We start from the raw sequence: 60948 nt of genomic DNA, 5'->3' as shown, positions 1-60948 counted from the left end.
GAGTGATAGATAGTATTGCTGCAGGAAAAAGTCACTAGGTAAACCGTAAAAGCAACCTTTTTGACTAGTTATTTAATTATTTTACCTATCGTTGTTGCGGTTGCTCTAAATTTCATGTAAATTACTGATAGACCTTATAAGCTTAAAGTTTAAATAAAAAACCCAAGTCTCTTTTCTTTCATGTAAGAACTAAGGCCCCGTTTGATAAATGGATTGGAGGTTGGGATTGGATTGCTAAGGTGATGGTATTAGTAATTCTTTGTTTGGTTTTCAAAATTGATCCGGATTGGTAGTTCCATGGGATGAACAATCCGATCCATAGGGGGTATTAGCAATATCCCGTGGGACTTGGTATTCGTAATCCAATCCCAACCCCTTTTCATTATCAATCCCTTCTCATTATCAATTTTTTCTATCAATCTAATTTTATCTCAAACAAACATGATATTAATAATCTCATCATCTAATCCCATTCCAAATAAACATATTCATTATCAATCCATTCTTATTAACAATCCCTTCTCATTATCAATCCTAATCCTAATCCCATTTCCTTACGAATCACATCCATCTATCATTTTTATTAAATGGGGCCTAAGAAGCGAATGTTGAGGGGTAGAAATGGCAACGGGGCGAGGCGGGTTTTTGTGTATCCCAATTCTGACTCGAAAATTATTACCCGACATCAACCTGACCCGATTCCGACCGGATAATGTTGAGTGTATGAATGACAATAGGACGGAGCGGGTTCGATTGCCATCTCTAGTTGAGTGGCTGGATACGTGGGTACAATTGTAATTGACCCGTGGACAAAACCAAGATCCATGGATATTAGATATTGCGGAAAAACGTTCGCGGGCTCCCCTCCATTCAATCTGTAACCGACATTTCAAATATAGATTAGATTAGGTGCCTGGATAGATACCCTCTGCCTTACGCCTTACGCCTTACAGAGCTCTCTCTCTCTCTCTCTCTCTCTCTCATAATCGGATCTCAGTTTGACCCTAATCATCATCATCTCTCTGATTACCTCTCTCTCTCTCTCTCTCTCTCTGAAGTAGGAGTACTAACTATGGCGATCTCAGTCCAAAATCTAATCAAGGAGAGGAAATACCCGTTCATCTTCTCTCTCCTCGCCCTAATCCTCATCACATCCCTCCTCCTAACCAAAACTCAATCTCCTATCGCCTTCACGCTCGACCTCGTCCAATCGCTATCTCAATCGACCTCTCCTTCCCCTCCGCCTCTGGTTCAAATTTCCCCAACCTCAAACCCTGGCCCAGGGCAGCCACCGCCTGTTCACGACCCATTGAGGTGGAGTCTTTGTAACGGCGCAGTGGCCGCGGATTACATACCTTGTCTCGACAATTTCAAGGCCATAAAGGCGTTGAAATCGAGGCGGCATATGGAGCGGAAAGAGCGGCATTGCCCCGAGCGGAGTCCGCGGTGCCTGGTTCCGCTGCCGCGGGGGTATAGAGTTCCGGTGCCGTGGCCGAAGAGCAGGGACATGGTGAGATGATTGGTTACTTTTGGTAAGATATGGTTCTTGTTTTTTATTTTATTTTATTGGATCAAGGGTTGTTTAAAAAGGCCTGGGCTTCTTAAGTGGACTGCTCCGTACGGTTGGTGCATTTGGGGCTCATACCAGGAACTCGCTGACAACATTAATCATTTAAAATATCATGTTGTTCAGATATACATCAATACCCAATCGGACTAGATGTGGAGTTATTTTGTAAAAATGAGTTGGGCACACTGGATTAAATAATGTGTTCCAATCAGCTTATCCAAAAACAAATTAAAAAAAATCAGCTATTGATTGATATCCGAACGATATGATTGTTGGTATGAGTGATGTTCCAAAAAATAAACGGCTTCGATTATCAAAATGGACCAGGCTCCAAAATGCACCGACCATACGTTGTAGTCCACTAAAGTGGACTGGAGAAGTCCATTCTTGTTTAAAAAACCAGCGAAGTGTTTACTCTTTCGGCTGACTTCCTTCTTTTTACTCATAGGCAAGGTGTGCGTTAATTGAATTTAAGGCATTTGATTGTAACTGAGAAGGGTGGTTTAAAAAGTGATTTTATCTATAGAAGTGTAATGTCACAACTTGCATACCAAAATCTAGGGTTTCTGTGCTTTGAGGTTTGGAAAAAACGAAATAGAAAAGAATTGATAGTGAGACATGTTTGATCAGAACTCTAATTTAGCATGAACTTAAAAGTCCCTCCATAAAAAAGCAACAGCTCACATTTGTAAACCCTACAGTGGATTGTATATGAACAAGTTTCCTGCAGAAGATGCAAAAGAAGCAATTTGCGCATCTGTTAAAAACATGGACGCCCATTTCTTAACTTATGTTTGGTTAGACTATGTAAAACTTACTTACTACGGAGTATAACATACTTTTCTCCTCACTACTCGACGTGAGCATGTTTGTATTTAAAATTGCTTCCATTTTCGCAAAACAACACTTTCATTCAAAAGCTAAAGCCTATATGAATTTCTTAAGCAAAATAGGGGGGTTTCACATTGTTCACACATTTTCCTGGTGCTTTTGTTTGCATCTAACATCCTTTGGGATTTTGTCCATTTCCAGATATGGTTTGACAATGCACCTCACCCTAAGCTTGTCGAATACAAGAAGGACCAGAATTGGGTTCGTAAGTCCGGTGAATATCTTGTTTTCCCTGGAGGTGGTACCCAATTTAAAGATGGCGTTACTCACTACATTGAGTTCATAGAAAAGGTAGTACATTGACTTATTGGCTTAAATTGTTTCGATTAACCTTCTAAGTCTGTGATTGCAAGCTCCTGTTTGCATGAATTCATTTACTTGTACGTAGCTGTTGCCGGTAACTGATATACATTCCATTTGTTGTACATTTAGAGAAGACAAATGTATTACAACTCCATCTAACAAATTTGGAGTGGCAAATTACATTTGGTTGTGAAATTGTAGCTTGAAATGTAAATTACATGGAGAATTATCTCTGTTAGTGTTTATCAGTTTTAAGGTAGGAAGGATATTGTTAGGAATTTATGGTCTATCAATATGAAACTACAGCCATGAGACTATTCAAGTACTCATATCTATTGCTTGACTGGTTATTTTCAAGAAGCAACAGTTGCAAACACCAATTAACACCCCTTCTGTGGTTAGCCAAACAGGTGACCCTGTGCTTCGCAGTTGATACTGACTTGGTAGCTATTTTTTTATTTTTTTTGGCAAAGAAGTGAATCCATTAGTGTTTTTCCCCGAGACATTTGTTTCTCATGTTTGTCTATCTTGAATGGCAATTGGTTAAAAAGCAAGGTATGCATGCCCTTTGTTTTTCAGATTGTAAGTTTCTTTATGTCAACTTTGTTTTTGTCTCTCAACTCCAGACTGTGCCAGTTATTGAATGGGGGAAACACACTAGAGTTATTTTAGATGTTGGTTGCGGTGTTGCTAGCTTTGGTGGCTATTTGTTGGACAAAGATGTTATTACCATGTCATTTGCTCCGAAGGACGAACATGAGGCTCAGATACAACTTGCTCTTGAGCGGGGAATTCCTGCTACTCTCTCTGTCATTGGAACACAAAAACTGCCTTTTCCTGATAACGTGTATGATTTGATTCATTGCGCTCGATGCAGGGTTCCCTGGGAATCAGATGGTACTTCGTAAAGCCCTTTTTAGCAATTAGCTCTTCTTTGTTATTCATCAGTCCTGCTGTTCTCTGTCCATCTCTGTCTCATTGTTTTTGTTGCAAAATTGCAGGTGGGAAACCACTAGTTGAACTCAACAGGATACTTAGGCCTGGAGGGTTTTTTGTTTGGTCTGCTACACCAGTTTACCTTAACGATGAAAGACATCAGACTATCTGGAACTGTTTGTATCCTAGTATCCCTATCTTTTACATTGTTTTTGTTAGTTTTTTTTAATTTCATTCTTAGTGCCGCTTTTGTAACTGGATTCTTAATAGACAATTGAACTTTACCTTTTCTTGTTTGAGTTTATACTGTCGTCAAAGGGTTTATCCTTGAAGTATAGTGAGTGTTCCATAATCCTGGAAGTTGACTTAAGTCCTACATTTGATAGTACCTTCCTCCCTGCTTCTTGCAGCTATGGTGGCTCTGACAGAATCTATTTGCTGGAAGGTAGTGGCGAAAGGTGTTGACTCATCTGGTATTGGGCTGGTTATATACAAGAAGCCTGTTTCATCGTCCTGCTATGAAACACGGAAAGATAATATTCCACCAATGTGTGATCAGAACAATGGGCAGAACATTTCATGGTAAACTTTTTGGACTATAATATTTTCTGATAATTTAGGGTTTCTAGTTGTGACTTGTCTATTCTCTATTTTGATAATCAAATACGGAGTATCTCAATTACCGAAAATTAAGAAATTATGATACATGCCTAGATTATCTTTCATGGAGAAGAAATTTCTCAGTCACCAAAACTTTAAGAATTGTGATTCATATGATTGTTATCAATGTCAAACCAATTCTAAATCTTGAGCAGGTATACGCCCCTTGACAGTTGTCTTGCCCCGCTGCCAGTAGATGGCATGGGTAACTCGTACATCTGGCCTGCCCCTTGGCCCAAAAGGCTTACCAGTAAACCTCCACATTTATCCTCTGAACGAGATGCTGAAGAAATCTTTTACGAGGACACCGAACACTGGTCTGCACTTGTCTTGGACGTTTATCTGGAAGGCCTTGCTATAAACTGGTCAAGCGTGAGGAATGTAATGGATATGAATGCCGGTTATGGAGGGTAAGGAAAATCAGTTTACTCAATTAGGTCTGTTTGGTATTGGTACCATTTCCTTCATTTTCGTGTTCCATATTTTTGGAGATAAAATCAATGCAAAGTTTGAAAACTCTCGTTGTCTTCATTGCTGTATGAAAGGGGGAGTTATGGAATATTAGAGAACAACTTCTAGTATTTGGAACTTGGAAGTTGTATTTGGTTCAAGGATTTGTTGAGGACTAATATTTGGAGGGAAAGGAGAACATAAAGGACAAGATGGAGTGAAAATTCTGAATCTCCTTTGGTTTTCCTCTCATTTTACCTTTCCCATGATAAGTCCCTTCGTAAATTCATGAACCAATCACAGCCTAGAAGCTGCAGGTTTTCAGGAATTTTTTGTGAAACAGTTTTCATACCGTGTTCTCCAGAGAATGAAAACCAAAACCAGAAGGCGACATCAATACTAAGCATGTACTACAGTATGTTGCTCTGTTACCCTCCTAAAATGTTTTCCATAGTGTTCACAGATTTGCTGCATCACTTCGCGATATGCCTCTATGGGTGATGAATGTAATCCCTGTGAATGGGCCAGACACTTTGTCTGTAATATTTGATCGAGGGTTGATCGGAATCTATCATGACTGGTGCGAGTCTTTCAATACCTACCCTCGAACTTATGATCTTCTGCATTCCAGTTTCCTCTTCAAGAACCTCACTCAAAGGTAGCTCATCTTGTATGTGTTTCAATGATCTGATTATTGTGGTGATGATTGCAAATTTTATTGCTGGGAATATAATTCTTGTCGGATTATGAAATTATGCACCAGTAATTCCAGAGAAAAAAATTTACCATACCTTCTTTTGCTTTCCCTTAGAACAAACAAGGAAGAATCTCCGGAAAGTCTAGGTACACCGCATGAAAATGCAGTGACCGTCCACCGCGAGCCTATTGTGGGCCCCCAAAAAATACAGAAAAATATTCATAAATTTTAAAATAATATTTCATGGGATTCTGTAAAAAATTAGCTCCAACGGATATCGGTAGGTATGTTTTTCGGAATTCGTAAGAACAAAACTGTTTAGTTTTGCAGTTTTGTCCCTACAAATTCAAAAAACATATCTACCGATATCCGTTGGAGCTGATTTTTTACAGGGCCCCAAAAAATATTATTTTAAAATTTATGAATATTTTTCTGTATTTTTTTGGAGTCCACAATAGACGTGCGGTGGACGATCACCGCGAAATCCATGCAGTGACCGTAGTCCTGCTCTTACGCAGTGAGCACAACTCACGATTAGTGTCTTACGATGATTAAACCAAACCATAACCCAGAAACGTAGCACGCGTGCACAATCTATGCTTTTGGTTTATAAACTTTGTATAATTTGTATCTTATTGTTGTGATGTGCCCATCTATTTAAAGATATCAATAGATACCACCAATGGTCACAATCCTTTGGCTCCCATATTCATCGGTTGGGCCACCATTTGCGTCTGCTTTGGGTCCACACCTGACTCAGGGACTATCAATCATTATAATTGCATGGTTCAGTTATTGGATTCTTTGGCACGACAGTTATCATTTCATTTCTTATCCTAGGTTTTCGGCCGTTATCACGACTTTGAAATCTTGTGATTCATTTTCAGATGTGATATTATAGAAGTTGCTGCTGAGATGGATCGCATTTTGAGACCGGGGGGCTTTGTTTTGGTTCAAGACACTGTCGAAATGATCAACAATCTCACTCCTATTTTCCGTTCGCTTCACTGGTCCGTAGACTTGCATCAAGAACAATTCCTTGTTGGTAAGAAGGGCTTTTGGAGTCCAGACAATAGAAGTAAGATTTGAAGAAGTCTTCCATACTTGGGCGTTGCTACAGACACCGCATGTGCACCGCACGGGACTCACCCCATGGGTTTGTGCGGTTTGCACTTTGTGTGGCCCACCGAAGGTTTTTTCGTGGTGCACGTGCGGCGGTGTCCCCCATTTTTTTCCATACTGGACTCGATCTGTGATCTTCCGCTTATGAAGTGTTAGGAAAGGGAAAATGCTCATTCTTTTTCATTGAACCGTCATAAATTCATGTATAAATATATTGTCAACAAATCACAGAAAAAATGTGGCACATCTACTGAAACAATATAAGACCTACCCTGATTGCACTTTGCTATTTGAGTAGTTCATTTTGTAATTCTCCATGCGTTCGTCATTTATGACATGTATTTTCATGTTGATCCTATATGGGTATCTACCTAAACAAATCATAATTGTCACTGAAAAAATGGATGATCAAAATGTTGAACAGGTCAAAATCTCGCCAATCTTTGATCAATTTGATTGTATTAATGGGCAATGAAAGCATAATGCCAATAGTGGGGTTTTAACCCTTGTTTGGTGGTGCTAGGAGTATGGTGCCCCACACTGGTGTTTGTGTGTAGTGATAGCAAAATTGTCAAGGTAGTTTAGGCTCTAATTAATTGAAATTTAGGGAAAATGGGAGAATAGAAAGGAAAATAAAAAAATTTATTTAATGGTTGTTTAGATACTATTTTAAGGAAAAGGAAAATAAAATAGGAAGGAAAAGATATATCTGGAAAGGAAAATGGGAGAGAAAACACCCAACGAAGTTATAGGAAAAGACAATTAAAAAACTTTCCTTTCCATTTTTCTCCTGAAGCCAAGCAAGAAAAATTCATTTTTCTCATAAATTGTTTTTATTTTCTTTCTACAAACAAACAAGAGAAAAAATTCACCTTCTTCACATTTTTCCTCTCTTTTCCTTTTCTTTCATTTCTTTTTTTTTTTTCCACAAGTTCCAAATATAGCCTTGTATGTCTAATTTATGGGCTTTTGGTTGGTGTTGTGTAGTGAGATTTACTGCACTGTATTGCGCACTTCCGAGCTGTTAGAATGTGCATCTGAAGGCTCGGATCTCATTTTGGCAACCAACGATCAAGAGCCGTTCATTGTCGAAATGAGATCTTAGATATCGGATGTACGTCCAATGGCTCAGATTAAATGTGCATAACACGGTGCTGCGTGTATTATTGCACAGCACCATCCCATTGGAGCTAATTTACCCGTTGACTTAACAAAGAACCCTGATATTGCGGGAAAAGTTCACGGGGCCCACCCTGTCCTCTGTGGTAACCATATTTCAAAATATACTACATTGGAGTAATTGCCGGGACACCATCTTTCTTTGGATTCTCTCTCTCTCTCTCTCTCTGTGCGTTCACACAGTCGGATCTCAGTCGACCTTAATCATCCCACGGCTTCCCTCTCGAAGCGGATCGATCCGAGTGCTAGCAATGGCGATCTCGGTCCAAAACCTAATCAAGGAGAGGAAATACCCATTCATCTTCTCTCTCCTCGCCCTAATCCTCATCACATTCCTCCTCCTAACCAAAACTCAATCCCCTATCGCCTCCACCCTCGATCTCGTCCAATCTCGATCGACCTCTTCCTCTTCGCCTACCTCTGCCCCTCCGCATTCGGTTCGAAGTTCCCCAATCTCAAGCCCTAGCACAGAGCCACCCCCAATACACACAGAGCCACCGCCAATACACGGTGATGTGAGTTGGAATCTTTGTAACGGCGCGGTGGCCGTTGACTATATCCCTTGTCTCGACAATTTCAAGGCCATAAAGGCGTTGAAATCGTTGCGGCATATGGAGCACAGAGAGCGGCACTGCCCAGAGCCGAGTCCGCGGTGCTTGATTCCGCTGCCGCGGGGGTATAGGGTTCCGGTGCCGTGGCCTAGGAGCAGGGACATGGTGAGATGATTGATTACTTTTGGTAAGATTTGGTTCTTGTTTTTTTTTTTTAATGGATCCAATGTTGTTTAAAAAATCAGCGAAGTAATCCAAGTGGTTCGCCCAGTAGTCAAAGCTTGGGACCTAGGTGCTATTTACTCTTAGGTGCTATTTCACGCTTTGATGGCGTCCCAGCTGGTGGACGGTAGGATTGGGTCGCAATGGGTTAGTCGAGGTCGTAGGTACCCATATGCTGGCTTTTTACTGAGTTATAAAATAAAATAAAAAAACAGTGGAGTGATTGATTTTTTGACGTGGACTGCAGTAGAGTTTGTGAGTTTGTGTATTAGCTGGATCATACGTGAATTTTGATATAGAGTACGTTTAATCTTTTGGCTGACTTCCTTCTTTTTTCAGTCAATGAATCTTATAGGGAAGAAGATATGCTATTTTTATTTGATCCTGAAGGATGTTTATTTGGTGTAATAATTCACTACATAAGGATACTATCTAGTAGCTTTCGTTGTTATTTTAGGATTTATCCATTTGACAATATTGTTAGGTTATCCTATCTTTGTTTGTAGTTATCATTTGGAAGAGCCTACTTAAAGGACTCTTCAGGAATTGATTGAGTGGGTTTTATGAAACAAAATTGTTTTGTTTTGAGAATTTGTGTGGATGCCCTTACAACCCCTAGATGCGGATTTCTAGGGTTCCTAAGGTGTGGATTCTAAGGTTTTATTTTTCTTTATTTATTTTGTCGTCTTGCATCAAAATCCTTGATCATATGCAAGGTGTGCGTATCAACTTAAGGCATTTGAATGTCAAAGTGATTTTATCCATAGAAGGGGTAATTGTCACAACTTGCATTCCAGAATCCAGAATTCTGTGCTATGAGGTTTGGAAAAAATGGAAAGAAAAGATTTGAGAAGGGGACATATTTGACCAGAACTCTAGCTTAGCCTGAACTAAAAGTCCCTCATTAGTTCATGGGAAAAAAACAGCTCACATTCATAAACCCTGCAGTGGATTGTATATGAACAAGTTCCCTGCAGAAGATGCAATGTTGTAACACTTCTTGGGTGGGAAAGAAGCAATTCGCACATGTGGTTAAAAAATGGACGTCCATTTATTAATTTATGTAGGATTAGATTAAGTGAAACTTACTTACCATAACATACTTTTCTCTTCACTACTCGACATGAGCATGTTTGTATTTAAAATTGCTTCCATTTTTTGCACAGGACAGTCCTTCCATTTAAAAGCAAAAATCTATATGATTCTCTTAGTGAAAACAGGGGGATTGATGTATCCTAATAAATTTTCACACTATTCACATGTTTTCTTGGTGCTTTTGTTGTCATCCAACGTAGTTTTGGATATAACTTGTCTGTTTCCAGGTATGGTTTGACAATGTACCTCACCCTAAGCTTGTTGAATACAAGAAGGACCAGAATTGGGTTCGCAAATCTGGTGAATATCTTGTTTTCCCAGGAGGTGGTACTCAATTTAAAGATGGTGTTACTCACTACATCGAGTTCGTAGAAAAGGTAGTACATCGACTTATGGGCTCAAATTGTTTCACCTAACCTTTTAAGTCTATGATTGCATGCTCCTGTTTGTGTGAGTTCATTTACTTGTCCGTAATTGTTGCATGTAACCGATATCCATCACCATTTGTTGTGCATTTGGAGAAGAAAAATGTACTAAGAGGAAATGTTGGTTGGGTCATTTATTATTTTCTTGCATCTCCATCTCAAAAATTTGTGGTCACAAAATACAATTGGTTGCGAAATTGTAGCTTGAAATGCAGGTATCTGATGGTCCGATACCAACGTCTTCTAACATAAACGACCTTTAAATAAAAAATCAGGTTTTCTGGGAAGCGTCCTTGGCTTGGGATCGGGAGGAATTACATGAAAAATTATCCTTGTTTGCAGGAATGATATTGTTAGGAATCTATGGTCTATCACTATATGAAACTACAGCCATGAAGACTATTTAAGTGATCATATTTATTGCTTGGCTGGTTATTTTCAAGAAGCAATACCAATTAACACCCCTTCTGCGGTTGGCCAAACAGGTGAGCCTGTGCTTTGTAGTTGATACTGACTTGGTAGCTGTTCTTACTTTTGGCAAAAACAACCAAATCCATTAGTGTTTTGTCCGAGACTTTTATTTCTCATGTATGTCTATCTTGAATGGCTATTGGTTCAAAAGCAAGGTATGCATGCCCTTTGTTTATCAGATCATAAGGTACTTTATGTTGTCTTTGTTTTCCTCTCTTAACTCCAGGCTTTACCAGTAATTGAGTGGGGGAAACACGCTAGGGTTATTTTGGATGTTGGTTGCGGCGTTGCTAGCTTTGGTGGCTATTTGTTGGACAAAGATGTTATTACCATGTCATTTGCTCCAAAGGACGAACATGAGGCTCAGATACAATTTGCTCTTGAGCGGGGAATTCCTGCTACGCTCTCTGTCATTGGAACACAAAGGCTGCCTTTTCCTGATAACGTGTATGATTTGATTCATTGTGCTCGATGCAGGGTTCACTGGGATGCAAACGGTACTTCATAAAACCCATTTTAGTTCTTCTTTGTTAGCTATCAATCTATCAGTCCTGCTGTTCTCTGTCTATCTCTGTCTCAGTGTTTTTGTTGCAAATTACAGGTGGGAAACCACTAATGGAACTGAACAGGATTCTTAGGCCTGGAGGGTTTTTTGTTTGGTCTGCTACACCAGTTTACCGTAACGATGAGAGAGATCAGAATGTCTGGAACTGTTTGTATTCCAGTATCCCTATCTTTACATTGTTTTTGTTATGTTGTTTATTTCATTCTTGGTGCCGCTTTTGTGACTGGATTCTTAATGGGCAATTGTAGTTTACCATTTCTTCTTAGATTTTTTCTGCTGTTGCAAGAGGGTTTATTTTCCTTGAAGTTGAGTGAGTGTTTCATAATCCTGGAATCTGACTAAGCCGTACATTTGCTTGTACCTCCCTCCCCATTTCTTGCAGCTATGGTGGCTGTGACAGAATCTATTTGCTGGGAGGTAGTGGCAAAAACTGTTGACTCATCTGGTGTTGGGCTGGTTATATACAAGAAGCCCGTGTCATCTTCCTGTTATGGAAAACGGAAAGATAATAATCCACCTTTGTGTGATCAGAACAATCGGCAGAACATTTCATGGTATACTCTTCGGACTAAAATCTTTTGTGATAATTAGGAAATCAAATTGCGACTTGTATATCCTCTTTTTTGGTAATCAAGTTTTTTAATTACCAGAAATCTGGTTATTGTGATTCATATGTAGATTATTCTTTATGGTAATAGAATTTCTCAATTAGAAAAATTAAGAAATTGTGATTCAATATTCATTGTTTGTCATTAATGCCAATTTATTTGTTAATCTTAACAGGTATACGCCCCTTGACAGTTGTCTTGCTCCTCTGCCAGTAGATAGCATGGGTAACTCTTACAGTTGGCCCGAGGAGTGGCCCAAAAGGCTTACCAGTAAGCCTCCACATCTATCTGCTGAACGAGACGCTGAAGAAATCTTTTACGAGGACACAAAACACTGGTCCGCACTTGTCTCAGATGTTTATCTAGAAGGCGCTGCTATAAACTGGTCAAGCGTGAGGAATGTAATGGATATGAATGCCGGTTATGGAGGGTAAGGAAAATCAGTTGATTCAACTTGGTCTATCTGGTAATGGGATCTTTCCCTTCATTTTTGGGTTCCATATTGTTGGAGACAGAATCAGTGAAAAGTTTTAAACTCATTGTTTTCATTTTGTACAGGTGGAAGTTATGGAATATTAGAAAACATCTTTTCAGAGTTTGAAATTTAGATTTGGTTCAAGGATTTGTTGAGGAATACTAATATCAGGAGGGAAAGCAGAACATGAAGGAGAAAATGGATTGAAAATGCAGAATTTATTCTTTTTGGTTTACCTCGAATTTTCCTTTCCCATGATAATTCCCTTTGTATCTTCGTGAACGGAATACACCCTAAAAGCCGGTTTTTTTGAGAAAATGTTTCCCAGAGCAGTTTTCCAGCAGTGTTTCCAGAAAATGGAAACAGAAACCAGAAGGGAACATCAATACCAGATATATGCTACTTGGTTTATCTTCTGTTATCCTAGCTCTAAGATGTTCTCTACATTGGTTACAGATTTGCTGCAGCACTTATTGATATGCCTCTATGGGTGATGAATGTAATCCCTGTCAACGGGCCAGACACTTTGTCTGTAATATTTGATAGAGGATTGATTGGAGTCTATCATGACTGGTGCGAGTCTTTCAATACCTACCCTCGAACTTATGATCTTCTGCATTCCAGTTTCCTCTTCAAGAACCTCACTCAAAGGTAACACATCTTTCTCTTGTACGTGTTTCAGTGATCTAACTATGTGGTGATCTAATCCTCAGATTGCAATAATTGTTGTTGGATAACGAAATCGTTTGCCAGTAATTCCAGAGAAAAAATGTACCTTCTTGGCTTTCCCTAAGAACAAACAAAGAAGAACAATTTACTTAGTGAGCACAACTCACAATTAGTGTCTTACGATGATTAACCAAACCATAGTCCATAACCCAGAAACCTAGCATGCACGCACGCACAATCTATACTTTTGGTGTATGAACTTCGTATGATTGTATCTTATGGGTGTGATGTGTCCACCTATTTAAAGATATCAACAGATACCAATGGTCACAATCTTTTGGTTCCGATATTCATCAGTTGTGCCACCATTTGCGTCTGCTTTGGATCTGAACCTGACTCCGGGACTATCAATCATTATAATCACATGTTTAGTTATTGGATTCTTTAATCGTTTGGCATGAAAGTTAGCATCTCATTTCTTATTCCTAGGTTTTTGGTCATGATCATGACTTTGGATTCTTGTGATTCATTTTCAGATGTGATATTATGCAAGTTGCTGTTGAGATGGATCGCATATTGAGACCAGGTGGATTTGTTTTGGTTCAAGACACTGTTGAAATGATTAACGATCTCACTCCTATTTTCCGCTCGCTCCACTGGTCCATAGACTTGTTTCAAGAACAATTCCTTGTTGGTAAGAAGGGGTTCTGGCGTCCAGATGGTAGAAGTAAGATTTGAACAAGTCTCCAATACTTTTTTGCTATAGACACCGCATGTGCACAATGTGGGGCCCGCCGAAGGTGTTTTTGCTGTACACATGCGGTGTCCCCATCTTTTTCCATACTATACTCAATGTGTTTTGCTCTTACGAAGTGTTAGGAAAGGGAAAATGCTCGTTCTTCTTCCCGGTACACATGCGGTGTCCCCATCTTTTTCCATACTATACTCAATGTGTTTTGCTCTTACGAAGTGTTAGGAAAGGGAAAATGCTCGTTCTTCTTCCCTGAACCGTCACAAATTCATGTATCATTGTCTCTTAAACAGCATTTCTGGCAATAAAATTTGATTTGGTCTTCCAGTTCGTTGTGGTTCCGAAACTTTTGTGTTTTCTTTTAGCCAAAGTTTTCAGGAAGTTTAAGATAGCACTTACACCGCAATCGCAAGAGTAACCATAGTGAACGCAAAAAACGGCCTTTGAGGCGATAAAAGTTCATTTGATCTCCCAATACAGTTGCGTTGTTGAACCTTTTCTTGTTCCTTTAGGCCGAGTTTTCAGAAACTCTATGCCCGAAAGTACAGGAGCAACCACTTGGTAAAGACAAAGGGAGAAGCAATCACAAGATGGTTTCCGGCCTCCAATCTAGCATGCTATCCACTTAAATTACACAACAGACAAATCACAAGAATTATTACAGTTGAGATTCGGAACAAGAAGAGAGATTCTGAAGCGAGAATCCGAACCAGAATCGAGCCCCATGATCCTGCTGGGTTGGAGCTGAGATGGACTTCCACATTCTCACAAAGAATTCTTCACTATATTACCACATTTCTACAACTACTAACAGTTGAGTTTCGGAACGAGACGTGAGACACATGATCCTGCTGGGTTGGGGATGAGATGGACTCATGGACTCAATATCCTACCCGTGGCAGTGAATAGAAAAGTAGAAAAGATGAAAACTAAATCGACGATGCACAAGAAAAGGTCGTATTGTCTCTGATTAGCCGGCCATCAGTAGCTGACACGGACCGAGAGTAGCGACCAAACTCACCCTTAGAACTGAAATTCTGGTCAGTGGTAGCTGATCCAGAGAGAACATTGTGATCCTTCACCACCATCCACCCCCTTGAATCCTGACTGTTATGCAACGAGCTGGACAAGTCCCCGGAAATCAATTTCTCTCTCAAAGAATGGGAAACATTCGTGACCATCAAATAGGCATCGGTTCGTGATCCGGATATTGTTGACGTGATCATTCTGAGAGGGAAATTCCTCTTCACCATCGAGCGGCTGATCAAACTACCCATCTCAGATGCCACCCTAACTTCACTCACTGTCTTGACTCTCTGTTTAACGGATTTGTAAGTACCATCTTTATCAAATCTTATCAAATTATTGTACTTGAACTGATTCAGAACATGAGTAGTCAAATTCCCTGCACTTGATTTCACCCACCCTGAGAACTGACTCTTCCTCTTCGCTTTAATCTTGAACGATCCGTCGAGTAGTTCAAATCGCGAACTTCGCTGGATTGATAGTTTAGGAGCATGGCTATATACTGTTTTGGCCTCAACAGCCGAAGAGTCATGATCCAACCAAAGGTGTAGATTAGCATCCACAAGCCAAAATGGAATGCTATTGGCCACACCAAGCCCAATAAAATGAACCTTCCCATCCAAAAGAAACCCCAGAAATGGAGTCAAGTCGAAATCGTAGGAAGGTAGATTGAAAGCACCTATCGCGACAACTGGTTCCCAAAACAAGGGATTTATTCCTCCAGTGAATATGATCGGAAATGGAATCACCGAGCCGATAAATCTCCCATCAATTGTCACAAAAACCTCCCTGTAGGCTCCGTGGGCTCTCCCTGTGGTTAAATTGTTCGTTCTTATGTAAGAATCAGGTGGATTTGAGTACCAAAACTCATCATTTCCATGGAACGATACGTATATCTCGAGTACAGCCTTACAAGTATTCGGAGGAATCTGAATCCCCTTCGACTCAACACCCGATTCACTCTCGATTCTGAACCAAAACCCTTCATCACCCCCACTGGATACGGGGATTATCAAATTCGCCGGTGTTTCGTAAAGACCCAATGAATCTGAATTACTCTTTCTAATCAGTGGACTATCCCTGAATTTCTCAGATTCTAATCCTAATTGGCTCTCTTTGTTGACAAAATCCACAGCTATGTTCTCCTCCAAAAGCCCAGATTTCCTATTTAATTCGTGATGTTGTGGTGGAACCCCAACGTGATTACTTTTGTAATACAATAGAGTAAGACTAACGTCGTAAACGCCGGTGAGGTTGTCGGTGATAACATTCTCGAGCATGACCGTTAACGCGAGATTTGACTGTTGGAGCAGGAAGGCATACCTGCATGGACGAACACAGAAATCCAATTTCGAGAGGGCAAATGGGATGTGGAAATAATCTTATATCGGTATAGTGAACAACTATAATTGTAAAGAAGTCAAGATGTGATGCAGCGCAGCCTCTTTTTACGAAATTAATTGCAAAAAGAGATCACGAACTTGCTTATGTTAAAGATTCTCTCTTTAAAACACAAACACGAATAAGTATGAACTAAGGTACTCCCCCTTCGAACACACACACAATTGTGAGAAAACTCTCAATTTTCATTAATTCAATAAACAACTCTCAATTTTAACGTCACCCTACAACTTATTTTATACTAAAATACTAAGACCCAAACGGAATCAGCAAAACAAGAAGCTGAATCCTGGTAAATCGCTAATTGACTTAATAATTACCAAAATCAAAAGATTTGAGATATTCTCAAATCGAAATACTAGAGAATAAAAGAAAACTTGCCAAAACAAATGACACTTAAAGCGGAATATTCAAAAATAATTTATCACGAAAATAATAAAACTAGATATCTTTTTCTTAGATAATAAACTATTTCCATTCTGCATCAAGATGCAACTGTATGGATTCTTATGCACCTATACCAATTCCCACAAAACTAGTAATATCCCTACTATGAGAAGGTCCTTATTAAGTTTTCTAAAAATCTTAGTAGGATGACAAGCATATACAGTAAAATTGAAATTTATTCATAACTAATACTACAATGAAAAACGATATTTCAAGATTTCGGGATGGCCATTTCCCCGCAAGCCTTCCCCTTGTCATCCACTTGGATTGGAAATGGCCTTACTGAATGGATTGACATTAAAACACTTCTTTTTTAGACCATCAGGCATCCAAGCCAGTTTAACTACACCTCAACTTATACCAAGATCCTTAAGTTAAGCCAGACAATCCACTAATTCCAGGATTCTAAAGCTAAGAACCGGACAAACCTCAATTGGCCAATCCCATAGGGTTAATTGACATTGGAATTGTTCCCATGCTCATCCACTAGATATGTCATTTAACTATGAGTACTTCACAGTCTATTTTCAAATTGTCAAGTTATGAACAGTTAGTCACCATTCAGGGGGCGTATCCCATCCAGTTTCTTCCAACCAGTCCGGTCAGGTTAGACTATTTATGGACTTTCACGGGCCCACAATAGTGATCGGAACCGTTTATTTTTTAGAGCTCGTCAAGAACATTGACGGGATCCTCTCCCTTTCATTATACTTTCCTGTCCGGATTAATAGTCCCTAGTTCAATTCTAATCAAATAAAAAATGAGTTATATCTTTAAATTAGTAATGAATTTGATATCCAATATGAATCTTTGTTTGATAGATTTGATAGATGTCAATTAGTTCTACAAGACAATGATTTCAAAATTATATAAAACATTATAAATTACAAGATATAATCGATTGAAAAGTGGCACAAACTCCCCAAAAGACTATTAAATCCGGAGAATAATTTGTAAGTCTACTAGGTTACAAATTACTCCATCCGTCCCAAATTGCTGTCAAATTAAAGTACTTCTTGAGTTCTTCAAATTGGTATAAAGAAATTTAATAAATTATGTACGAAAATATAATATTTTTTGTCCAAAAATTACACGATCGTTTTTATAGAGCACAAGCAATTTGAGACCGAGGTAGTAGTATTGTATTACTAGTAAGATGAGTAAAAATTCACCTGGTGACGTCATTGCGAACCTTCCAGAATACCCCTTCGGCATTAGGCTCGGCGGTGCTGGTCCGGAGGATCTCGGCACCGGCGAGCCAGACGGCGGCGATGCGGTCATACTGGTCTCCGTCGGAGGAAGCGCGCAGCTCGAGGACGACGCGGGACCATGGCGGGGGACAATCGGACGGCGGGGAGTAAGAGACGGAGGTGGGAGGGCGGCCGATGGTGTCGCCGAAAGTGTGGTTGAAGGCTTGGAGGGAGCACGAGGGGATCAGGCGATCGGAGGGCAGTGGGCGGGTGATCTCGATGTATTCTTGGGGCAACGGGTTTTGGCGGAGGGAATGGGGGATTGATTTGGTGAAGCGGTCTGGTATGGGCGGGGAGGGGGAGGAGAGAGAGAGGGAAGTGGCGAAGAGAGAGAGAGTGAGGAGGAAGAAAAAAGGACGAGACATTGGTGTGTGGCGTGTGCTTTCTGTTGAGTATTGGAATTGCTTCTAATAAATACTCCGTAGTACTGTACTATAATTGGTAGGATAAATAATTGAAGTAATTGGTAGGATAAATAATTGAAAAAGTGGTCCAAGTCCACTGTAGCATGATTCGAATATATTTTGAGTAGATTTACGTGCATGAAACGATTTCGAACAGGTTTGGAGTTTTATTTTAGAGGTATGTGCATAGATTTTCTGTTTAGTTTTTGGGCGCTTCGGAAATTATTTGGTGCAATGTTTGCGGAGAAAGAAGAAGGTAATGTTTGACTTCATATTTGATTTAATTAATTTAGGGGTGCGCACAAACTGATCGAGACTTACTCCGTTTGCTTCACTTCATATTCGATTATCTTTCTCAGTATCTCTTGGACCACTTCATTTTCCATACTAAAAGCTTGTGAAACGGCATGAGAAAAGCTACAGGAATTAGTTTAAAGTAATTGGCAAAAAAGAAAGAAAGTTTAAAGTGTAAGTTGACTCACCCGAAATACTATGCATTAACTACGCGTAAGCTTGTTTTTAGTTTTCAGAGGGATAAGTGATTATGAAATTGAAAACATAACATTTAGAGTGTTAGTTACATATTTATTATGCATAATTAATTTTGATCTACAAATTTGAAGTTTGCATGATCGCTGAATTAAGCTCTGATCTAACACATAAAGCCGCGGTTTGGATGCCGGCATGAGAAGGGTATTAGTTTCCCTTTCTTAAGACCGTGGGCTCATGATTAATTCTTGATTTGGAAATTCATTTTTTCGTGGGTATTAGTTTTCACTTGGATTCTCTTGTACCCCTTAGTATTCCCGGCGGGGATTATTTATGAGGAGGTTTTAGGGTGGTATTAAATAATACTCCCGAATAATTCCATTTCAACTACGAAACAATATTATCCTCTATTTTATCCATCATCAAAACCAAGTACTATTTAATCCACATTCTCTAATACCTCATCCAAACTAACTACGGAGTACTTTTTAATCTCCCGTCACATCAATGTGGGTCTACCATTCTTATATAATACCTTCTACTATTTTATCCTCCTCATAACTAATACTTCAAATTCTTATCCCACATCCAAACGGGCCCAAAGGCAGGTGTTGTGAACAAAATGTGGAGATGCTAAATTTATGAGCAATGCTAACGGTGCATTTGGACGAACTTCTCATGGACTTTTTTTCGCATGTTTTTTTTTTTTTTTTTTGGTTGCCTTTCAACTCTTACGAGATTGGAGTATAATTTGTACATCATATTTTTCATCTCGATGAGAATAATTGAAAATAAAAATAAAAATAGAGACCAGAATTTTTTAAAAAAAAATTGAAGTATAAAACGATGGAAAAACCACAAAAGAAAATTATGATCTAAAAATTATACTCCAATATCGTAAGAATTGAGAAAAAACAACAAAGTCCCAAATTTTTTTTTTGTACAAACTCATTCAAATGAGAAGATTTTTAGTGCCGAGCGGATACCACGTGGTGTCCGCTCGGCGCATCCGGGGCGTCCATTTATGTTTTGGACGGCTCGGATTTGGAGAGAGAAAGAGGAGAGAGAGTGTTGGGGTGAGAGAAGAGAGAGTGTTTCAATGTGGACCATCTAATATATTTTTAAAATGGCTTAAATATGTTGCTTGAGCACCACGTTGACCAGGTGACGTGGTACCCCCGGCCCCCAAAAATTCCTCCATTCAAACTTGTACTTATACACGGATCAAAAAAAAAAAAAAAACTTGTACTTATACTGCCAATCCAACACCATGATCCCACTCCCCCCCATTTGTTCCCTTGTACACAAACTTGAAAAAAAGGAAGTTTCGTCGGTTCAAGGCAAAACAGGAAGATATACAGTCCAGTTGCTTGGAAAAAAACAGCAGCTAATAGTCCGTACAATTAGGAAAAATTATTGGGTGTTTTTTGGGACACTATCACTTGGTGTTTCTCAATAATCACACATAAGATTGGAGTTTGGGTTGGTGCTGTGCACCTCTGAGCCGTCGGATCGTGCATCCGATGGCTCGGATTTCATCTCGACAACGATCGAAAGCCGTTCATTGCAAAAATGAGATCCAATTCGACGGCTCGGAGGTACGCAGTACGGTGCTGCGCACACCACTGCATAGCACCATCCCCCAATTCCATTAGATTACAAAGGTTTTCATAAACTCAGTTTTATAGGATTTCGCATGTCCAAAAGTGTTTTGGACGATCCAGATTTTAAAACTCTTTCTTACAAGAGTTTTTTTTTTAATCAAGACCATTAATTACCGAGACGGACGGGTGAAATCATGCGCTAACGTAAATAACTTATTCACGGAAGAGCCGTGAATAAGTCATTCTCATCATACATTAATGTAGAGGTCAACAGGAATACACACAAGTGGAGTCCCGTTAGGGCACGAGCTCCCACTCTATGTTGTAAATTTATGCTAGTTTTTCTAAATATTCCATTATACTGGAAAAAAAAAATGATAGTGTTCCAATAAAATTACTCTAGATTTCCTTTTTGAGAATGTTTATCTTGATCTCTTTTTAAGAATGTTAAATTTTCACACAATCTTTTTGTGCAAACATATCATTTTCTGCTAACGATAAGGTAAAATTACATATATACTCATCCATTTGTTACTACTTTATGGGCAAAAAGAAGAAGAAGGTATTAATCAAAAAATTATAAACGTACGCGTTAAATTTATTAATTTGTATGCCCCCACTAATGCTAATTTATGGATCTATCTCTAGAGGTCAGTATTAAGTGTATGATTTTCACGTGAAAGGAACGAAAGATAGTGTCCTTCTCACCCAATCGTAGCCTAAATACGGCAAGTCTGTAAATGGAAGTCAATATTTTCTCATTCGTGAATCTGACTTGCTTGGTTCTTGTTTCTACATATAGTTCAATGCTTATTGAAGCTACTAGTCTTGAAAACTCAGCAAAATATTCATACCAACTATAAAACACTCTTAATAAAGAATCAACCATGGAAAGAATTAAACGCAACTTGATCTAAACAAGCTAAAACAAATATCTTATTTATCTAGGCGTAGCATGGAAAAAAGTGTGACCCAAGGCGTAACTCTATCACACACAAGTACACAACATTCTTTTTCCCTCCCGATTCTCCCAACGCCACATGCTCTCCGCGCGCGCACTCGCTCCTCCTGCTCTGGCCCGGCCGGTATTCTGTTTCACTGCAACTCCCAATTCCACCACTCATCATTACTCTTATACTCTCTCACCCCTCTCGTTCCACATGTGACCTCTCTCTCTCTCTCTCTACATATACATACACCAACACGTTTTCTACTTCGACCGCCATTAACAACAATACCTCTCTCTCTCTCTCTCTCTCTCTCAAACACACCTGTTTTGCTCAGCGTTTTAGTGGCTTGAACACCGAATCGAAATGTTCTACTCTCACCAGCTCCTGGCTCGGAAAGCCCCGCTCGGCCAGATATGGTGATTGATTCAAAACTCCTTTTCGTTTCATATACTGTACTACTTATCTCGTAATTCAATACGAATTTTGATCGAAGCCTCTGTGTTCTTCCTCCGCTAAATAGAATTCCAGTTTCTCTGTTTGTGAATCGTTGTAACTTATTACACTGTCCGTTCTGTGTAATTCACGCCATTGTCCTGAAATTGGTTCTTACTCTGTTTATGTGGCTGTAGTCATACCGACTCTTAGTTTACGTTTGTTTCTGCAAATTCACGCCTGATTCAATCTACGATTTCGTTCAATTCAAGCTGTGAATTGTATTTAACACGATCCATTGTCCAGTTTTCTGAATACTACTTGGTTTGTTCTGTGTATTAGCTCAGACCGTTGGTAATTTATCCGATTGAATTGGTATTAGTCCTCACTCTATTTTGCTTCTGTAAAGTGTTATTCCCAGATTTTGTCATATTTATGTCCGTTTCAACAAATTTACGCCTATTACAAATTTACAATTGCAATTTCCATTAACTCTCTCTGTTTCCGTAATCTTACAAATATGATTTCAATTCTCTCTCTCTCTCTCTCTCTCTCTCTCTCTACTATGAAGGATGGCAGCGACAATGCACGCGAAAATCAATCGGAAGAAGCTTGACAAGCTCAACATCATCAAAATCTGGTCAGTTTATTTCTTCTCTAATTTCCATACTGCTTCAATCAAACTTTCTTCTACTTCAATCAGAAACCGAGTTCGCTAATTTTTATCCGCTACTGACAGCGAAGAGATCCTAAATCCGTCGGTTCCAATGGCTCTTCGACTCTCCGGAATTCTCATGGGTACGCTCTCTGTAAATTTACCTCAATTCCAATTTTTGACCGAGTTGAGACTTACCGCTGGCTTCGCTTGGCTTGCTCTCAGGAGGAGTAGTGATTGTCTACGAACGAAAAGTAAAACTCCTTTTTGGTAAGCTTGTAACCCTTTTATTCTTGTACCTTGTTTAGCTCTCTTTTATAGAGAGATCTGAATTATAGAGCCTGATTTACTTTTTCCTGTTTTGTATTGGTAGATGACGTGAATCGCTTTTTGGTACGTACGTAAACTCCATCTGTTTTTGCTTAATAACTAATTTGAATAACAAGGAGATGTTGACGTCTAGAATTATTTCATAACTGCGTTAATCTCAGGTGGAGATAAACCAGGCGTGGAAGGTTAAATCCGTACCGGATCCGACCCTCCTCCCCAAGGGCAAATCTCAGGCAAAGTGAGTCCCAGCTTCTATTTGCCTCTACTTGTTAACAATCAGGGCATCGTAGCGTTAACTTGGTACAGGGTGAAAGTAGGTGCATTTTGGTAATTTAGCATGATTTGGTTATCAGTAGCCAGTAGTAGTTCCAGTTAATCCGAGCATTTTATTTTAGCTCATTCTGGTATGGATTAAAATTAGACGCATGATAACAATTTAACAGGATTTCAGTTACAGTAGTTCATGTTAAAGTGGCGGCGCACTATAGGATGGCACGATGTTTTAGTTTTGGGTTCCCTCGTAGTTTTCTCAGTACAGCTCCACTGTGATCTGAGCTAGGGAAGGACGTGATTGTCAACCCATATAGCCATTATATTGAGTGAATATTCTATTGATTAGGCTCCATCTTTGTTACAGAATGGGGACGTAGGTGAATTATGTCTCCCAAAATTTGTCTGGTGGTCAAGATTTGAAACTTAAGAGGTTATTCATTTCTAAAGTTTTATGCCCAAAACTTTTCACATGTTATTCAACTTTATGGGATCGGTTTGTATGGGTCTTTGTATCAACTTAAATTGGGCTCCGCTAACGGACAATGAGATTTGTCCTTCAAAGATTAATCCGGGTCCGTGCTTGATCCAGACACAATGAGTTACTTGTAAAAAAGGGTACGAACTAGTGAAGGGTAGGATTGTCAATTTCCATAGGTATTGAATTTTCTCTCCTTGTTTTGAAGGTTCGAAGCTGTTACATTACCTGATAACAATCAAGATGCAGACCTTGGAGAGATTGAGCAGTCCCTCAATTACACTAACACAATGATGGGGTTCCAGGAAACCGCCTATGTCGCAATGGTAACTGTCCAAGTTTATTTTCTCCTCTCTCATTGAATAACGACTGAATACCAAAGGAAAAAAGTGATGCATGTCACAAGGACTTTTTTTTTTTCTGATCTTCATGTCACAAGTACTTGAAAACCATATATCAAGACTCTGTATTTCAATTATGCACTTGCTTCTTTCCAAATTACTCCAACTGTCTGTTTGTAAACTTTTTGATGGTGTCAGTTTTTTATTTTAACAAATTAAATGAAAATACAATAGTAGCTTTTTCCCTTATCTTTCAAGTGAATATTCAACTTTGTGAATATTTTATTAAAAGTTGAAGGGTGTGTTGAAAATTGTGAAAAAAAAATGGAAAGGAAGGAAAAATTTCTTGTTTGATTGCTAGTGAAAAGACTGAAGAAAGAGGGAAAATAGTGAGAAATAGAATGTCTAGAAATAGTATTTTTTTTCTCCAATTTTCTCTCCCTTTACCCTCTAAAACATTGTCCATTCCTTGTTATTCCTTTTCCCAATTTCAAAAGCATATTATAAACGTCGAATTCTATCCCTAACCCATTTCAGTGGTCTATCAAATCAATTATGCTATTGACAACCACAGGTAGGAAGAGGACCAGAGGAATACAAAAAATTACATTTTCAATACACTTTAACATATAGAAATTTGTGTTTTTTTTAATCCTTTTTCTGCATTATTGGGCTGTTATTAGCATTTTTTCTAATCAAATTCATCCTATATCCCATAGACCAAAATCTCTGCTTGTCATTCCTCTGTTTGCAGCGATTAGACAATGTGGATGAGCCCTATATTAACAACGATCCGAGGGAAGAAGCTCAATCCGAGCAATACCATCAAGGTTTTCTACTTTTTCCTGCATCCTTCTGCCTCATGAGGCTTTAAGCATGTCAATCTCCCTATTTATGTTCAGAGTTCACCATCTTAGAGGAGTGAGCTAGTACATTATCAACTAAACCATTTTCGTCTCTCTCTCTCTCTCAGCTGATGCCGCCAATATCACGTTATTTGACCGATTTGATTCATATCAGACTGATGCCAATCGTTACAGTCGCTTTGAGAGGTAATTTATGGTTATTAATGGATGGTGAATTCTGCTTTAAGGGATTTCTTACTCCACTTTCCTACACTATTATCACCTTATATAACTTCTATATTCATTTTCATACCTCTACAGCAGGGAGGAAGTGAACGTTGCCTTTTTGTAGTTCATGGACTCGCTTTTGTTATTGATTTTGTGTCTCGGGTTGTTTTGGATGGTGTGGCAGGTTTGACATTGAAGGGGATGATGATGAGACACAGGCAAATTTTACGTCTCAAGAACGCACACAAATTCCGAGTTCTCTGATACCATCTCCACCCCTTCCTTCTGAGCCTCAAAAACGTAAGCAACAGAATGATGCTTCTACTACTTATAAAACAGAAAGTTGAAAAATGCACCACATTGGTAGGGTTGTCAGTTCTTACTAGGATAACCGATAATAAATAGTGCCAATTACAAATGAAAGAAAATGTGCAAGCTATTGTATGGGTCACTTAGAAGTAAGTATTCTTTACAGAAGATTAAACATGCATTGTGGGTTTTCAAATTATAGATCACTGATGAGCACCTTATTATTTACATGGTGAACTGGACTTGCAATCGTTTCTTTTGGAGTTTTGTCGTAAAAACCTCACACAACAAGCCTATTTCTATTTTGGGCAGAAATGATGATATGCCCAATCAATGGAATGCTTGACCAAGCGATACATTTATGATGCATTAAGCATGTAAGATATCATACACTCAGTATTAAAATCCGAAAAGAAAGCAGAATTTTGTAGGACAATTTCACATATTTGTTGCTTTTACAGTTTTACCCCATCCGGTAGCTAATTGTGCCTCTTTCATGGTCACAATTCACAAAGCATTTTTCTTACACTCATTCATGACAAACACCATCACCATCTTTCTGGGGCGAAAGCATGCCCAAAGGGCAAAGGCTGAACTGATAGCATTTGAGGTGATCAAGGATGTCACATTAGGTTGATCCCGATATCCTGAGATGCAACTTCTGCAATGCATAAACCTAAATAGTTTCAACTCACTGGTTTATAAAGATGAGGGTTGAGCTTTTCTTCTCTGTTATTCCCTTTTAATGCTCTTATGTGGATAGAGCTTTCGACTCCTAACTCCTTAAGGTTCTTAAAGCATTGATGTCCATTGACATCTTATGGTTCAACGAAACAAGAACACACTGTGACAAGTGGAAAAGCCATAGACATCAGTTAATATAGAGCCCATTCCCATGTACCATGATCGATGACATATAAACCTGAATGATATAATGTTATCCCTCTGGAATGTCGATATGCTGACTTCTGGCTCTCTTACAGCTGATGAAATCCTGGACCAGCATCCTGAAGACCAGGTTTATCACCAACCTGATGGGGGAAAGGCAGCTAGTCAGGTAGCCTGAATTAACATCTGCAAGTACTGCAACAATGTGCGAAAAATAAGACAAATAAGTGACTCAATTTGAAATGAACAAATCTCAAATATGCATGTGCTGTTAGCCCCAACAGGATCTCCAGAGGCAAGGACCAACACGAAGGAAGGCAAGGAAGCCTGCAGCCTATGCCATGGATTATGTGCAAACTATCATTCCTGGACACATATACCAGTCCTGGCTTCAGAGTGCTTCTGATATTGTGTCAAGAAGAGGAAGAAAAAGAAAGGTTGCCTGTAATATGCAACATTCATTTTTGTTCAGTTCTGTACGCACAAACATGGATTATATTTGAGATTGTCTATGATAAACAACTCCTTCATGCATTTCAGCATTTCAATGCCATGTCTACCATGAAGATAGGCAACCTCATGGATTTGCCTCCCACAGTACTACTCTGTGGGCTCTTTACAACTGGAAATAGAGAAGTACATTACCCAGCACCTCTTTTGGAACTATGGGTTAGAAGTACCCAACCTCCACATGATTCACCTTCATGTAAGAACTCTATCTCAGTATCCCTTGAAGAAGGTTTTTTTTTTGTTTTTTTGTTTGAGAAAGTAGAAGATAAGAATAGTCCACGACTGCATGCAGGGAAGACATCCCCACCCCAGCCACCAGAACCTTCTGCATCATCACCTGCAGATAGAGTTCATTATAACGACTCAATGGGATTTGTAAGCCACTCAATTAATCTCTTACTTCAGTGTTTCCAAAACAAACATTCTACTATTGATAACAAATTTCTACTGTGAAAGCCTTGTGAAGATGTGCATGGTGGACTTAGCTCCCATTCAATGGGAGTTTCCATAGAGAAGCAACGGACAAATGTCAATGTTAATGCGATACCAACTGAAGTCCTCATGGAGGAGCTAAGAAACAACCTTGTGAACGATGGTGTGAGAGTGAATGAAGCCAATGTGATGGTCACGCCCGGAAACTCTGGTATGTCCTACTTTTCCAAGCCATATCATCTCGTACACGCCTTAAGATTTCTGATATTCATAATTGCACACTACGCAGGAGATGAAGTAAGATCTATTCCCAGTTCAGGATCTGGGCATGGGACCTCAGGCAGGTTAGTGATGTCTGTACATACATCTACCGTACAATGTACAGCCATTGGATTTTGAGATGGGTTTCCTTGAAATCTTTGTTTTGACTTGTCCATAATCACTTTAATCTGGTGCCTCATCAAAAAATTTTGTAGTTGGTTTCGATTGAGATGTTTTTACTTCTCAGGTCCAACAAAAAGAGGCCTTATTCTTCGTCCATACACAGTGGTAGCAGCCTTGAAACAGTAGCTGAGGAGAATCCATGGCAGCACCCAGACCCAAATTTCAAGTTAGCCAGACTATCTGAAAATGGCCTGACACCTGAGAATGGTAAATAGCCATCTGTTCTTTCTCTTCTACTTCATCGCAAGCCAGGGGTGGCTCTAGGTGGACGACTATCAGGTCAATAGACCCAATAATTCGGAAACTAACTAGATATGTTTTCTGTATTTACAAATTTTGATAAAATTTGCATGCATCTTTAATGAGCGTAATAAAAGAATATGAAAAAATAGGATGTTGGAGTCGATATAGTCTTTGTCTATCTGAGTCAATATGGTAATCAATGTGTCAAAAGTTACAAATTGTAGTTGATATTGATGAAATTGAGGGAGATTGAATTGTATTAATAAGGTATGCTTTATTTCATATAACAGAGGTTAGTTTTGTTTTAATTGTCTTGGGAAGAGAACATATTTGAACAACCTAACCGGCAAAATTCATGGAGCCGCCGCTGTCCTTCGTTATTATGGTCATTTATATTGCGCTCGCGGGACTAACTTAAATATTATGTTCAACTTATGCAGATCTTTTGGTGGAAACTGGACCTACACAAACCCAACAGCCAATCTTGAATCCAGCCACTGATCAGATAACCAACTCTATTCGAATGTAACATTGTTTTTTATTTCTCTTTGGCTTGTACTATGTCCTTCTCATAAATTTCATTTTCCTACTTTATGCTTCATAATTGGACTTGATGCCTACAGGCAGCTGAAGACTCATTTCGAGACACCAGGATCCTCTCAAAAGGAATCCCTAAACCAGCTAGCCTTTGGGATGAACAAAATAAGAGCAGCCCATCTCTTCTATCAAACTTGTGGTATCAGCATATTCATTTGAAAGTTTTCCTTTTTCCACTTGCAACAATTTCGCTCATGGAATTTGACACGGAAAATTGGAAATGGTTTCTGTGCAGTTCTAGCCTCTCGTGATTTCGTAAGAGTTGAGCAACATGTGCCATATGGGGATATTCTCATTTCTAGAGGGGCAAAGATGTGATACAGTAGAAGTAAGCAAACCTCTATGTCGTAAATTTCTTCTAAAATCCTTATCTCTGGTAGAATTCATGCTGACAATTTTTTCTTTTTCTATCTTGTGACTCGCAAATCAGAATATGTTAATTTGGGCGCAATTTTGCTATTTAGTCTCAAGAAGCAATGGATGTGACTTCTTGAGAGATACACTTATGTTTTCGTGAACAACTGAGGCCAAATTTCTGGCAAGTACTTAGTAATCTAGTCTTATCTTGCATGATTAAGTGTCAGTCTGTCATATATTCTTGTAATTTTCAGCAGTTAGTTTGGAGTTTTGTGTTGCATAACTGTTGGAATTCGAACTGTATTACGCAAGAATTTTAGGTTTGGAAAACAGCCATAATTTGTTCTTCCTTCTAATGTTACACGAGTCTTCTCACTTCTAAAAGAGCATCCACATTGTAATAAGCAAATTGGTACGGATAAGCAAACTTAACAACAATGCTAAAAAAATACCTCACATTGTAATAAGCAAAGTTACAAGTTTTTTTAGCAAATAACCAAATTCCACCTATTCCATAACCAAACTTAACAACTTTTACCAATAACCAAAACTTAATAATCAAACCCAATAACCAAATTCAAAACTAAAAAACTAAAAAACACCCTACATTAGAATCGTCTCATCGAGAAGAATAATTTGGTGTGGTCGGATGCATGATTAGAACTCGTTTGTAATTGGACATAGGTGCATTGCGTATTGTGGGGGTTTTTTTTTTATAGAGATGCAAAAATAACCAATGTGGAGGCAAAGTTTGTTAAGTTTGATTATGAACTAAATGGATAATCAAATGCTGACGTGGCACATTTTGGTTATTGATTTTGATTATTCCCACTGCGGATGCTCTAAACTTGTTAAGTGCTTGTATTGGAATTTAAATGAGGGTGGAATATGCATCGATCCCAATTGATTGAGACTTTGTTCGGTTCTAGTTTGGTTTGACATGGAATATACATCTTGCACATCTAGTTGGATTTGCACTCGCTATGTGTACCTTCAATATTCAAGTTTTACTCATTTTACGCATTTTCTATGCTATCTTGTATGTACCATCCTATCGTCCAAATGTAAAAGTTGAGAAATGAGAAATTTAGCCGTCTTGTATCGTTTGATATGGAAATGTGATGACACAACTTCTTCCGATGTTGTTCATGAAATTGAACCTCCGGACACGCTATGCTGGAAAGACTTGGGACCTAGAATTTGAACAGAGACATAACAATAATGGAAGAATATCCGGTGCAAGAAGTTCAAATTCTTGCTTACTCTTGGTTTTGGTGATGCAAAAGGCACACAAGTTTATATTTGTCCCCATTAAATGGAAACAAATTAATTCGCCATTTTATGGCGGTCGGGTCATGTCAACTCATACCCTTGGTGGTGACATATAATTCTTCAAGATGTCACGCGCTCCCCGCTCTCAATTCTCGCACTGCGTTTGCGCTCTTAATTCTGGACACTAGTTCAGGATGTGTTTCAAAGACACTTTCGCGCTCACACACCCGCTTTCGCACGAATTATGTGATTGGACTTAGTCATACCTATATACTCCCTTTGCTGGGTTTGACTATTCATATTAGCCCCCATACAATGTCCTTCCCCTAGAATCACCTCCTCCTCATATGATGTGCATTGCTAGATGTAATAACCGCACATGGCAAAGACTCTTTTAAGTTAGACATTGCCTTGGACCAGAAGAGAACAAACAGGAAAATCAGAATGCTAAAATGCTATATTTGTATAGAAATAGTTTGTACCTTTGATTGTAAAGTCTGCAAAGTACCAACTCAATCAAAGGGGGGAGGAAAAAAAACACGGAATTGACTTTGAATAGCTGGTTGGTTGGCATTAGCTGCCCCTTGATTCTCTTTACCTCTTCGGATATATATTTGTTCGAATTTGTGTTATGATTGCGGTAGGTGTTGTTATATATTTTTAGTACTACTTAACAACATATATAGCTTGTTGCATTTTTATATATTTATCAAATTCTCTTTAAATATTTGTGTATGATTAGAATTCTCTTTATATATTTATATATAATTCAGTATCAAGCATGTTGCATTTTTTCCCATGATATTTGGATACGATCTTCTCCCATTTGGCACATCTAGCAAGACATAAATGGGTTCAATAAAAAGGGTTCGATTAAGATAGTAAGATGAATGGGAACTATTTGACGAGTTGTAGGGCTTGTTTTGCTTAACAGTAAAGTTTACCTGCACGCTTCTAAAACACAGATATTCACTTACAGATGCACACGTGGCATCTCAACTCAAAAATCTATTGGTTTTTTTTTGTCTTTATTTAAAAATAAAATTGAGTTTCCATCATAATTTTGACTTTTCTGATTCTTCACGTGGAGACAAATCAAGAATTCACAAAAATTTGATGCGAAACTAACAAATGAAAGAAAAATAAAATAAAGACAAAAAAAGATAAGCCAAAGGTAACAAAGTTTACTTGTGTTTTACATTTCGGAGATTGACTTTATTTTGGAGAGTCGCAAGTTCGCTAAAATAGGCGCAGCAAATTTAAAACGAACATGGCGAATCTTGAAACTCAATCCACCTAGGAGTATTTAATTATGTAAGTGTGGACATAGTAATTATAAAATCTTTGCTTAAAAGGTCTCCAAGGTTATGAAACTTCCAATTACAGCATTGGAATATACTTAAATAAGACCCAAAGAGTATAAGAAAATTACATGTCAACGCGAGGAGTATGTTTATTACTGCTAGCAAGCTATATGGATGGTCGGTCTTATTTTGCTGATGATAAAATAGTGAGACTGAATTCAACTTCAGCGTATTGAGAGACAAAAGTTGATTCATCTTATTTGTCTACATTAGCTCATTGAGAGAATCATAACTCTCAATAGTGACTTGTTCTTCGGGTTTAAGCGAATATTTTGTGACGTGCACTCGATAAGGGCTTAATTAGTTCTATTTTAAATAAATAAAATCCAAAATAAACTTCGCGTGCATAAATCATGTCATCATATATCTTTCCTTTGACCAATTCGTATTGTTCGATCTTTTTCTCTTGCTTTCATTTGAAAATTTTAAACTTAAAATTCCGAGATTTAAATGCACGTATTCAGCTCACCTACATATCCTTATCCACCAAATTCTCTCAAAACCTTATCCATTCGGTGATTCAAAATGTTCACTTTGCCGTATAGATAACAACTGCAAAAGAAAGATGATTAACCCTTTATGTTAAAAATCACTTCGACCATCCAACTCATACAATTTGTTCATGCATTCATAAATGTCTGAACAAGCTGCTTCTCGCATAAAATTTGTTGTTCTTTGCAAGATGTGCATAATAAACGACTCGGACCATGCCGATCAAAAAATAAACGACTCAAATCATCATTGTGGGTCTAAAGGTTTAAAATGTGTAGTTTGGAGGAATTTGGTGGTTAAAGCCACGGAGGTGAGCTGAATGCACCTAATGCAAACGGTGAATGTATTCATTGCTGACCTAACACAGAATTCATGATGCACACACCTTTTCTGGCCCCCTTTTTTAATTCTTCTTTACACCATCAATAACTCCATGGACTCTGAATAGTTTTCATGAAAATGTCTTTGAAAGTTAAATTAACGATGGAGATTCACTTTGATACGTAGGCCACGAATTTTTTTTTTTTTGGTCAAATGGAAATTTATAGGACCTTAACATTTAAGTGAATCTAAACTACTGATTTCTGTCTCCGAATTTTTTTCTTGAAAATGTCTTTGAAAGTGAAATTAATGATGAATATTTACTTTGATATATGAGATTCTAACATTCAAGTGAATCTAAATTATTGATTTCTGTTTTCGAGACCTTTTGGAAAAAACTTTCCAAGGTCTCTAGCATACAAGGCTCCTGTCCAATTGATTCCAATCAATTTGGACCATTTGGGCCCACAACAATGAGAATTGGGGGTTTCAACGGACCAATCAGATTTCATCACAATCGAACAGATCTTGGCCGCCTATTGAGATGAAATCTCAGCCGTCCGTTGCCGAGCACAGACGGGGACAACAGGAATCCTAGGTTTCAACAAGAGAATAAATTCTTTACACAGCCGATGTAAATATTTGTTTCCTCCAAATTAATTGCATCGCAACACGTGTCAAAACAGTAGTCCAAATTAATAAAACACGACGACGTGGCGCAATGCAATTGATTTGGAGAAAACAAATGTTTACACCGACGGTGTAAAAAATTTATTCTCTTTCGACAATGATTGAAACCGTTCACTTTTTAAATTTTGTCGAAAACATCGATCACATCAAAAATCACATTAGTCGGAACCGTTCACTTTCTAGCATTGCCCTTTTTTCGGTCTGGCCCCTCTCTTTTTTTAATGTGGGCCATGAAGGTACACTACAAAATAGAGCAGTAGTACAATGTTTTAAAACGAAGGTGTCGGGAGCAGGTGAATATTCTCCTCGCTCGAGAAAGCGTGAACTTGACCCCTCCCATCTATCGATAAAAGAGACGCACAGAGAACGACCTGATACATTAATGGAGGGGAGGGAGGAACCTTGACATGTCATCGCCGGCACCTTGAAAACAAAAACTCCATTCGTCGTCTCTGAGATTATTCTCCACAGAAGACTCATCCAAACCCTTCCCTCACGAATTCCCTTCAAAACCTTACCTCACGAATTCCCTTCAATTTTTGTACCCCACACAAGACTTATCCAAATCGCACTGTATCCAACTCAAGTCGCCTTTTCAGCTCCTTTGGAAGTCAAAAAGGCCTCCGTTTTCCTGTTTTGTTTTCACGCGGTTTTCCATTCTCATAACCCGTGAGCGCATTTAAGATCCCCATCTCTACAAAATTCCCACTGGTTTTGTTCGCAGTTTGGCTTTTGTTTGAGCTGTTGCGCTGTTTTCCGAGTCGACTCGGTGTTCGGACTCGCGCGCATGATCCGAGTTCTGGAGGGAGAGACCTAGGTTTTTGTTTCGTGTTTGTTGAGGCTGAGGGTTGCGATGATCGAGATTTGGAGGTTTACAGAGCGTCGGTCTGCGATTTTTCTACTCGTCGGGTGTGTGCTGTATCAGAATTTGAGCTCGTGTTGGTCTTTAAACGAGGAAGGTAAGAGATTTTGAATTTCGCACTGATAGAAACGTAAGGAAAATGGAAGAGCGGGAAGAACTATTTTCTGAATTGATTAAATCTTTATGTTTGTACGCAGGTTTGGCTTTGTCGAATTGGAATGATGGCTTCCGAATACTGGATCCGTGTTCGTGGTTTGGCTTGGATTGTTGGAATACAAATGTTTTGGTCTTGTAAGTGGCGCTCATTAAATTTCTACGCTTTGGACAATCTGAGTTAATCTCTGTTTCTATCTTTTTGGTCGTTTACTGGAGTAGAATTTTCTTCCTAGTTTGAAACTGAAGGGAGAAATAAGCACATGCGCAGGAAAAAGGAAAATGTTATAGAGTTTCATGAATTTAATATCTGTTGATTCTAAATTCAGGCGTAGATCTAAATTAGTTGATGGCTGGGAAACTACATGCATATTAGTTATTGTTTGGATTTAATGAATCTAAGTTAAAATACCAATTTAGGATCTAAGTTGCCAACAGTCTATCTTTTGTTGTGGGTTTGGCATAGTTATCCATGTGTTGTGCTAAAACACCAATAAAGGCATTGAGTTGATTTATGAACAACAATTAGGAAAAATCAATTGAATATCTGGTGTTACGGTATTCAAACACCAAGAAATAAACTGTAGTGGGACTATTCTTTGCTCTGGATCCACATAAATGGAGGATGTTAACTTATAATGGAAATTACATCCTAGGCAATGGATATCCCGTTTCTTTCCAAACAGTTTTGTACAGTATTTTAAGGGAGGTATGACGATTACAATGCAGAGCCATAAAATATAGACAGGCAAAGTAACTTGTTTGATGGTCAAATCAGATATTCTTCTTATCGCAAGTTCTACTGTCTGGATCAGTGTCTGTTTCACGTGCAGTTGCACCAACACCTTCATTTTCACGAAACTTCCAAAAATTCGAGTTAGAAATCTTAACAAGCATGAATTGTTGCTCCTGATCCCACTCGAACACATGGCCTATCATGAAACTTACAAAGCACATCTTCATGTCTGACGTCTGCTTTTGTTATTTTCCAGGAACAATGCTAAAACTGGCAGTTCTGCTCCTCGGAAGCTTCTAGATAAGCATGCTCCAGTTCCACCAAAAGCAGCTTATGCTACGTTGTCATCACCTTCTTCATCTCCATCTCCATCACCATCTCCCAAATCTAGGGCTTCATCATCTTCTCCATCGCCATCGCCAAGATCAGACGCTCCATATTCTTCCCCTTCCCCATCTCCCACACCCTCCACTGCCCCTACTCCTGATGCTTCTTCGCATTCCTTCGACAGTCCAACGACTCCGATGCCTTCGTCGACTGCAGAAAACACCAGTGAAAGTTCCAACTCAAACAGTCATCGAGCTCTAATAATATGTGCAGCCACAGTGGGTCCTATGCTGCTTTTTTCTTTGGTCATTGGCATATTCTTTTGTCGAGGCAACAAGATAGTTGCAGTCAGACCCTGGGCCACAGGATTAAGTGGACAGCTGCAGAAAGCATTTGTAACTGGTAATTTTCTTTAAATTTGTGTATCATATTCTTAGGAGGCCTAGAAGGACAAAGCCTGCTCCTTTACGGTTGACCATTAAAATAAATCCTTTGTCAATATGGTCAATTCATTGCATAGCATGTTATTTGGTTATTTTCCTGCTACCAGTATTTTCACAGTTTTTTTTTTTTTGTTTTTTTTAAGTTTCATTTCACAGTACCTGCATTTTTTTTACAAACTCTGTTGACAGAGGACCTTTTGTTTTGTGTTTTTTTGCTTTCCTATTTGTTTTGCTTCGCATGTGTACCTGTCTCAAGCTTATAAAGAAGGCAGGACTGCCCCAGCATTCATGTTCCACAGTACAATAGCTAGTAAATCTGGCATTGCTTTAAGTCATCTATCGTATAAATGCATGATTCTTTTCTTCTCAGGTGTGCCAAAGCTCAAGAGAGCAGAGCTTGAAGCAGCTTGTGAAGATTTCAGTAACGTGATTGGTTCTTCACCAATTGGAACAGTATACAAAGGGACTTTGTCTAGTGGGGTTGAAATTGCTGTTACCTCAATTGCTGTGACATCTGCCAAGGAGTGGTCAACTAATCTGGAAGCTCAATTCAGGGACAAGGTAGATCGCTTTGGAGTATAATAGCATTTTGTGGTTTCTAATCAGTTCCACTCACCCTTAACGAGTCATTCTACATTGCTTTCAGATCAACTCATTATCAAAAGTGAATCACAAGAATTTTATGAATCTTCTTGGCTATTGTGAGGAGGATGAGCCTTTCACCAGAATGTTGGTCTTTGAGTATGCTCCAAACGGGACACTCTTTGAGCATTTACACAGTGAGTATCTAACTTCGTTTTTCAGTTTTGTGCATTTACTAATTTGTTTATTGGCTTGATTTTTTGGTTAAACACAGATGAAAAACAACCTGAAAATGGATATGGGTACCTATAAGGGGGTTACATTTTCTTGTTCTAACAGTTGTATGAGCAAGGTTTAGTGACTTCATTCCTAATGTTTCTTCAGCCTTGGGTTAAACCCCAAGAGTTGGACAAGCACCTTGTTTGTTTTAGCCTTGAAAACCACCAAAGTCTTCGTCAAGCTGTTTTTCTAGATGTTTATTTAATTCTATAATCATTCTCTGGCCTTATTGTTAGATTGATACCAAAGTTTATATTAGACTATTTTGGTGCTGAGGAAGCTATACCAGTATTATGTAGGGTTTGACTATTTCATATCACCGGCACAAGGATAGTCTGTCTTTGGCTACCAGCTTGGCTATGATCTCTTCCTTAAAATTGCAAAGAAAGAACTGGATAACATTTGGACTTTATCCCATATAACTGTCCCATTTATCTTTTTCTATGCAAAAACCCAACTGTCAACTAGGACACAAGGAATTCCTAATGCCTAAGCTGTGTTGATTTGGTGATGCAAATGACCAAGAAATAAGAACCCACCAAGAACATGGGCAATAGTTATTCTATTCTCTGTTCATACCTAGAAATCTTCAGTTTGACAATTGATCAAGTGGCAATTAATAAAAACAACCAGATTCAGGGGTGGTACTTCCAAAACAGGAAAGGAAAAAACAAGAAGATAGAGAAGTTGAGTTATAAAAAGGTTCCCTATTCTATATTCTCTTTTAGAATGATAAGGTTCCTCCATTTCTTGTGATTTACATGGAAATGAAGATTTCAATATTCTTGTGTCGTGCACCGGTTGAGAACTAATTCCCGTTCCTTGTTTGCTTCCTTCTGCATTAATTGACTGTTAACCTCGCGGAAGCAATACATGAGATCGATCTCTAACTCTCTTGCTCTTGCAGTAAAAGAAGCAGAACACTTGGAGTGGGGGATGCGGATGAGGATTACAATGGGCATAGCATACTGCCTTGATCACATGCACCAACTCAAACGACCAATCGCCCACAAAAACCTCCACTCTTCATCTGTCAATCTAACCGAAGATTACGCATCAAAGGTGTCAGATTTTGTTTTGTTGGACAAAGTAGCTGCCGCTGAGATGGACTCACATCCAGAAAGCAATGTATATAGTTTTGGTGTCGTTTTGTTTGAAATAGTTACCGGTAGACTTCACAGTGGGTCAATTGAGGACTGGGCGTCGGATTACTTGAGAGGGGACCGTTCCCTTAGAGACATGGTGGATCCAACTTTAAAATCTTTCCAAGAGGAGCAGATTGAACAAATAGATGAAGTGATTAAATCCTGTGTCAACCCTAACCCTAAGCGAAGGCCACAAATGAAAGATGTCACTGCAAGGTTGAGAGAGATAACATCTATAGGACCCGATGGGGCTGTCCCTAAACTCTCTCCTCTTTGGTGGGCAGAGCTTGAGATTCTGTCTGTAGAAGGAAGTTGATAGATCAAGTTGAGCCTGCGATTCCGCACTTATTATTAGTTTTTGTGTGTTCTTCTTGTGAGCCAAAAAGGCAACTTTCCATGTATACAAGTATACAACAGAGGTAAAAACAAGGTTGAATCTTTATTGCTGTGTTCTTTTGTTTGTTTTGTTCATTTGTAAGCTGTTAAAATGCAGATGTAAAGCAAATGTAAATGTCAACTTATTGAAGTATCAAGTTTTTCAATCTTTTCCATATTAATCATTTCATCGGTCTTTATGTTGTCCGGCTGACCTATAGACAACACAAAATCGAATATCAACTGTAGTAGATATGGATATTTTTGTTGGCACCAATAAAATCCTAATATGAGATTTTTAAATAACGCCCCCAATCCAACCATCTGCAATCACCACGCATAACAACTCTATTAACCTCTATCTCAGTTTCACCCCCTTCGATTACAATTGCAATCGATCCCAACCGCGGAAATCACCATCCTAGTCTCACTCGTCCTCCTCCAAATGTCGGGTTATGGGCATTTTCTGGCCAAACCAATGCAGAAGAAAGTAGACGTGGTAGTCGAAGGCATAACTTACTGCCAAAGCTGCGATTACTACGAAATTTTGTCCTACCAGGAGCCATCGGCCGCGCTAATCGCTGCAGAGCATCCGAAGTTAGCATTATCTGCAAAAAGTCACGTAGCCGCTAGTCTTCTATGCAGGACTTGAAGGGTTCAATACGAGCAAGCCCTTGTTAGACCACCCCGTGACACTCTTCACCAACTTGTTTGTTAAAAAAACAAAATGATGTAATTATCGACTATATATGATACATAATCCTAACACGCCTTTATATAGGTTACAAAATTTGACTACCAAGAACCCTAAACAAATTAGGAAAATTTTTCTAACATGAAAACTTAGACCAAATAGAAAACACAAATAATGGCCAAGACGAAACAGAAACCAAGAAATATTATTATGTTTACATTGTTCCTGTATGGTTTTTATATGCTCGATGTGTTTATGTTTTAGTAACTATTTTACTATTACTATGTGACACAAAAGGTAAGAAAATACTTGAAAAATAGATAAAGAAACCTCCTATGTTGGACTGTCACTCTTCATATGTGTAAAGCATAACATATCCTAGTTGAGATTAAATTATGATCGGTGGTGTAAATATTTTTTTCTCCAAATCAATTAGATTGTGTCACATGTGGAAACAATGATCTCAATTGGTAAAACATGGTGACGTGGTGTAATCTAATTGATTTGAAGGAAAATAATGTTTATACCGATGGTGTATATAATTTAATTCCACCCCAATTTTGTAACCCAAGTGAACAGAGGAGCCGTATGATGTGCCAGCGCTACTATTTGAGTCTCTTGTATATGACCACAAAAAACTTCACTTCATTTAAAACGTGTTATAAAATGAGAAGTAATTTTTACACTCTCCTTTTTAATATATGTACTCCATGTTTTGTTTTTTAGTGAAAATTTTTATATGCAATTTATTACTAAAAGACAAGAAAATAGGAAAAAGAAACAACAGTGCTACAGTCACCGACCCCAAAAGTCGGTGGCGGCCATTGCTCGCTGTGTGGGGCCTATTCCGGCATATGTGTGGGCTCCACACGAATGATCCAAGCCGTTCAATAATTTAAAAAAAAAAAAACCGAGTGGGTTTAGAAGAAAATAAGCTCGATCCGATATGTATAGGTGCTCGGATCAATCTTCTTATCTTTGGAAAATTAGAAAAAATGGAAGGATTGGTTTTCCGATTTTTCAAAAAAGGAAGATTGGATCTTAGTACCTACGCATATCGGATTGAGCTGATTTTTCACAATATGCACTCGATTTTTTAAAAAAAAATTATTGAACGGCTCAAATCATCTGTGCGGAGCTCAGAGTGGACCCCATGCGGCGAGCGGTGGCCGGCCACCGACTTTTGGGTCGGTGACTGTAGACTTTCTGAAAAAGGAAATAGGAGAATTTTTTTTATTCAATTTCTTGTACTACTACGTTTTTCCCCTTTTCCTCCCGTAGAAGAAACCAAACAAGAAGTAGAAGAGAATCCAATTCCTTTCTTTTCTGCATCGCCAAACAGACCGTAACAAGACTCCTCTCTACTGGATCACACGACTACCGCCTTCTACCTCTCTCGGAGACAAATCCCCTTCAACCAGCAGTCCAGCACCCTCTCTCTCTCTCTCTCTCTCTCTCTCATGGCAGGCTCAACCGAAGAACATGAAAGCGATCAACCACCAGTTCTCGACGACGAAGCCTCCAACGGCGAGGATGACGACGACGTATTGGACGAGGATGACGAAGAAGACTTCGGCGACGGAGAAGAAGGACCAGTGGTTAGAGCCGATATGGACGACCTCTTCCGCCGCATATCAACGAACAGCGTCCCCCTCCGAGTCCACGACGTGTTCATCAAAGGCAACACGAAGACCAAAGAATCACTCATCGAATACGAAATCGAAGCCCTGAAAAACGCCACCACGGTGCAAGAGCTCCTCCAGGCCGCGGCCGTCGCCAATGCTCGTCTTCGCCGCCTCGGAATCTTCGATTCCGTCAACATCACGCTCGATGCGGGCCCGCCGGAGTTGCCGGGCACTGCGAACGTCGTCGTTGAGGTCGTCGAGACCAAAAACCCTATCTCCGGCGATTTCGGTGTATTCTCGAAGCCTGAGGTACGGTTTAATGGCTTTCTGTTCGATTTGAAACGAAACACAAACTTAGTCTTTTGCTGCTAAGCCTATGGTCTAAACAATCATAGATTAGATGAGGGCTGTAAATGAAGCGAGCAATGCGAGCAGTTCAAGGCTCGGCTAGTTTGTAATTGAGTCGAGTTTGAGTTTGAGTTTTAAGCTTAGTTAAACGGGCCGAGCTTGAGTTAGTTGTAACTCGGCCGGTTCTGTGGAAAGCATCGGCTCCTTTAGTAAACAACCGAGCTCTAACATCGCGATACTAAACGAGCTGAGTTCGAGCTTGAGCTAGACTAGTTTTGCACAAGCCAAGCTCTGACACTTCAAAGCTCAGCTTGGCTTGGATTGTTTGCACCTATCAGAATGTATACTTCCAAACAGAAATCCAAGCGATCAGCAAACAGTCGTCACAGTTGAGTGTCACCCCGTTTAGTATTTCTATGCATTAGATTTTTTTTTTATCCAAGAAAATTCTATTCGATACTATACTATGGGAAAGGGACTGGGGGTGGGGTTTGAATCCTCACCAAATGAAGTGCCCATTACCTGCTCTACTGACTGAGCTAGGAGGCAAGCTCTATGCATTAGATACTTACGAAACATAAATAACTTCATGTTCTCTATGCAATGAATTGCGGGATCCTACTTCTCTGCTGTGCAACAACAGTCTGATATTTTTTTGTACGATTGTCAACTCGTCAGACAAGCATATTGGCTTTTCATTCTTGTCGGCATCGCATAAAGGCTCTGTTTGGAGTTGCATCTCTTATTGAAATGCCATGAACAACGATTTTCCACACATTGTGCGTATAATAAGCCTCCATTGATTCATCTGCATGATGGATGAATTTTGCCGGTTTTCCTTCCCTTTCCACCTACATTGAGCACTCTATGTGGTGGCAGCACGGACATATCTTTTTGAAACGATATTGCGGGCCTTTGTGTTGATTGGTTAAAGAGAAACTACAGCTGTTTTATTAAGGATTATCAAAACCTTATGTTTGAGAGAGATATGCTATACATATGTAACGAGAGAGCTATGGACTTAAGGAGTCACTAACAAGTCACCAGAGTTGGTTTCACTCTATCGGTATACTCAGACTCCTATAACTAATTGGATGATTCTAGCTTTATGAGGAACATAAGACTCATCACAGTAAGTCAGTAACAAAGAGAGCGCAGCCCTTGAGGTCATCCTCTCATGTTTCACAACTCGTGTATAAAGGTTATCTGAAGATGTTTTGATGCTAAAAAATTAGCTGTTGTCCAAAAATCTTGCCGTTGGATGAAATCTATTCAATCCTACAACTAGCTGTTGAAATTAAAACGTTTAGAAGCAAATAATTCCTGGAACAAGCTTTTATGATATTGAATTAAAAAACTAGCCCTTACGTGAGGGTTATTGCAAACTAAACTGGATATGTCCGCAGAAAAACAGTAAGGGTCATGTTAGCTATGTAGGATTAGTTTTTTTGGTAACAAATTAACAGCTCAGTAATGATATTCTATGTACTGGAAAAGATTACTCTCTGTGGTTAGCATGTTCCCCATTAGAGCATCTCCAACCCAATTCCTCATTTTGAAGAATCAAAATAATATTATTTACTCAAAAAGTGTATATAGAGAACCTTACTGGTTACACACACTCCGACCACAATTCTTCATTTTCGTCTAGTTTTTAAAAATTCATTCGTCTCTTCAAAATTGAACTTCCCCTCTAATATTTAAGTTTTTACTTTGTTAATTACTTATCTAACCATATTCAGAATTGATCTCATTTTGAAGGTATTGTTAATACATTTATAATGATACTAATCTTATATCAATTAGATTATAAAATCGCAACTTATGTATACTTTAATTTGGATTTGAAGAATGTTCTTCATTTGAGAGATGGTTCTCCATAAATGAAGAAAGTAAATGAGACATGGTTGGAAGCACAAAATCTTCATTTTGAAGATTTGAAGAAATGAAGGTTAGTTGGAGATGCTCGAAGGCACAGAAACACCACAGAAATTATATTCAAATCCAAACAACTACACTGCTTTGCTATTTGGGTTAATTCGTACATGAAAGATTGCAGCTTATATAGTTCTCACGATTTCTAATGACTTGCGATCGTAAATTCATAATTAGTTGGACTTTGAGTGGATGATTATTAGCAGGTGCCAGGACTCTTGATTTTGGATTTTGATCTTTTCATTTTAACACTTGTTACATTCCTGATTTCATGATATCTCGTAAAAATTTATTTCTGCAAGCTTCCTTATAGGACATTGGTAATTGGAAAATACTTGATGTTTGGTGCAAGTTTCCTCATCAAGTAGGAATGGTAAAAAGTCCATTTTGGAAGAAGTTGAAGAACATCTTTGAATAATTGAGATGTCAGCTCCCAGAAAAGGGTAGTTTGTTCTGTTTGTTAGTCTGACAGTTTCCTATTTGTCCTAATGAGTAAGAAGGACAATGCTCGGTTTTACTGACACCGTATTTTGCTGTAGGATCATATAGCATTGCAAAATGCGACTTGAAGTATGGATCCATGTATCTAGTTCTCAAGTTGCCTAAAGTAAAGACAAAATTGCCTAATATCAGTTTCATGGACTAAAAGCAGTTTTCCTATTTTGACCCGTGTAGACTTACTCTTTCTGGAAACCTTTTCACTATTTCTGTGTTGGCAAGACTGTGCCAATCACCTACTTGTTTTAGGCATTTGATTTACTTCCGTTTCTGTAAAGACTCAGGATATTATTTGTGCTGCAGCCTTCTTCTGATTTCCTCCTGTCCAATATTCTATATCTGCGGGGACCACAAAATTGTGTCAATACACATGGACCATTAGGGATCTAAAACTATTACCTATGCTGCACTCAGCTAGTATGTTGTGGTCAATTTCTGAATGAATGTTTTCAAGGACGTAAAGACATTGTTTTATTGCTTTGCACTATTTGGAAATGACATCTTATGAAAGCCAAATCACAGCACGGATGCCCTGGCCTGAATCAACATGCAGTCAAATAACAGAGATATGCATGCACTATATTACACTTCAGTTCTTAAGAGAGCAGCAAAATAACACCTCGTCAAGTTCTTCTGTCCTCCAATTCTTGGCACTTGTTTATCTTCAGGAACTTTTACTTCTCAAATTACATGTTTCTGAATATGCTTTTTTGATGTGCACTCGCAATATGGACATGATTTTTAACTACGCAAAGTACTTTTGTAGGCTAGATCTTGGTCACTTGAAGGATCACTCAAGCTGAAAAACTTATTTGGATTTGGGGACCTTTGGGATGGTTCTTTGGCTTATGGCTGGGACCAAACATCAGAGGTCAGTGCTGGTGTGTCTTTGCCTAGATTGAGAGGATTGGCATCTCCTGTGCTCGGTCGAGTATCTCTGCTGTCCAAGGATTGGCTGAATTTTTCATCTTACAAAGAGCGAGAATTGGGCTTGTCTCTTGGCCTGTTATCTTCTACGAATCATGATTTGGCATACAATCTTACCTGGCGTTCCTTAACAGACCCATTACAGATTGCATCTAGGTCAATAAGGAGGCAGCTTGGACATGGTCTGCTCTCATCCCTAAAGTATACATTCAAGATTGACCAGAGAAACTCACCTCTGAGGCCAACTCAAGGATATGCTTTTGTTTCTACTTCTCAAATCGGCGGTCTTATACCTGATTATCGGAGCTTACGATTTTTGCGCCAGGTTTAGTACTTTCTAGTGCCTTTGGTCTTGGTTTCCTCGCTTGTTGAGTTACTATTTTCAAAGTGGTCTGTTTTGCATTTTGTCAACTTATGTGATGCTCCCATGTTGAATTATATGATATTATTGATTTATTGCAAGTAACTTGCAATTTGGTTTATGTCTGTTTTTTAATTTCATTTGGAATCATTCTAGGACCAAATGGGCTTTATCTTGTTGTCTGACCTATTTGACCTTTTCACTCCACTAATGAAATCCCACCCTTCTGGGTTTAATGAAACATAATGTGGCTACTTTATGATATATATCTTCTCTCCCACTCTCTGCTTCAAAGTGTTTGATATTAACGTTGTATAAATCAAAATGGTCTTCTTTTTCAGTCAAGATAATTGGTTTTGTGGGGCTTCAGTGCTTGACTGACCTGTGTCGAGCATGAACAGTTGACTTATGCGTAATTTATACTGAGATTTGATAAACAAAACCTCTTTACTTCCTCTTCTCTGCATAATTCTGGTAGAAGCAGTATTTTTTGGAGGCCTTTACTCCATGGTCATTTTCATATTCTTTAGAGAGGGAGAGAATTGAGTTCTAACATTCTGAAATCCTTGAGTAAATTGAAAGGTTCCCTGGGAAAAACAGGAGGGCGTCAATCAGCATTTGGCTGGTCATTGACCTTCCCTTTTCAGTCGTCTTGGAACTGGCCCTTGCCTTTGTGAAGTACCATGAAGGCATGCAAAGCATTTTACTCGTTCCAGAGACCCTCCTCTTGCCCTTGAAGCTCTTTAAATTGCCTCAAACAACTCCTCCCATAAGTGCCCATGATTACTGGTAGGGCAGTAAGCGGGCCAAGCCGAGCTTTAGGCTACTCGAGCTCGGCTCGCCAAAAAATGGGTCAGCTCGAACTCGAGTCGAGCTGCAGAGGTTTGGCTTGAGCTCGGCTCGAAAAATATCTCCAAGGCTCAAGCTCGGCTCGGTTTAGCTCAGAAATCTAAAGCTAGGTTCAGCGCTCAAAGGACGCTTTGCACACTTCTGTAGAGGACCGATGTGGGATTGAGGGAGAAGGGAGGAAGTTCATTTGAGAATGAACCTTGCCCCACATTGGAAGAAATACAAGTTCAAGATCATTCCTTCCTCTACAAAGCTTCCTGGTGGATTAACTTCTTAACACGTGATCTCTCAAAGTTGGCACTCTTGACAGCCATGTTAGTTGGCGGTAAAAGAAAGGGAGATTTTATCACAAAAGTATAATATATTCACGAGCCAACTCGGCAGAGCTTTAGGTAACTCGAGCTTGGCGCGTTTACAAAACAAACCAGAATTCTTAGCATGGGCTTGTTCGTTTGTATCATGAACAGACCCGATCCGAGCCATTATCTAGCCAAGTCTCGAGCTGCTCGCGAACGGTTCTGTTCGTTTGCAGCCCTAATTACTGGTCTCTTCCTTGTAAATCAAATAAATACTATTCGTCTGCTCTTGCTGGTTGCAAATCCTCAAGTGTTCTGGAGATTGATCTATTTTTCCTTTACTGCAGTTGGTTCATGTAGTTGTTTCCTTGTTCTGGTTCTTAAGCTTTTTAATGATTCTCGCTGTAACATTATGTGGTCATTTATGTATAGTTGGAATAGGGTTCTTTTGATAATTAAATAACAACTGGAACTAAGATGCTGCCCCACTTATTGATCCATTTAACCAATATGACGACACTGGCCACCTGATGTAACCGTGCTATATAAATGCCCCTCTATTTGTTGGCATTCGCTACTTCTCAAGCTTCTTTTGTTTGAATTCGTTATTCTGGCTTTTCTTAACAGGAGTTTCATCTTCGTTACGCTTTTCCCTTGGGTTTTTATAACGCTGCAGTCAACTTTGGGGTTTCCAGTGGTGCCATTTTTCCCTGGGGAAATGGATTCTTGAATATGCCCTCTTCTATGCCGGAGAGATTCTTCTTCAGTGGTAATTCTTCTCCGGTTTGCAACTTGGGAGGCCCGATGACGTTGTTAGGGTTTAAGCCAAGGGGATGGGGCCCTACTGAACCAAGGAGGCAAATTAGAGAAAACTCCAATAATGAAAGTTCTGATACTTATTCAGGTAGGGATTTTCTTGGAGGAGACCTTGCTTTTACAGGTTTTGCGGACCTTTCTTTCGATTTTCCATTGAGAGTTTTGCGAGAAGCTGGTATCCATGGACATTTCTTTGCTTGTGCTGGGAATCTTTCCAAATTAACAGAGAATGCATTTCGAGATTTTTCTTTGAAGAAGTTCCTTGAGTCTTCCCGAAGCTCTGCAGGATTTGGAATCGTTGTACCTACTAAACTATTTCAATTGGAGGTAAGTTTCTGTCCTGAGATTTGTGTATTAAACTAAGAATCAGTAGACACTTGTAGATGAAAGGGGAAGGAAAAAAAAAGAAAAGAAAATTTTTTCCTTCATTGATAAGTGCAAAGTGCATCCAACAGTCACAACTCACAAGGAAGTGTGGTTCCCAGTGTAACTGTAATCTTGAAGGAGAAGTTTTCCCTTTAGTTCTTTCCTGTAAAGAGTACCTATTTACGAAGTAATTTTGCAACACCTGACGGTTGATGGGAAGTTGTTCTTTTGTGCAGATTGCGTCATGTTTTTATTGTTCTCTCCTACCATCTTATTTCTTATATCAATAGTTCATGTCAATATATTCCCCGTCTTCACTATTTCCTTATATATGTCATCTCCAAACAAGAGACTAATCACACTTATCTAAAGAGGCAGTGATACGATCTGATGGCAGCATTTTTTGGCCTTATATATTTTCCTTGAATCATAAACTACTTTCCTATATGATACTCCAGACGATTTACTGGAGCCTCAGGGCTGGATTATAGGATTGAAATAGAACTCCTGACGACATTCATGCAGCAGGGTGTTTTAGGCTATGTTTTACATAGTGCTAACTTTTCCCCAATATATGTGTCCTTATCTACGATGCTGCCCAAGGACCTTGGTGTGCCCTTGGAAGCAGCTTAAAGGTGTTTCATCATCTTCTTGCAAGTATTTTGGACAGTACAATATTAAACATTTTCCCTTGTTAGACCATGAGAAGACGTTTTAAATCTCCGATTAAAAGGAGCAATAAGTTTGTTTATTTATGCATATCTTTTTATATCTTGTCCTTTTGAAAAAGCATTTATTTATGTATGTTGAATTTGCAATACAGGCCAATGTTGCTCAAACAGTTGATAAGTTGCTGGCAATGTCCTCTGATAACTTGCCTTTCAAAAAAAAAAGTCCTCTGATAACTTCATCTGGATAAGATCCTTTAAATTATCAATGAATGAAAACCCCTTCGCTACAGTTTCTTTGGAATTTCTATTTCTCCTACCCAACCAATCCCATGTAACATCACTGATGGCTTGGTTTTGTTTTCAGATAAACTACTGTTACATACTGAAACAACTTGAGCATGACCGTGGGAAGACTGGTGTGCAATTTAGTTTCTCTTCACCATTATAACAATTGTAATCGTTTGTACCCTTGTTTGGTGCTCAACAACATTGGAGTTAACGAAGGAAACCTATGAGTCCAGGATAATGAGAGTATTATGCGGCCATTTGAGAAGTTTGTTTCTTCACCGACAATTCCGATTTAGATGGCTTTTTGTCTTTTCTGTAAGTTCTCGTGAAGTGCAAATACAGGTAAATAAATATTGAAGGTACCAATTTATAGATGGCTCACCTTCGTTCCAGATTGGTTGGAAAGACTGAAATTCTCCTGCTTCCAACTTCTTTCAATGGATCCGATAGTTCATCGTTGATTGGTCACTGGTCAGTACTGATAACATTCTTCTATACATTTCCATGCAAAATGAAGTCAAAGTTGGATTCTGTTTCACTCTTTTCTTCTTAAATGAGAGAATAAAATTCACGACTGCTTTTTTTTATTGCTGATTGATTAGTTATTTCTTTGTTTTCATGGCGTGAATACGAGTCATGACTCAGTTTTGGGGTTTTTTGTTACAAGTCTCGTAAATGACAGATAACTAAACGTTATAGTGGCTGAAATTGATTCCAAATGAGGCAGGTAATCCAGGAAATCTCTTTCCCTGGAATTTTTTTGTTCAGCTTTAGAGTCAAGGGGAGGATGACTATAGTGCCTTGTCTGATTTCGTTATGGGTGGTTCTTAGGAGGAAAATGGTAACGGAATTCAGTTTTCCTGTCTGTTTGGGATGGAAATTGGAATGGATACTGTCAAGATGATTTGCATTTGCTTGGTTGAGCAAGAGTTGGAGAAATGCAAAAGCATCAAATGACCATGAATATTTTTTCCTTCATTCACCTCGGATAATTCTTTGGTACAAAACTGTACGAAGCAAAAACTTATGTGACTTTGTGGTATTTGGTACGGATGACAACGGTGTAGAATGAAACGATCTACCCTTCAAGTCTTATGATTTTTGGTACGAGTCTTTGTGTTAAGCATGTGTACAAGGCTTTGTAGTGTTGCTTTCTTTCGTGACAATTTGTGGTGTTTGTTACTTAACATTGTAGTGCAGGTTAGCCATTAGCGTGTCCCTTTAGCTTTGTGAAAATTTGTTGTTGTTGTTGCATAACATTGTAGTGCAGGTTAGCCATTAGCTGCGAAATATTATGACCGCTTTATTCAGAATGTCTTTTTCTTCAACTCTTCTGGAAGCATAAATTCTTCCAAAAATGAGTGTGTATAACTAGGGCATGCTATGAAACTACTTTTTCATTAATTCGTTATGGGCTGGATTGTGCTGTATTTCAAAGGTGCGATAAGTAGGCCGTGCTAATTACTCCCCTTAATTAAGCTCTAATTTGTCTTTTCTTGCATGGTCCATGTGAAGGTAGTAGTCTCGGGACCATGTATGTCAAGGATTGGACTCGCAAGAATTTCTGATCCTTTGTTGGCATCTGTTTCTGTTACAGGAAGCATTGTAATGATATCATCTCAAATTCAAGTAAATAGTTTCTACTCATTAGTTCCCACACATTTGTAGATTTTGCCTAGCTAATACCTCTAGAAAGTTTGCTCTATTTTTTTAGTAGATTTGGTATTATTTTGGAACAACTCCGATTCGTGGTTTTTCTTGTTCATTTGCAATTTCAACCAAGATCTGCGCACATCTTAACATGTTATTTATTCTGTCGCTCAATTTGTGCTCCTAGTCTTTGAAAAATATTGACGACTTCAAAGAACCATTTTTTTTAATCGGCAAAAAGAAATTTCGAACTTCAAAGAAACATGAGGAGTGCAAATTTAGCCAACATTCTTTTCATCATAGATTGGGAAACTAATCTAGAACTTATTAAAATGAAAGTGTATGCCCTTTAAACTAGCTCAATGCCCGTGAAAAAGGTTTTAATAAATACCCACCCTTGCTTTGCCAAATTTGACAATGACAAATTCTATATTGTGGAGTGGTGCACTTTAATAAAAAAAAAAACAAAAAAAACATTGATTTTTAAAGAGCTGTTGGGCAATAGTAGGTATAATACATCCCAGTAATCAGTCATTTTCAACCTTATTAATTACTATAATCAAACTACATTTTTGTTGCAGTTCATTTATGAACATGATCGATCAGGTTGACCATCCATTTTTCTCTATTAAATAAAGGTTGTTTGAGCTTGTAGTTTGGGATAATCCATTCAATGAGTACGGCAGAATGACGGCTTTAGACTGCGATTGATCAACTTATTAAAGGGAAAATCTTTTTAACGGCAGAGTCGTGAATAATTGTTTATAGAGTCAATCGCGACCGTTCAAAATATTTTTGGACGATACGGATCTTAATAATTTTTTCGGAAGAGTTAAACTTTTTCCAAATTTTTTTTATTAAAATTTGAACCGTTCATGACACTTTTGTAATGTCACAATTGATTGCTACTGTAAAGAAATTATTCTCTCATCTTGAACACTACTTTCGAAGAAAACTTTCACACTAGCGCTCGCACTATCGCTCCCGTTCGTGTACACGCATCATTTCGTTCTTGCTCCATGTTTCCGGTCACAATTCTTGCTCTTTCAAGTTCCAAAAACTTCAAAAAAAAAAAAAAAAAAATATCGGAATATATATATCGGAAAACACTTCCATGCTTTCGCTCTTGCTCCCGTAAGCGAATCATTTTTTTATTCTACGATTGTACGAACCAGCTTTCCAACGACACGCACAAAAGTTAAAAACCCAGCACAAGTACACGATACACAGGCCGCCAAGAAAACCAATAGAGGAGATGGCGCGAGTGAGAGAGAGAGAGAGAGAGAGAGGAGAGAGAGAGAGGTGGCGCCAACCAATGGGACGTATTTAAAAAGGGATGACGATTTGTTCAGGACACATAAGTACATAACTGACAGTTTGAATCTCCCCTCATCTCTTTCTCTCCTTGGTGGGTATATGCTTCCGGAATCTCGTTTTATCCCACTACCCCTCCCTTTCTCCTCTTCGTCGTCTTCTCTCTCTCTCTTTCTCCCTCTCTCGCTCTAAACAATGGCGCGCGCAACCCCAATCCTCCACCAAAACAACCTCCTCCTCACCCCCCGCACCAGAACCTCCCACTCCCTCTTCAACTCCCCCAAACCCCCGCCCCCACTCTCCCCGACCCTCACCTCCGTCTCCCTCTCACACCACCGCGTCACGCGCGTCTCCACAGCCCCCCTCGAGCACGCGCCGCCCTCCCCCTCCCCCGACTTCCGCCCCGAAATCTCCCGCCTCAAATCCCTCCGATCCACCCTCTCCCGCTCCAAAACCCTAACCGACAAGCTCCGAGCCATCCACGCCGACTCCAGAGTAAAACGTTTCTTCACCGTTGGGGTTTCTAGGGTTTTGAATGACTATCTTAAGTTGGGCGATTACGAGTTGTTTTTACTCAAATGTGTGGTGGCAGCGGGGCAGGAGCACGTGCTGGGGTCGATATCAGAGTCGGTGGTCGAGGGCGATTTCGAGTCGGCCAGGGGGTTGTTGAAGAGCGCGCTTTATGGTTTGGTTGAGATGATTGAGAAGTGGGATGTGGAGGGTGGTGGGGGGGTGGTGGGGGGTAGGGTGGAGGAGGAGGTGGAGGGTAAAGAGGTTGGAGCGTTGAGGAAGCTGCTGAAGACTCTTGGAGAGATGGAACGGTTTTATGACTGCATTGGAGGAATCATTGGGTTAGTTAATCTCCTTTTTCATCCATTTTTAGTTGCGAATTAGTTCGATTGCTGGCGTATTACTAGAGGTCGAGGGAAGTTTTTTTTAGGGACAATTTAGAGGGAAATGAGTGTATATTGTGTTCATATCTAAGTAGGGATATGCTTAGCCACTGCTGCTCATTCCAGATTCGTGCTATGCTTAGCAAACTTGAATTTAGAGGGAAATGAGTGTATATTGTGTTCATATCTAAGTAGGGATATGCTTAGCCACTGCTGCTCATTCCAGATTCGTGCTATGCTTAGCAAACTTGAATTTAGAGGGAAATGAGTGGACATTTTGTTCATATCCTACGGAGGGATGGCAATTTCCTTGGCCCCATGCCGCCCCTGGCCTTCCCAGCCCTGATCTGAGCAGGTATTCCCGATCCGAAAAGGAAGTTGCGGTGGGGGTGGTATTTGCTTCCCCTTCCCGTTTTGACCCGTTTTACATCCGATCCGACCCCAATTATAGTTATTACTTCTTCCGTCCTAGTTTGTTTGTCCAAGGGAATCTAATAATTATTACACTTTGAAAAACTTGAACTTTCCAAAAATGCTCTTAAATTCAAATTCCACTTGTCACTTCAAATCAAGAGATAAGGGTAGAAGCGTACTTTTGTAGGCCTTTATTCTTGAGGTTTTCAAAATGGACAGACAATTTGGGACATTAAAAATTTAAAAGCAGACAAACAATAGGGGACTGAGGCCCCAAGGGAGGAATATATATATATATATCTGTGTAGATTTCATCGATTTGAACATAATAAGAGCAAAATACCAAATAGGAAATCACTCAGCCTTCCCGCATCATCACATTCCCAATGCTGGCAATGCAGTTATTGGATGGTGTATTTCTTTCCTTAAAAGTGAGAATCTAATAATCTATCAGACCTCCTGTAAATTACTCCTGCGGTGGAAACCTGGTTTAAATGGATGCTTCAATTTTTCCTTTCACAAGAGATCATGCTTTTCTTTTACTGAAATGCTTCAAAGTTGTCTCAATATCTATTGAAAGCCATTTGGATTTTCCATTTGATTGACTGAAACAGTGCATTGGTTGCAGATATCAAATAGCGGTGCTGGAGCTTCTTGCTCAATCAAGATATGAGGGACATACCATAAATTGGTCCAAGCACCTTAATGAATCAAAGGGATGCCAATTACTTGAAGTTCATCCTCCCAGAGTTCTTGACCTTTCTGAAGATACAGAATATGCATCTCAAGCAGCTCTTTGGGGAATTGAGGTTTGTGCGTGATTATGTTTGTCATTTGGACGCAGAGGATGTAGCACAGGTTATTTTGGAAATTCAGATTGTGTTCTTGTAGGGTTTACCAGATCTAGGTGAGATTTATCCTCTTGGAGGTTCTGCAGACAGGCTTGGTTTGGTTGACCCTCACACTGGTGAATGTCTCCCTGCTGCAATGCTTCCTTACTGTGGACGGACATTATTAGAAGGTCTTATAAGAGATCTTCAGGTATAATATCTCTGCTTTTTGAGCTTGATTAATTTTTATTAAATAGGGATGAGTTGCTGTCGACATTTTACGTGTTTGGTTGAAATGATAATAAAAGAATTATTTTGAAATTGCAAGGCTAGAGAATTCTTGTATTTCAAGTTGTATGGAAAACAATGCGTCACCCCTGTTGCAATCATGACGAGTTCAGCAAAGAACAACCATGAACGCATCACCTCACTGTGTGAAAGACTTGGATGGTTTGGAAGAGGTCGATCTCTATTCCAATTTTTTGAGCAGGTTAGATGCGGAAAATTGTCATGACATGTTGGCCTATTGCTTCTCCCTATTTCTCCTTCTCTTGATTGTGAGGATGCATTTGTGCATTTTGTAATTTAATTTGAATTTCCAGCCTCTTGTTCCGGCTGTTGGTGCAGAAGATGGTCAATGGCTGGTCACCAGACAATTCATGCCCGTTTGCAAGCCTGGTGGTCATGGTGTGATATGGAAGCTTGCTTATGATAGAGGCATTTTTCAATGGTTTTATGACCATGGAAGAAAAGGTGCAACTGTTAGACAAGTAAGGTGAGCTTTAAGTAGAGTATTTGTGATGTTAAGATGTTTATGTACGCATCCAAAGATTCAACAGTTCAGGGTTGGTTTTTGAGTATATGTGGACGTTGATGACTCTGCAGTAATGTTGTGGCTGCTACAGATTTGACCCTCTTGGCATTGGCGGGGATTGGTCTGCACCATGGAAAGGTAGTATTTCGTTATGGAGTTTGATTACCCCTCTATTTGGAGGTAACTAGGATGCTGTGGGAGTACACCGAGAATTGATCATTTCGTGTACACAGAAAGCAGCATTCTTATAAGACACAATTTGCTTCTAAAGAGGGGGAAATTGTTAACAAACGTAACTCTTGACCGTTGAGACTTAGGTTGAAATTCATTGCAGTTTTTTGAGAGAGACATTTTGGGTTCTTGAACTGTGCTGATAATTGGCTGGTCTTGCAGAAACTAGGATTTGCGTCATGTAAGCGAATCTTGGGGGCCACAGAAGGAATAAATGTTTTAGTTGAAAAAAAGAATCTTGATGGAATGTGGGCATATGGTTTATCATGCATTGAGTACACCGAGTTTGACAAGTTTGGGATCAGTGAGGGACCTCTTTCTTCTCATAGGTATTCTGTAACCCTTTCTGTTTTAAGCTCGCAAAAGGATGATCTATGATTTTCCTCACCAGTTTCTTTTTAGTTTTTGTTGCATTTCCACTTCACGCTAAGTCATTTCTTTTCCTTATTTTTTTCTGGATCTGTTACTTTTCCTTTTTGTCTAAAAGATATGAACGGTTACTGAAAAATCTTGTGATAAATACATTTACGCATTCCTACTCTCTGAACTGTTTTGCTGTCTAATAAAGATTTCCACAATATGTCACAAAATAGTAGTTGAAAATTGGCTACAAAATAGTAGTTGTATATCGTGTTAACCTTGTTTATCATGAACCTTGTTTAGATTTCCAACGTGAACCTTGTTTAGATTTCCAACGTGAACCTTGTTTATCATGTTAAGTTTGCAGGCAGAGTTCCCTGCCAATACAAACATTCTATATGTGGATTTACCTTCTGCAGAGCTTATTGCATCAAGAGAAAGTGAAACCAGCTTGCCAGGCATGGTGCTCAATACAAAGAAGCCTATTACATACGTGGATCAGTTTGGAATCCAGCATCGGTAAGTTCCTAGAACTTTTGATGGTAGGTTACAGTTACTTTGTTACATACGCAAACCAAGCCTTGTGTCTAATTTATTTGAGTTCGGGTACATGAATACTTTTGCGGCCATTCCCTTTGTCAAGGGCTATATAAAATGGTTACATTAGTGTCCTTTTTTTTAGACCAGCTGTTTTATGTTCTTCTCTATTATTTGGCTAGAGACCTTGCCAATTGTAGATCTAGTGTACACAATGTCTGGAAGGAGCTCATTCTATTTATAAATCCAGAAAGTGATACATACTCTGTATGCCTTGTTATCTGTAGTCTATACTTGTATGTGCATCTCATGATTATAAACTTTACACGAGCTCGAGCTTGAAATTAACTCACTGTTAGTGTCTTCACTATCTTGGTACTCTTCCATCCAAAAATAGCTTTCTGACCAAGTCACCTGAGTATTTGATGGTTGCAATAGATGTCGGTTTCAGAGATCTAAGAGTTCTCGGGGAAAAAATATTGAAGTCAACGGGAGGAGTTCACTGCTATAGTCTGTTTTGCAAATTTCATCCTTTTGCTTTTACTTGGTCAGTTGGTCTTCCTTACTGTCACTTTTTTGGCAAGGTAAATTCATTAGAACAAACCACCCAAAATCGAGGACCAAGTGGGTAGCCTTGAGAGTCCACTACAAAAAAACTTCCTGCTCCACACAGGCCACCTAAGCTACACCCACCAAAACAACTCCACTAAAGCACTGGGTACAATCACAAAATGAAACCAAACTACTACACGAGCAACAAAACTACAGCACAAGCATTGGAATCATTCCTTACTGCCATTTGTTTGTTATATCAGTTTATCATGACAAGCTGGTGCTCAGATAATTTGTATGGATGATGTCTTGAACTATTAACTTTTAGAACTTGCATCGACTTCTACTTCAAAGCATATTATATCAGTTTCCTCTTTTCATGACTTGTTCAGAGTTCTAATCAGCTTTTGCTTGCACTAGTGTCCCTGGTGGACGGCTGGAATGCACAATGCAGAACATAGCTGATAATTTCTTCAATGCACATTCATCTCGACGTTGTGAAGGTGTAGAAGGTAGTGACAGCGTTGATTATTCAGTTTAGAGTTTGCTGCATTTTATGCACACACGTGTTTTCCTTGTGCATCAGTCTTATCATGTGTTAATGGAAGCTCTTCTTGGCTGCATAATAGCAGACAATCTGGATACCTTTATTGTGTACAATGAGCGAAGGAAGGTCACATCATCTGCTAAGAAGAAAAGAAGATATGGCGACAAGTCTTTTCCCCAGGTTCTAATTTTATATTAGTTTTTTTTTATATATATATCCAGGAGGGGAATGGCACTGCTGATCTTTCTTTCAAGATCCCACCTAGTCAAAAGCTTAATCTTCTATCTTACACTTATGTCCAGTTTTGTGCAGTCTTCGCTGCTGGCTTTTGTTACTCAAATTTATTTTGATCTATGCATCTGACAAAGCTCCCTCCCAGAAAAAAAAGGGGAACTTAAGAATCTAGCACGCGACAGAATCATTTTTGCTCTCTGCATTTCTTAATTATCGCAACAGTACATCCTTCCGTGCCGGGATTTGTCAATTACTAATCTAGTGGCAAAGTTTAGAACTAAGTAACTAAGTTACGAACCTTACATACTTGGCTATGTCTCGCTTACCACAATGGATAACTTAAAACCATTGACATCCATGCTTACTTTTTTAGTTTTGAGCTTCATAATTGCCTCCAATTCCATTATACTGGAATAAGAGGTTTAGGCTTGCGAATTTGTTGCATGAAAATCCTAGCAACCCTGGTTATTATTGATCCAATGATTTACGTGGGCAGACTCCAGATGGTTCATTGTTGGACATTATGCGCAATGCCTATGATCTTCTTTCCCACTGTCAAATCGAAATTCCAAAGGTGCGTCCTCTCGTATCTCTTGCAACTTCAATACTGGACTTTCTTTGCAGGATTTGAGATTAATGACTCCATCACAAGTTTCTGCTACAGATAATTTTTTTATGCTTGCGTGCCTTGTTTTTCTTGTATATGTGGATAATATATATTTGACAACTTTGATTTATTCTCTTTTCTTGATATTGTGCTGTGCAGATTGAAGGTAATGATAAGTATGCTGATTCTGGACCCCCATATCTCATCTTCCTTCATCCTGCTTTGGGACCACTTTGGGAAGTCACTCGACAAAAAGTAATCTCTAAATTTTCAGACTCTGTATTTTCTTTTTTAGCTTAATACTTTTGCTGTATTATTTTGTCTGTTGCATGGATTTGCCCGGAAATTGTAGGCAATGTGTACATAAAGTTTAATTTGATCAAAAGCATGAAAAAACTATCAGTTCTTGGTGTTGGGTGGAGGAAAACTGGAGAGACTGGATCTCACCAATTTGATTTGGGAATCATATTAATGACTCATACTTCAAAAAGCATTGAGATTTGTCTATTAAAATGTTTCATTTGTTTACTAGAGTAGTTCACTGTAGTGATTAAGCAGCTGCTCCAAATTTCACCATGTTGACTTTAATGCACATATATGCATTAACCGTCTAAATAAATGGTTACACAAACCGTAACTGAATTCCTGTCTTCATGCCCAGTTTGTTGGAGGTTCCATTGCAGAGGGTTCCGAATTACAAGTAGAGGTTGCTGAGTTCTTATGGAGAGATGTTCAGGTTTTACTATTCTGATACTTAATAATAAAAGCAGCGATGGAAATTATTTTTGCTTTAACTGATCTGTTTCCTCTATTTCCAGCTCGATGGTAGTTTGATAGTTGTGGCCGAAAATATCCTGGGTTCGACTACGATGGATGAAAATGGTGATCCGAAACTACAGTATGGGCGCAGGTAGCATATGGTTCTTTTTTTTTTTTTCGTCGTTTTATTTCAAAAGAGTATTATCAACCAATTTAATGTGTTAATGAAATTCATTCATCTAGGTGTGGAAGGTGTAAGTTACAGAATGTCAAAGTACTGAATGAAGGGATTGATTGGACTTCAGGACACAACACGTACTGGAAGCATGATGTGCAGCGGTTTGAGTTATTAAAGGTCATACTACATGGAAATGCTGAATTTGAAGCAACAGATGTCATCTTACAGGTTAGATCAACATTAACAAATTACAGAGAAGGTTCTGTGTTGTTCAACATAGGTTTCTCCATAAAATGCTGGTATGGAAGAATGAATACCGCTACTACGTTTTATTTCACTCCAAAAGCAAAAGGCGGGTACTCTGACTTACCTAGTATGACACTGAGGCTAGTTTGTATCCCATGAGGAGCTAATAACGATTGCTCAGTGAAGCATATCAATTAAGGGTTCAAGCTGCCAAGTGGACCTTTATATTCTTGTCCTAAATGGAAATTATTAACTGTACTTATTTTCACTGAAATGAGGTACTGAAAATTTTCTTTTGCTTTCTTGGCCTAATGCAGGGCAATCATGTCTTTGAAGTTCCAAATGGCTATAAATTGAAGATCACATCAGGAAATTCAGGTATTTAGTTTAATTTTAGGCACTTCCTTAATGTGCTGATTCTAGAGAATCTAGTGATTTTATACAGTATTGCAGTTGATTAGTCACATTCCCTTGTAGTTTACAATGGTTAGTGTCAATCTCCAAGGGGGCATGTTGATATATTGGGTTTTTTTTGTTTTCATGTTTTTCTTGCCTTTTCTTCTTTTTTTGTTTCTTTCTCTTTTTCATTCTCTTTGGGCATCCTTTGTTTACAATTTCTACTTCTGTTTTTGTTTACATTGAATTGTTGATATGATGGAAGATGTTGTAAATTGTGTGTTGCGAGACCTTGATATGGCATTAAATATCTGGTTAACTTATGCTTTTCTTCTATTCACCATTACAAGATTTATGGTTTCAAATCTAAGAACATATCCCAAAAGAATTCGCTTTTGTGGGGTTTTTTTTTTTCATTTCAATCTCAGCAGCAGTCTTTTAAAAAACTATGATTTCTTTTATCTTTCTTTAACAATTTTCTGTCACTAGATTAATTTATTCTCGTTGTGCTTTTGGCTGGCTAGAGCAAGCCTAATGCCATTATTTGCTAGAATTGAGCTGCAAAAATGGCTTTGATAGTTCTGTTGCCTGTAGTTGTCTGGTTCTGGAGTCCATACTTTCATGAAGCACCTAATGATTGATTCTCCAACGTAGGAAAATAACCTGCCAAAATTCCCTCCCTCAATATCAGATTATTGATTAGGTTTAAATCTTTACAGTAGTGTGTGCTGAAATAGCATCTAATTGGTGAACTTATTATTATTTTTGATAATTACTTCAGGTTTGGATGTCCAGTTAAACCCTATTGAAGAGAAATCGATGGATACGGGAAGCTGGTTCTGGAACTACAAGATAAACGGTACACATATTCAGTTGGAATTGGTAGAGTTGTAGAAGTATAACCGGATCCCTACCTACATTTTATGTGAACCATGGTTCACTATCTGTCTCAGAAGTCACTTGGAGATTATCCGGGTGATTCGCTCTTCGTTGAACATAAGTTGAACCTCTCTTACCATCGGCTCTTTTTTTGTAACACATACATAAGTTTAGAGCCTATATCACTGAAAGTTCCCGTCTCATGTAACTAAAATGTAAGTTTAAGTGTAAAGATCGTGGAAGTTTGGTTGTAGTTGTTTTGTCATTTCTTTTACTGGCATATCAGTAGATTAGTCATTGCTGTTGGGGTCTTTTTTTTCCCTTTCATTAAATCCGTGTAATCAATATTGTAACTTTTTGTTACTAACTTAATGGCAATCTCTCTCTCTCTCTCTCTCTCTCTCTCTCTCTCTCTCTCTCTCTCTCTCTCTCTCTCCTGTTTGTGTGTGACAAAAACTTTGTCAGAGCTTGAGCAATGGAGGATATGGGTATTGTTTTTCTTTTCACCGTTCGTTCTAGCGGATGAATTTTTTTCCCCTTGTTAAATTGAGAAGGTTGTTGAAGCTCGCGAGACTTGAAGTGTGGCATCATGCCCCTGATCATCTTATTCACATCACATTTTTTTACTTTTCTGATTCCTCCAATTAAGATGAACGAGTAATCTCAAAAATTACGACAAAAGATAATGTAAAAAAGTACCCAAAAAAAAGAAGAGAATGCATCCTAAAAGGTGTACTTTTGTCCAGTTTCGTATTTTTTGTAAGAGTTTTCTGCGACCATAGTTCCCATCTAATCGAGTGCAACCATAGTTCCATTCTAATCGAGTGCTTCGGGATTCATGAGCAGAAGATTGCAGGTATATGCTGCCGTGATGCTGCTTAGTCTTCTCTAACGCTTATGTTCTCTCTTTAGCTTTATAGTGAAGAAGAACCTGCTCAATGAGTTCTGCCATTATCGAGTGAAATTATACAGTTAGTCCGGAGTATTGATCACTTCATACTATAGCTCTTGCATTTTCCTCTCCTTGTTCAGCATGATCTGCAATCCTGTGGGTCAGTGTTTTTCAAAAAATCGGGGACCCAGAAACAATTGGTAATTAGCTACATTGAATTTCAATTGTTGATGGGTCCCGATTCGGATTCTATCGAATTTGGATCCAATCTGATCCATAGACAGACATACTTCAATGTATTCTTGTTACTTGAAGGGGAATCCTTATATGACAAGATAATCTAATGAGCACAATTTCTTTTCCCCTCTTCTAAAACCTCTCATCCTAAGGAGTAAGGACTATAAGACTGAGAACAACAAAATTCAATGCAATGAAGAAAGATGAATACGTGAACAAAATTTCATTGTAGGCAAATCTTTTCACAATTTACACTTATCTTTTGTACTCTCAGCCAACAGGAGTGTGAGTCTGAACGCAAAATCGCTTAAGCAATCTAAGCAAAGCGTCGGCTTTCCTCCTTGCTTTCGACGATCCATCTGCCGCCAACCCTTGCAATGCCGGAACACTCCACGGATTCAACAACAACCGTCTCGCCACCTCATCCCCACCGTCCTTGCACAACCCCAACAAAATCGTGATCGAATGCTCCTTCCCTTTTCCCGACCTGAACCGCAACAAATCGATCAAACACGGCACCAAAACCCGACATTTCCTCATCTCCTCCAACCCTTCGGAGCAACCCAAGAGCAATGCCAGCACCCCCAAAGCGTCGTCCGTTATTCCCGCCTGATCGTTTATCAAAATCTCAATCAGCAACGGAATCGCCCCCCAAACGACGACGTTCCTCTTGTTCTCACCGCAAACCGCCAGGTTAAAAAGCGCCGTCACAGCGTCCTTTTTCCCCGCTGCCGTTCCGTCACTCAACAGCCGTACTAACGCCGGCACCGCCCTAGGGTGGGCTCCAATAACCGCCTTGTAATCGTGGATCATCGATAAACTAAAAATCGTGGCTGCCGCGTTTTCCCTCGCCTCCGTGGTTTTCCCCGTTTGCAGAACATCGATTACGCCGTCAATTGCTCCGGCGGCGGACATTATCAAGACCTTGTTGTTCTCGTAAATCGAGAGGTTTAGGAGGGCAGTAACGGAATTTTCCTGGTTTCTCGGGTCGTCCGACCCAAGAAACGCCACTAGAAACGGGATTGCCCCGGCTTCGGCGATTATTCTCCGATCTTCCATTCCGGTTTTCGCTAGTAACCGGATCTCGTACGCC

General features: G+C 39.1%; 8 protein-coding genes across 11 annotated transcripts in view; 6 read left to right on the top strand and 2 right to left on the bottom strand.

Annotated features, from left to right (window-relative positions):
• The first annotated feature begins 928 nt into the window (after positions 1-928).
• On the top strand, positions 929-13970 carry LOC131302043 (probable methyltransferase PMT23). 2 transcript variants are annotated; one of them, XR_009191583.1, is made up of 9 exons: positions 950-1510; positions 2603-2752; positions 3391-3661; positions 3766-3876; positions 4111-4282; positions 4516-4770; positions 5274-5468; positions 6395-6699; positions 13690-13970. XR_009191583.1 is itself a non-coding variant. In XM_058328612.1 (8 exons), the coding sequence occupies exons 1-8, from the start codon at positions 1073-1075 to the stop codon at positions 6594-6596; spliced, it is 1794 nt and encodes a 597-aa protein (XP_058184595.1). In that variant the 5' UTR covers positions 929-1072; the 3' UTR covers positions 6597-6939. The 2 variants fall into 2 exon arrangements, 1 of the variants encoding a protein (XP_058184595.1); XM_058328612.1 differs by lacking the exon at positions 13690-13970 and having other exon boundaries at positions 929-1510; positions 6395-6939.
• Positions 7909-13970, top strand: LOC131302042 (probable methyltransferase PMT23). Its single transcript, XM_058328611.1, has 8 exons — positions 7909-8524; positions 9904-10053; positions 10799-11069; positions 11174-11284; positions 11520-11691; positions 11921-12175; positions 12677-12871; positions 13426-13970. Exons 1-8 carry the CDS (start codon positions 8060-8062, stop codon positions 13625-13627), a joined length of 1821 nt encoding a protein of 606 aa, XP_058184594.1. The 5' UTR covers positions 7909-8059; the 3' UTR covers positions 13628-13970.
• Positions 13971-14234: 264 nt separating this feature from the next.
• Positions 14235-18165, bottom strand: LOC131302039 (peptide-N4-(N-acetyl-beta-glucosaminyl)asparagine amidase A). The gene is made up of 2 exons (XM_058328609.1): positions 17687-18165; positions 14235-15989 (listed from the first exon to the last, which is right to left on the bottom strand). Exons 1-2 carry the CDS (start codon positions 18127-18129, stop codon positions 14570-14572), a joined length of 1863 nt encoding a protein of 620 aa, XP_058184592.1. The 5' UTR covers positions 18130-18165; the 3' UTR covers positions 14235-14569.
• A 3275-nt stretch (positions 18166-21440) lies between these two features.
• Positions 21441-28947, top strand: LOC131302041 (sister chromatid cohesion 1 protein 1). The gene is made up of 21 exons (XM_058328610.1): positions 21441-21627; positions 22215-22283; positions 22383-22441; positions 22524-22568; positions 22672-22691; positions 22790-22866; positions 23585-23702; positions 24472-24547; positions 24691-24769; positions 24975-25090; positions 26083-26156; positions 26263-26424; positions 26528-26693; positions 26790-26872; positions 26954-27140; positions 27219-27273; positions 27438-27580; positions 28057-28141; positions 28240-28352; positions 28449-28541; positions 28644-28947. Exons 1-20 carry the CDS (start codon positions 21575-21577, stop codon positions 28529-28531), a joined length of 1863 nt encoding a protein of 620 aa, XP_058184593.1. The 5' UTR covers positions 21441-21574; the 3' UTR covers positions 28532-28541; positions 28644-28947.
• Positions 28948-32988: 4041 nt separating this feature from the next.
• LOC131301341 (probable inactive receptor-like protein kinase At3g56050) lies at positions 32989-37787 on the top strand. Its single transcript, XM_058327561.1, has 6 exons — positions 32989-33668; positions 33769-33862; positions 34717-35189; positions 35601-35791; positions 35877-36009; positions 36999-37787. Exons 1-6 carry the CDS (start codon positions 33563-33565, stop codon positions 37550-37552), a joined length of 1551 nt encoding a protein of 516 aa, XP_058183544.1. The 5' UTR covers positions 32989-33562; the 3' UTR covers positions 37553-37787.
• Positions 37788-39599: 1812 nt separating this feature from the next.
• Positions 39600-47871, top strand: LOC131301388 (uncharacterized). The gene is made up of 4 exons (XM_058327638.1): positions 39600-40239; positions 43478-43963; positions 45772-46287; positions 47362-47871. Exons 1-4 carry the CDS (start codon positions 39766-39768, stop codon positions 47443-47445), a joined length of 1560 nt encoding a protein of 519 aa, XP_058183621.1. The 5' UTR covers positions 39600-39765; the 3' UTR covers positions 47446-47871.
• Positions 47872-50185: 2314 nt separating this feature from the next.
• On the top strand, positions 50186-59126 carry LOC131300979 (UTP--glucose-1-phosphate uridylyltransferase 3, chloroplastic). 3 transcript variants are annotated; one of them, XM_058327059.1, is made up of 17 exons: positions 50186-51100; positions 52185-52365; positions 52448-52597; positions 52715-52876; positions 52989-53161; positions 53272-53338; positions 53594-53760; positions 54152-54310; positions 55301-55392; positions 55513-55607; positions 56158-56235; positions 56428-56523; positions 56930-57004; positions 57087-57178; positions 57271-57433; positions 57769-57829; positions 58629-59126. In XM_058327059.1, exons 1-17 carry the CDS (start codon positions 50445-50447, stop codon positions 58739-58741), a joined length of 2580 nt encoding a protein of 859 aa, XP_058183042.1. In that variant the 5' UTR covers positions 50186-50444; the 3' UTR covers positions 58742-59126. The 3 variants fall into 3 exon arrangements, with proteins under 3 accessions (XP_058183042.1, XP_058183041.1, XP_058183043.1); XM_058327058.1 differs by having other exon boundaries at positions 55510-55607; XM_058327060.1 differs by lacking the exon at positions 53594-53760 and having other exon boundaries at positions 53292-53338; positions 54211-54310; positions 55510-55607.
• A 923-nt stretch (positions 59127-60049) lies between these two features.
• Positions 60050-60948, bottom strand: part of LOC131300818 (U-box domain-containing protein 1-like) — a 2510-nt gene continuing 1611 nt past the window's right edge. The window contains exon 1 of the mRNA XM_058326816.1: positions 60050-60948. This exon is cut by the window's right edge and continues 1611 nt beyond it. Within this exon, the coding sequence (XP_058182799.1) occupies positions 60126-60948 (823 nt within the window). The 3' untranslated portion in view covers positions 60050-60125.

Source organism: Rhododendron vialii, chromosome 9a (assembly GCF_030253575.1).
Source record: "Rhododendron vialii isolate Sample 1 chromosome 9a, ASM3025357v1".
Lineage (NCBI taxonomy): Eukaryota > Viridiplantae > Streptophyta > Magnoliopsida > Ericales > Ericaceae > Rhododendron > Rhododendron vialii.
This window is presented reverse-complemented; position numbering and strand designations above follow the sequence as displayed.

What these genes read in the sequence shown, in the direction of transcription:
- LOC131302043 (XM_058328612.1), top strand. Translation starts at nt 1,073, where the DNA reads ATGGCGATCTCAGTCCAAAATCTAATCAAGGAGAGGAAATACCCGTTC. An exon ending in GGTTCCCTGGGAATCAGATG is followed by an intron (nt 3,662 to 3,765) that starts GTACTTCGTAAA and finishes GCAAAATTGCAG; the next exon opens with GTGGGAAACCACTAGTTGAA. An exon ending in ATGAATGCCGGTTATGGAGG is followed by an intron (nt 4,771 to 5,273) that starts GTAAGGAAAATC and finishes TAGTGTTCACAG; the next exon opens with ATTTGCTGCATCACTTCGCG.
- LOC131302042 (XM_058328611.1), top strand. Translation starts at nt 8,060, where the DNA reads ATGGCGATCTCGGTCCAAAACCTAATCAAGGAGAGGAAATACCCATTC. An exon ending in AATCGGCAGAACATTTCATG is followed by an intron (nt 11,692 to 11,920) that starts GTATACTCTTCG and finishes TAATCTTAACAG; the next exon opens with GTATACGCCCCTTGACAGTT. An exon ending in ATGAATGCCGGTTATGGAGG is followed by an intron (nt 12,176 to 12,676) that starts GTAAGGAAAATC and finishes CATTGGTTACAG; the next exon opens with ATTTGCTGCAGCACTTATTG.
- LOC131302039 (XM_058328609.1), bottom strand. Translation starts at nt 18,129, where the DNA reads ATGTCTCGTCCTTTTTTCTTCCTCCTCACTCTCTCTCTCTTCGCCACT. An exon ending in GTTCGCAATGACGTCACCAG is followed by an intron (nt 15,990 to 17,686) that starts GTGAATTTTTAC and finishes TCGTCCATGCAG; the next exon opens with GTATGCCTTCCTGCTCCAAC.
- LOC131302041 (XM_058328610.1), top strand. Translation starts at nt 21,575, where the DNA reads ATGTTCTACTCTCACCAGCTCCTGGCTCGGAAAGCCCCGCTCGGCCAG. An exon ending in ACTCTCCGGAATTCTCATGG is followed by an intron (nt 22,442 to 22,523) that starts GTACGCTCTCTG and finishes GCTTGCTCTCAG; the next exon opens with GAGGAGTAGTGATTGTCTAC. An exon ending in AAACCGCCTATGTCGCAATG is followed by an intron (nt 23,703 to 24,471) that starts GTAACTGTCCAA and finishes CTCTGTTTGCAG; the next exon opens with CGATTAGACAATGTGGATGA.
- LOC131301341 (XM_058327561.1), top strand. Translation starts at nt 33,563, where the DNA reads ATGATCGAGATTTGGAGGTTTACAGAGCGTCGGTCTGCGATTTTTCTA. An exon ending in TTGGTCTTTAAACGAGGAAG is followed by an intron (nt 33,669 to 33,768) that starts GTAAGAGATTTT and finishes GTTTGTACGCAG; the next exon opens with GTTTGGCTTTGTCGAATTGG. An exon ending in ACTCTTTGAGCATTTACACA is followed by an intron (nt 36,010 to 36,998) that starts GTGAGTATCTAA and finishes TTGCTCTTGCAG; the next exon opens with TAAAAGAAGCAGAACACTTG.
- LOC131301388 (XM_058327638.1), top strand. Translation starts at nt 39,766, where the DNA reads ATGGCAGGCTCAACCGAAGAACATGAAAGCGATCAACCACCAGTTCTC. An exon ending in GTGTATTCTCGAAGCCTGAG is followed by an intron (nt 40,240 to 43,477) that starts GTACGGTTTAAT and finishes GTACTTTTGTAG; the next exon opens with GCTAGATCTTGGTCACTTGA. An exon ending in CTAAACTATTTCAATTGGAG is followed by an intron (nt 46,288 to 47,361) that starts GTAAGTTTCTGT and finishes TTTTGTTTTCAG; the next exon opens with ATAAACTACTGTTACATACT.
- LOC131300979 (XM_058327058.1), top strand. Translation starts at nt 50,445, where the DNA reads ATGGCGCGCGCAACCCCAATCCTCCACCAAAACAACCTCCTCCTCACC. An exon ending in ACGTTGTGAAGGTGTAGAAG is followed by an intron (nt 55,393 to 55,509) that starts GTAGTGACAGCG and finishes GCTGCATAATAG; the next exon opens with CAGACAATCTGGATACCTTT. An exon ending in GGGAAGTCACTCGACAAAAA is followed by an intron (nt 56,524 to 56,929) that starts GTAATCTCTAAA and finishes CTTCATGCCCAG; the next exon opens with TTTGTTGGAGGTTCCATTGC.